We start from the raw sequence: 72,089 nt of genomic DNA on the forward strand, positions 1-72,089 counted from the left end.
TCAACAATATGTCACTCACATATACTTATCAGAAAGGTTGTAGTGCTCCCACTCACTTTCTTGTAAATACATGCTTCACCGCAAGTCTGTATAAAACTATATGCTTTGATCAACTCATCAAAGCGTATATTCCAACTCCGAGATGCTTGCACCAGTCCATAGATGGATCACTGGAGCTTGCACATTTTTTTAGCACCTTTAGGATTGATAAAACCTTCTGGTTGCATCATATACAACTCTTCTTTTAAGAAATCCATTAAGGAATGCAGTTTTTGACTTCCATTTGCCAGATTTCATAAAATGTGGCAATTGCTAACATTATTCGGATAGACTTAAGCATCGCTACGAGTGAGAAAATCTCATCGTAGTCAACACCTTGAACTTGTTGAAAACCTTTTGCGACAATTTGAGGTTTGTAGATAGCAACACTACTATCAGCGTCTGTCTTCCTCTTGAAGATCCATTTATTCTCAATGGCTTGCTGATCATCGAGCAAGTCAATCAAAGTCCAAACTTTGTTCTCATACATGGATCCCATCTCAGATTTCATGGCCTCAAGCCATTTTGTGCAATCTGGGCTCATCATCGCTTCCTCATAGTTCGTAGGTTCATCATGGTCTAGTAATATGACTTCCAGAACATGATTAATGTACCACTTTGGCGCGGATCGTACTTTGGTTGACCTACGAGGTTCGGTAGTAACTTCATCAGAAGTTTCATGATCATCATCATTAACTTCCTCACTGATTGGTGTAGGAATCACTGGAACCGATTTCTGTGATGAACTACTTTCCAATAAGGGAGAAGGTACAATTACCTCATCAAGTTCTACTTTCCTCCCACTCACTTCTTTCGAGAGAAATCCCTTCTCTAGAAAGGATCCATTCTTAGCAACAAATATCTTGCCATCGGATCTGTGATAGAAGGTGTACCCAACAGTTTCTTTTGGGTATCCTATGAAGACACATTTCTTCGATTTGGGTTCGAGCTTATCAGGTTGAAGCTTTTCACATAAGCATCGCAGCCCCAAACTTTAAGAAACGACAACTTAGGTTTCTTGCCAAACCACAGTTCATATGGTGTCATCTCAACGGATTTAGAGGGTACCCTATTTAACGTGAATGCAGTCGTCTCTAAAGCATAACCCCAAAACGATAGCGGTAAATCAGTAAGAGACATCATAGATCGCACCATATCTAATAAAGTACGATTACGATGTTCGGACACACCATTACGTTGTGGTGTTCCAGGTGGCGTGAGTTGCGAAACTATTCCACATTGTTTCAAATGAAGATCAAACTCATAACTCAAATATTCACCTCCACGATCAGATCGCAGAAACTTTATTTTCTTGTTACAATGATTTTCCACTTCACTCTGAAATTCTTTGAACTTTTCAAATGTTTCAGACTTATGTTTCATCAAGTAGATATACCCATATCTGCTCAAATCATCTGTGAAGGTCAGAAAATAATGATACCCGCCGCGAGCCTCCACACTCATAGGACCGCATACATCAGTATGTATTATTTCCAATAAGTCAGTTGCTCGCTCCATCGTTCCGGAGAACGGAGTCTTAGTCATCTTGCCCATGAGGCATGGTTTGCAAGCATCAAGTAATTCATAATCAACTGATTCCAAAATCCCATCAGCATGGAGTTTCTTCATGCGCTTTACACCAATATGACCTAAACGGCAGTGCCACAAATAACTTGCACTATCATTATTAACCTTGCATCTTTTGGCTTCAATATTATGAATATGTGTATCACTACTATTGAGATTCAACAAAAATAGACCACTCATGAAAGGTGCATGACCATAAAAGATATTACTCATATAAATAGAACAACCATTATTCTCCGATTTAAATTAATAATCGTCTCGCATCAAACAAGATCCAGATATAATGTTCATGCTCAACACTGGCACCAAATAATAACTATTCAGGTCTAAAACTAATCCCGACGGTAGATGTAGAGGTAGCGTGCCGACCGCGATCACATCGACTTTGGAACCATTTCCCACGCGCATCGTCACCTCGTCCTTAGCCAATCTTCGTTTAATCCGTAGCCCCTGTTTCGAGTTGCAAATATGAGCAACAAAACCAGTATCAAATACCCAGGCGCTACTATGAGCATTAGTAAGGTACGCATCAATAACATGTATATCAAATATACCTTTCACTTTGCCATCCTTCTTATCCGCCAAATACTTGGGGCAGTTCCGCTTCCAGTGACCAGTCCCTTTGCAGTAGAAGCACTCAGTCTCAGGCTTAGGTCCAGACTTGGGATTCTTCACTTGAGCAGCAACTTGCTTGCCGTTCTCCTTGAAGTTCCCCTTCTTCCCTTTGCCATTTTTCTTGAAACTAGTGGTCTTGTTAACCATCAACACTGGATGCTCCTTCTTGATTTCTACCTCTGCAGCCTTTAGCATTGCGAAGAGCTCGGGAATTGTCTTATCCATCCCTTGCATATTATAGTTCATCACGAAGCTTTTGTAGCTTGGTCGCAGTGATTGAAGAACTCTGTCAATGACACTATCATCAGGAAGATTAACTCCCAGTTGAGTCAAGTGGTTGTGGTACCCAGACATTCTGAGTATATGTTTACTGACAGAACTATTCTCCTCCATCTTGCAGCTATAGAACTTATTAGAGACTTCATATCTCTCAATGCGGGCATTTGCTTGAAATATTAACTTCAACTCTTGGAACATATCATGTGCTCCATGACGTTCAAAATGTCTTTGAAGTCTCGATTCTAAGCCGTAAAGCATGGCACACTAAACTATCAAGTAGTCATCACCTTTGCTTTTCCAGACGTTCATAACGTCCGGAGTTGCTCCTGCAGCGGGTCTTGCACCTAGCGGTGCTTCAAGGACGCAATTCTTCTATGTAGCAATGAGGATAATCCTTAAGTGACGGACCCAGTCCGTGTAGTTGCTACCATCATCTTTCAACTTAGCTTTCTCTAGGAACGCATTAAAATTCAAGGGAACGGTAGCACAGTCCGTTGATCTACAACAACATAGACATGCAAAATACTATCAGGTACTAAGTTCATGATAAATTAATGTTCAATTAATCATATTACTTAATAACTCCCACTTAGATAGACATCCCTCTAAGCATCTAAATGATCACGTGATCCATATCAACTAAACCATGTCCGATCATCACGTGAGATGGAGTAGTTTTTAATGGTGAACATCACTATGTTGATCATATCTACTATATGATTCACGCTCGACCTTTCGGTCTCAGTGTTCCGAGGCCATATCTGCATATGCTAGGCTCGTCAAGTTTAACCCGAGTATTCTGCGTGTGCAAAACTGGCTTGCACCCGTTGTATGTGAACGTAGAGCTTATCACACCCGATCATCACGTGGTGTCTCAGCACGACGAACTGTCGCAATGGTGCATACTCAGGGAGAACACTTGTACCTTGAAATTTAGTGAGAGATCATCTTATAATGCTACCACTGTACTAAGCAAAATAAGATGCATAAAGGATAAACATCACATGAAATCAATATAAGTGATATGATATGGCCATCATCATCTTGTGCCTTTGATCTCCATCTCCAAAGCACCGTCATGATCTCCATCGTCACCGGCTTGACACCTTCGCTACCGCTTAGTGATAAAGTAAAGCAATTACATGGCGATTGCATTTCATACAATAAAGTAACAACCATAAGTCTCCTGCCAGTTGCCGATAACTTTTACAAAACATGATCATCTCATACAACAATTTATATCTCATCACGTCTTGACCATATCACATCACAACATGCCCTGCAAAAACAAGTTAGACGTCCTCTACTTTGTTGTTACAAGTTTTACGTGGCTGCTACGGACTTCTAGCAAGAACCGTTCTTACCTACGCATCAAAACCACAACGATTTTCGTCAAGTGTGCTATTTTAACCTTCAACAAGGACCGGGCATAGTCAAACTCGATTCAACTAAAGTTGGAGAAACAGACACCCGCCAGCCACCTATGTGCGAAGCACGTCGGTTGAACCAGTCTCATGAACGCGGTCATGTAATGTCGGTCCGGGCCGCTTCATCCAACAATACCGCCGAATCAAAGTAAGACGTTGGTGGTAAGCAGTATGACTATTATCGCCCACAACTCTTTGTGTTCTACTCGTGCATATAACATCTACGCATAGACCTAGCTCTGATACCACTGTTGGGGAACTTAGTATTTCAAAAAAAAAATCCTACGATCGTGCAAGATCTATCTAGGAGATGCATAGCAACGAGACGGGAGAGTGTGTACACGTACCCTCGTAGAGCGAAAGCAGAAGCGTTTAGTAACGCGGTTGATGTAGTCGAACATCTTCACGATCCAACCGATCCAGGTACGGCACCTCCGTGTTCAGCACATGTTCAGCACGGTGACGTCCCTCGAGCTCTTGATCCAGTTGAGGACGAGGGAGAGTTCCGTCAGCACGACGGCGTGGTGACGGTGATGATGATGTTACTGGCGCAGGGCTTCGCCTAAGCACTACGACGATATGACCGAGGTGTTAAACTGTGGAGGGGGCACCGCACACGGCTTAAGATATTGTCTGTTATGCTATTGGGGTGCCCCCTGGCCACATATATAAAGGAGGGAGGGAGAGAGGAGGCCGACCAGGTTGGGCGCGCCAGGGGGAGTCCTACTTGGACTCCTAGTCCAAGTAGGATTCGCCCACCCACCCCTTTTCTTTTCTTCCACCGGAGGGAAAGGAAGGAGGGGAGAAGGAGAAGGAAGGAGGGGGGCGCGCCCCCACCCCTTGTCCAAATCAGTTTGGGCAGGGGGGAGGCGCGCGCCACCTCATGGCCCTTATTCCCTCTCTCCACTAAAGCCCACTAAGGCCCATTAACTTCCCCGGGGGTTCCGGTAACCCCTCGGTACTCCGGAAAAATACCCGGATCACTTGGAACCATTCCGATGTTCGAATATAAACTTCCAATATATGAATCTTTACCTCTCGACCATTTCAAGACTCCTCGTCATATCTGTGATATCATCTGGGACTCCGAACAAACTTCGGTCATCAAACCACATAACTCATAATACAAATCGTCATCGAACATTAAGCGTGCGGACCCTACGGGTTCGAGAACTATGTAGACATGACTGAGACACATCTCCAGTCAATAACCAATAGTGGAACCTGGATGCTCATATTGGCTCCTACATATTCTACGATGATCTTTATCGGTCAAACCGCATAACAACATACTTCATTCCCTTTGTCATCGGTATGTTACTTGCCTGAGATTCGATCGCCAGTATCATCATACCTAGTTCAATCTCGTTACCGGCAAGTCTCTTTACTCGTTCCGTAATGCATCATCCCGCAACTAACTCATTTGTCACATTGCCTGCAAGGCTTATAGTGATGTGCATTACCGAGAGGGCCCAGAGATACCTCTCCGATATAGGGAGTGACAAATCCTAATCTTGATCTATGCTAACCCAAAAAACACCTTCGGAGACACCTGTAGAGCATCTTTATAATCACCCAGTTACGTTGTGATGTTTGATAGAACACAAGGTGTTCCTCCGGTATTTGGGAGTTGCATAATCTCATAGTCAGAGGAACATGTATAAGTCATGAAGAAAGCAATAGCAATAGAACTAAACAATCATTATGCTAACTAACGGATGGGTCTTGTCCATCACATCATTATCCTAATGATGTGAACCTGTTCATCAAATGACAACACATGTCTGTGTTTAGGAAACTTAACCATCTTTGATTAACGAGCTAGTCAAGTAGGGGCATACTAGGGACACTCTATTTTGTCTATGTATTCACACATGTACTAAGTTTCGGGTTAATACAATTCTAGCATGAATAATAAACATTTATCATGATATAAGGAAATATAAATAACAACTTTATTATTGCCTCTAGGGCATATTTCCTTCATAAGCTACCATGTTTTGGAAACCAAAATTTCTAGAAACTTCAGATGTGAACATTGCAAAAACGTGTAATTTTGCCATGTGACATGCTAAAAAAATCATAATAATTTCATGTGGACAATATGCAAATTTATAATTTTGCAATGTTTTAAAAGAAATTTTAAGAATCTGCCATGACAATTGACTATATGTGGGCTGCAGCATCTCCTAGTTCTGGGCTTTAGATTTCCCTAAAGAAAATCTAGCCAGATCCTGATGAGTGCCTGATCCTGAATGCTCTTCTGTTTCCGGCCCCCTCCCCCATTCCCCTCGAAAAAAGGTCTGTCCTCCAACAAGACACGGACAACACGCATTCCAAGAAGACTGTTTTCATTATGCATGTGATTTTGTTAATGCTAGATTTGAGCACTGTAACAGGGAAGCAAATAAAGTAGCTCATGAGCTTGCTAGATTAGTCAGATTTTCTTTGACTTCTGATCGGTTTGAGGAGCCTTTAAATGAAATTGTAATGTTCCTCTAAAACGATGTACTACTTATTACAAATGAATAAAGTTGGAGTTTGTTTTCAAAAAAGACACGGACAACACGTTGGTTTTGATTTTTTTCATCGGATCGCCGACCCGGTCCGGTTTTTATGCGTGCATTGGAGCTTTATGGGTCCCATGTGCCACATGGGCTAGGTCTAGCCAGCCAGTGCATGGGCCCACCATCCAAGCTCTAGCTAGCCTGCTGTCTATCGATGTTTGGGTATGCCACATACCCCAGACTGTGTATCGGCGCAACTGACGTATTCTTAAAAAAGAACATCCTACCCTTTATTACGACGGTATGAAGAGATCTCCTCCGTTGATGTTTTTAGGGATTGTACCGAAGCAAAAGTGTTTTGAAAAACAGTTTTGCTAAGTCCCAGTTGTCTGAGACTTTATTATGTCTTAGTCGATACTATCTTACTTTGATTTTGCATGGAGATTCGTGCAAAAAAATCTTTTTAGTTTTCCTTTTTTCTTCTTACATACTATATCATTTGACTTAGATTTGGTTAAGTCTCAGTTGACTGAAACCTAGCCACACCCTGTAAAAAATCATCACACATAGTCGATCTTTTCTAATTTCTTTTGAGAGATACTGCTTTGTCTCATCCTTCCACACAACTTTTCAATATTGAAGTTTCCTGTATCCAGAATCATACTAGGTGATTGAAAAATCTAGCGGAAAAAAATACCTCCGCTAAAAGCGGATCGTAGCGAGGCGAGGAGGCTTCCCTTTGTGCTCCGCCAGCGCCGCCATTGGTTCCCTCTTCCTCCGTCAGCCGCTCCAGCGACGGGAGGGGGGGGCCTCGGATCTGTGCATCGGTTGTGTTCACAGTAGGGCTAGGGTTGAGGGAGACGTTGCCGAGTCCGTTGCGGCGGTGTCGCATCTGAATAAGTTTTCTCGGGCTTCGTACACGGTCCGGCGTGGCTCTTTCCTGCGTCTAGGAGCCAGCGAGGTTGGGGATCCCCGGATGTCATTGAGGTCGCAGGCTATGGTGTCTCAAGGTCGATCGGCACTGGTCGGGCAAGTCCTCGGGTGGTTGGTGGTTTTGCAGAGATGGAGCTTCTTCTTCCTCCTTGTCGGTATGATCTACTGTTGTTGTTCATCCTTTTTCTTTGTGCTAATGCTGGAGGGATGTTCTGCTTTGCCAGGGCAGTTTCCCTGGCCGTGGCGCCGGAACCGGATCCTAGTTCTCTTCCAACCAGAAGGGGCAGCACATATGGCGGTATTCAAAGCCACTGATGACGAAGGCTGGTGCAGACTTGTTGGATACACAGGTGTGTCCTTGTTTTTTTGGCGCCGGAGCAAAGAAAAGGCGGAGCAGTGTGGCGATTATGATGTTGTGGTTGAAGATGATGTCCTGCTTCTCGTTTTAGATTCTTTTGTTGTAGGGGTCTTTCGCAAGGTTCAGGGGTGACGACACAGAGCTCCAAAGATCTTCCTATTTTTCTAGTTGTGTTAGGGTGCTCTTTGTTATTTTGCTTAATCATGATTGTGTTAGCGTGTGCTTGTACGGTTGAAGATTATGTATTGTTTCGTGATACGAATACAAGCATACTTTCTCAAACAAACAAAAAATCATACCAGGTGACAAAAATACGAGGCAACTATCTTAATGCAGTGAATCACAAGTGATCGTTGCATCGAACGAGCCTAATGCAGGCATCTAAACACGAGCTTTCTTTCCTACTCACATACTACTACAACACAGACAGCCAAACTCCAGGTTCAATCTTTTGTTTCTTCTTCCTGCGGTGCAGGTGCAGATGATCACACGGCCAGTATCGAACGTACACAAGGCCACACATACGTAAGCGCGGCCGAATACATCATAGGTAGAACAAGACGACGACGGCTGGCGGCACCGGATGTGACAAGCGACATCGGCAACGTCTCATCGAACTGGACCAGGGATCTGTAGGCGGCATTGGGCTGCCAGTAGGCCGGGATGACCTGGTCGGCGACGAGCGACCTGCCGGACTCGTCGGTGACGCGCAGCGAGAAGGGCCCCTGCAGCGGGCGGAGCCTGTCCAGGCGCCAGATGGATCCCCACGACTCCCTCATCGGCGTCCAGTACCCCGTCGGCGCCCTGTCCGGCAGCCGCGACTCCATTATGTCCACCTGCGACACGTCGCCGGCGCCGTCCTCGTACTCCACCAGGATCGCCAGGTAGTTGGGGTTGGACCCGTGCTGCACCCGGAACGTCACCGTTAGCCCCGGGTACTGGCAGGGCACCCTGCATTGCAATGTACGTCATTCCCGGTATCTATCAGTGTGTCACCACACGAGCAACCAAGAAACACAAACAAAAAGCAGTATGCCTGCCACTAGATTATGGATCTTTAATACCGTAAAGTTAGGATGTGCAAAATGGTTCTTTCTGTTGACAATTAGCGAGACGAAAGTGCAGGCAAAGCACAGAATTTGCTTTTGTAGCAAGGAAAGTAGCCAATGGTGGACAAGGAAAGACGGATGCCATGTCGGTTAAAGTTAATCTCATGATGAGATTAAGTAAGATAAGATGGTGGAGCTAGCTACCTCTTGAACTGCATGTCGATGATGCCGGCGTGGCGGAGCTCGTCGTGGCGGCCGTACTTGGCCATGGCGCCGAAGGCGGTGCCGCTGAGGTCGAAGTGGTAGCGAGAGACCGGGTAGTAGTTCATGTCCGTGATGATCACCGTCTCCGGGATGCCGGAGCAGGCACGATGGGCCACGCACCTGATCTGCATTGCATTTGCATTGCACGCAACAATCCAAGATCCGTGGAATAAAATTACATCAATCACAGGCTGTCTGGGGAAAGAAATCGTACTACTACTAAACGACAACGTCCGCATGTTACTGTGAAAAGTAAGTATCAAGCCACTGCAACGCCGGCGACAGACATCAGTTATGCTAACCTGGTAGCATGAGCCGCACCCCTTGCCGTCCTTGAAGATCGGCTGGTTGCCGCACGACGTCATTGACGAGAAAGGCGGCCAGTTCACGTTCTTGAACCCGCAAGCACCACCTGCATCCCATCCGTGATTTGGTACGTATTTATTGAAAACAAGAACCGCAATCAGCAGCATTCAGCAATGCAATTGGAATTGGAATCCACACAGACATGATAGCAGTCGTACCGTTGTCGTAGGGGCCGGCGCCATTGGGAGCGCCGTACCAGGTGGCCCGGGCATCGAGCCAGCCCTCGTCGGAGCTGGAGTTGGAGGCGGGGATATTGGACGCAGGGACGTTGGTGGCGGGGACATTGGTGGTGGGGACATTGGTGGTGGGTGCAGGTGGTGGAGGTGGGTAACAGAATAGATCAGGCAGATAACCGCAGCCGCAGCATCCATGGGGATGGGCAGCGACCAGGAAGAACAGAGCAACCACACGGGCACGGGCAAAGGAGAAGGATGCTGCCATCGCTCCGCCGCTGGTCTGCTGTGGCGAATGCCGTACTCCAGTGGAGGGAAGGAATCCAACTGAAGCGCCGTCTTGTGCTTGTGGAAGGAAGGAATAGAGAAGTGGGCCAACAGCCGTGATTCCTCCCCTCCCCTCCCGTTCAGACGGCGACGCCGCAGACGAGGACGACCGGAAGCTGTGACAGGGACGCCGTCCGTCGTAGGATAGGAGCTATGCCACTGCCAGCCCAGGTCCCCAGCTCCGGCCGCGTCGCCGGCGCATCAGATCCGGCCAAAACCTTGGCCTACGCGGTCGCGGAGACAGAGAGCACGAGCTTCGGAAGCCACACGGCCGTGTAGGAGGATGCCGCAGATGGCCTCTCCCATCTCCACCCCAGGTCCAGCCTCTTCACTGCACAAGAGCAAGAAAGATCCAGGAGGAGGATTCCTATCCTCAGTAAGAACACACACACAGTATATCCAACCATATCCTTGAGCTTGAGGGGAAGAAAAGAGAAGAGGTAACTCTGTATGTCAAAGAGACGGTAATAAATACTCGCCTTCTTCACCAGTCTGAGCAGTGCAGCGTAGCGCAGCGCATAGAAGCAGATCGATGTGAGACTCCGGCGAGAGCGAGACCAGAGTACCAGACTGGTGGGTGGTCACGGAGCTGTAGACAATGAATGGGGAAGGGGCCGACACCGGGGGACCTGGGTGGCTGGGTACGAAGGCACTTCCGTCGACGGGGGGGCTAGTGGGAATGGAAGGGTCCCGGCGGCGGCGGAAGGTCGCTGAAGAAATGGCAGAGGCGGAGCCGACCTGCCCGAGGATTTTGAGAGTGGGACTGTGGAAGTCAGATATTTTTTTTAGGGGAAGTCAGAGATGAGGACGTTCCAAGCACTGGGCTTCTCCTCTCTCTTTCTTTTTTGAGAATCAGCACTAGTGGGCTTTGATGCAGCAAAGCAAACAAATATTTATTCTTGGCCCAACACGTCCGAAGCCCGATATGCTCTTCAAATAGCTGACCCATGACTCGCCAAATATTTTTGAGCCCTAAATTTTGTAGATAATGTCTGGGTTCTCTTGATTTTGTTGGAGCAAATTAAATACTCCCTCCTTGGCACAATATAGTTAGTGCCCATTGGATTCCGTGAAAAAGCAAATTTCACTAACTTTGAGCAAGTTAAATGAGGAAATCATATGTATCTACAATATCAAATGTGTACCATATGAAAATATACGTCATGATGGTATTGACTTGGTATTCGAGATGTTGATATTCTTTTATATAAGTTTGGTCAAAATTTACACGGTTTGACTTGAAAATAATATTATATGCTCTATATTTTGGTTAGGAGGGACTATTTGCCAACTTGGCTATGTGTTTCACTGAGTTCACACTTTGTGATATACTCTCTCCGTTCCTTTATATAAGGTGTATTTGTTTTTTTATAAAATTTCATAATGTAAAATACATTTCTTCAAATTCCTTGTAATTCCCTTGTTAGCCATTCAGAAAAAGGGAAAGTATCTCTTTCTTTATTGTATGTATCTCTTCTTGTAGCAAAAGAAGGAAAACATCTCTCTATCGATTGCATGTATCTTTTTCTTTTCTGGACTAACTGATTTACTTGCCACTAACCAACACATTTGCCAAGGATAATTTCGTCATAACATGTCTATAATTATGTGGCTTGGTCACCGTGCTGAAAATAATATACCTTACATAAAGAAACGAAGTGAGCTGAAAGCACAAGTGCTCCCTGGGTGATTTTGGTAATTAATGCCAACATATCTCTTGTTGGACTAATGTTTTCATCTAGTATGTTTCAGATAAGTTCAACAATGGAGTGGCATGGACTAGAGGATGTGGAACCCCTTCAAGATGATGAGGACAAAGGATTGGCTCAAGCTCAAAGCTCAGGACTCTACATTTTCTATTTTAGTGATCCAAGATCACATTGAGTCCATATGAAAGCCAATACTATTAAAAGGGGATGAGGTGTTGCTTAATAGCTTGCTTGCTCAAAGTGCTTAGTGATATGCTCCAAAAACCCTCAACCACTTTCTCACATCCACATATGTCCCAAACCAAAAGTCAAACTCGGCCCCATCGAAACTTTCTATCCGGCGCCACCAAGTTCTGTTGACACAGCCACTGCCAGAAACCCTAACAGATTCAGTCTCACCGATGGGATCTTGGTCTCACCGAGATGGGCTTGCAAACTCTCTGTTGCCTATTGCAATCATTTCGGTCCCACCGAAATATGCAATCGGTCTCACCGAGTTTGATTGGCCATCTCTCAGTTTCACTTATTACCCAAATCGGTCCCACTGAGTTTGTGTAATCGGTCAAACCAAGATAAGGCTTTACCCTAACCCTAGCACATCGGTCCTACCGAGTTGATCATATCGGTCCCACCAAAATGCCTAACGGTCACATTATGAACTAAATCGGTCTAACCGAGTATTCTGATTCGGTCCCGCTGAGTTTGGTAAATTGTGTGTAACGGTTAGATTTTATGTGGAGGCTATATATACCCCTCCACCCACTCTTCATTCGTGGAGAAAGCCATCAGAACATGCCTACACTTCCATCATACATTTTCTGAGAGAGAACCACCTACACTTGTGTTGAGGTCAAGATATTCCATTCCAACCACATAAATCTTGATCTCTAGCCTTCCCCAAGCTGCTTTCCACTCAAATCATTTTCCACCAAATCCAATCCTATGAGAAAGAGTTGAGTGTTGGAGAGACTATCATTTGAAGCACAAGAGCAAAGAGTTCATCATCAACACACGGTCTATTACCTTTTGGAGAGTGGTGTCTCCTAGATTGGTTAGGTGTCACTTGGGAGCCTCCGTCAAGATTGTGGAGTTGAACCAAGGAGTTTGTACGGGCAAGGAGATCGCCTACTTCGTGAAGATCTACCCTAGTGAGGCAAGTCCTTCATGGGCGATGGCCATGGTGGGATAGACAAGGTTGCTTCTTCATGGGTGGAGCCCTTCGTGGACTCGCGCAACCGTTACCCTTCGTGGGTTGAAGTCTCCATCAACGTGGATGTACGATAGCACCACCTATCGGAACCACGCCAAAAATCTCCGTGTCTCCAATTGCGTTTGCACACTCCAATCCCATCCCTTTACATTCTTGCAAAGTTGCATGCTTTACTTTCCGCTGCCCATATACTCTTGTCATGCTTGCTTGATATGTATTGTGAAATGTTTAAACATGTGCTAAAGCTCCACCTCAACTTGAAGAAATTAAAAACTGCCACTTTTCTTTGCTAAGAGTCTATTCACCCCCTCTAGACACCTCTTCTCGATTCTTTCATGAGCATAATAGATCTTTTTTTGCATGGTAATACGTGTCTCATTCATATCATGAAGAACAAAGTACAAGTCACGTAAAGACCGACATGACAAAACTAAAAAGATAGCAGAACATCTCTGAGCTTGACACCAATGCCCATCACCTACCTCTGGCACCAGCACAACATCCACCAAAGAAAAGAATGACGGATCACCTCCTCACCCGAGCTCGACGCGGCTCCATCGCTGATATGCAGCTTTGCGGACCTCCAAGGTAGTTCACCAAAAGTGAAGCCATTGCCATTGAACGAATCAGACCGGGGCAACACCCTAGACACGCCATCAAACTCCAGATCTGGCACCCCCACGACTAAGACGCCGAAGAAGAAAACCATACCTGTCGTCCATGAACCACCAACCCAGCACACATTCCGTCTTCCAGATGTCGTCGATGCAGACCATACTCTGCATCCGCTCCTGGACTACCTCCCAAGCTCCGCGCCTCCACTGGAGCAAACGCCGTCGCAACGGTGGAGCCCGAGGACACAGGTCCACCATGAGGATGCCGCCGCCACCACGCCATCCTTACTTGAACAGACTGGTTTCCAAATCCATCCCCAACCATAGGGCAGATGGCCTCGTCAGGGATGGATCCGAAGAATCTTTATTCAGCGTCGTGATCATTGCACCGAAGCCAAGACGATGAACAACCTAAAAACCTAGACTACAAGGGAGTAAAAATGATCCATGCACGTGGATCCAACGACCCCCCTACCACCGACGGCAGAGGTCGTCGGTGGAGGGGAGCCGCCGAAGGACGGTGCTGAAAGATGGCCTCTCCTGGCGGCGGCTAGGGTTCCAGCCGCCAAGGAGAGAAAACTCAATCGATACAGCAGTTGGTACTAGGGAGCATAATAGATAAGTTCACTCGAAGGTACATGATAGAAAGTAGAGAAGTTCCTGCTACGAACGTGTCATTCCAAGTCGTTATGCATATACCTCCCGTCCATAAATCAAGACGTATATTTTTAGTCAAAAGTCAACGTAGTGTAACTTTGACCAATTTGTAGACAACAAGTATATTTTCGAAATAGAGTGAGGTGTTTTGATGAATATCTCACAACACGCTTCGCCTCTAGGGTTAAGCAACTCCGCCGGGGGGGGGGGGGGGGGGGGCGCCGCGGCCGCATTCCATCTTTACCGTGTAGGACGACACTGTTACTATACATGACTTTGGGCGGCGGGATGGCCTTCTTGCGACGCAGTTCGCCCATGGATCTCGAGGAGATCATGGCTTGGAGGAAACCGATGCTGGGAAGTTTCCAAACGGGGAACAGGACTTTGATCCGGGGAAGGAAAAGCAAGGCCGAGGTGCGCATAAAATGCATCATCGGGATCTAAGGGAGTGCAACCAAACCATAAATATATAAATTTGCCATGTGACACGTTGAAGAAATCATAAAATTTTCATGGCAGCATTATGCAAAATTATAATCTTGTAAACTTAAAAAAAAGTATTAGGAATCTACCATGACAATTAACTATATGTGGGCTGCAACATCTCCTTAGTCCTGGGCTTTAGGGCATCTCCAACGCTGACCCTCAAACCGCCTGCACCCGTCCGGATCGCGTGGCCCAGACGTGTTGTGCCATCCAACGCGGGCATGTATCGTTCGCTCGCTGTCCAGGTGCATTTTTTCCGGTAAAACCGGAAACAAACTATGGGGGGTGGGGGGCTTTGCGGGCGTCTGTACCACTGCCCCGCCCGTGTCTAACTACCCTGGCCCACCAAAAAACCTCTCCCTCGCCCACGCGCACTTATCGTAAGGCGTCAGCTGCCCGCATTCGTGCCGCTCGAGAGCGGCTGCTCCGCATTGACGCTGACGTAGAACGGACGCGACCTCTCAATGCCGGCATTGAAGCGTCACGCCAGCTGAGAGAGAGCCGCCTACTGCATGCTTGGCTGAACACGCCTCCCGCCGCATTCAAATGGCCACTGACTGCGCACTGATGACCCACAAGTATAGAGGATAAATCGTAGTCATTCGATAAATAAGAGTGTCAAACCCAATGAGGAATTAAAGAATTGATAAGCGGTTTTCAGCAAGGCATTCTCTATAAGTGTTGCAGAGTAGTAGTAACAGATAGTTTGATAGTAAGATAATTCATAGCAAGTAATAAGTAACAATAGTAATAAAGTGCAGCAAGGTGACCCAATCTTTTTTGTTGCAAAGGACAAGCCAAAAGTACTTCGTATAATGAGCAAATCGTTCTCGAGGGCACATGAGAATTGCGCCTAGGTACTTTCATCGTGATTAGTTGATCCAGGTTCACTACTTTGATAAGTTGTTATGTGGTGGACCGGTGCTAAGGTGTTGTTCTTACTTGAACTACCAACCTACTTATGATTATCCCCTCTCGTAAGCATCCGTGACTACGAAATAAGATTAAGATAAATCTAATCATAACATGAAACATATGGATCCAACTCAGCCCCTTACGGAAGGAACATTCATATTTGTGGCCCTAACTTGAACCCACTACTCATATTTACCTATAACTTTTTGATGTGCTCAAATTTTCCCCTAAAAAGCATTTTAGGTCGCAAGTATGCCCTTCCATCTGGTCAAAGTTGTCTGACCAAAACTTTGAAAATTCATAACAAATCCATATGAACTCGGAAGAATGCAAAACAAGATATCAAAATGTTCATAAAACATAACCTATATGCACGTGTCATTTATGTTCATGACAGAAGCACTCTTTAAAGCTTTTTAGGGTTTATAACATTAAAACACTATTTAGGGTGGATGCAAATAAATGCATATGTAGGTGATGAGCGTAAATGACATGCGCGTATATGTGGTATTTTTATGAACATTTTGATATCTTATTTGCATTCTTCTGAGTTTATATGAATCTATACCAATATAAAAAGACCCAAAGGGCAGCTCCAATTAATCTCGGTCATCAAATCATGTCAATCCAACGACCTAGACTGCTTCAATATCGAGCGCTCAAAATGTTTAGCGTGCAGTTAATTTCATGCCAAATATAGTGCTAATCACATAATAACACACAAATAATATCCTACTTAATATCCGCATGCACTTAATATACTTCCAAATTAACATGCATTGCATGTACACATTGACTAGTTTATTATGATTTTTCAAAGTTTGGGTCAAACAACTTTGACCGGTTGGAAGGGCATTCTCGTGACCTAAAATGCTTTTTAGAGGCAAATTTGAACACATGAAAAAGTTAGGGGTAAATCTTAGAGTGGACGCAAATTAGGGGCATAAATGTAGGGTTTAAGCTTCTGTCACTCTAGCAACCTATCATCTACTTACTAATCCTGTGATGCTTTCCCCTAGGCTCAAGCATGCACTACAAAAAAAGACACATCCGTGACATTTTGGGCTGAACGAATTTTTTTTGTCATACTTATGACACTTCTATGACGATAATTGTGACAAACCCATCATAGATGTGGTGGGATCCTACTTCTATGACAAAAAATCATGATAGAAAATGGGCTTTTCGTCCTGAGCGGGCCGGAGACGCAGCTGCATGACATTCTTTGGGCCGTCCATGACGGGAAAACCGTGGTAGAAGCAAGGGCGAGGAAAATATCGGGGTGTTCCCGGTTACGGTGGGTGGTCGGGGCCGAGCGATGCGCGTTTCTCTCGTACACGCACGCGCGTGGGTGCAAGGCGTTGGGCTCTAACTGAACCTGAGCGAGGCGTTGGTCTCTAACTGAACCCGAGCGATTGCACTGCAGGCTACGCGTTACTGAACCCGAGCGATCGATCGATGGCTGTTAACTGAACCCAATCGAGCGATTCCTTCGCTACTGCTGCTAACTGAAGCTGATCGATGCTGCCTCTGGATGAACAGTGAGCGTTGCTGGGGGGTTTGGATGAACAGTTCCCGGTGGGGGTGGATGAACAGGACCCCGTGGTGTTGCCTCTGGATGAACAGGACCCCGATCAATCGAGCCGGTTGGGGTTGGATGACCAGGACCCTGTGGAGGGCTGGATGAACAGGACCACCCCGTGGAGGGCAGGATGAATAGTAGACGGTGGAGGGCTGGATGAACAGTAGCCCGTGGATGGGTGGTTGAATAGGAGCCCGTGGAGAGGGCTGGTTGAACAGTAGCCGGTGGAGTAGCGGACGGTGGAGGCTGGATGACCAGGAGCCCGTGGATGAACAGTCGCAGGTGGAGGCTGAAGGAGGTCGATGGTGGATGAACAGTAGCCCGTGGAGGCTGGAGGGGGTCGACGGTGGAGATGAACAGTATCCCGTGAAGTCCCGTTTTGCGGTATGCCACACCCCTCCCGATGAACAGGACCCCCGTTTCGACCGTAGCGCTCCAACACAAGTCCGTTTCCTCCGTTTTGCGGTATGCCACACCCCTCCCGAACAACAGGACCCCCGTTTCGACCGTAGGAGGTCCGTTTCCACCGTTTTGCGGTACGCCCGAGCCCTCCCGATGAACAGGATCCCGTTTCGACCGTGGCCGGTGTAGTGACCCGACCTCAAACGGTCAAGTCTCTGTGCTTCAGTGTCATCCCTGGATCGGTAATGCTGACACACACAGTACTCGAAGGATTTATAACAGAGTAGCAATCACACACTTATTACATCGAATGTCTCAAAAGAGAACTTATTACAATAAATATGGCTTAAGGCCATCTAATACGATAACAGCAGAAGGCTTGGAAGATAAAGTGAGTCCATCAACTCCAACGGCATAGCTGAGCTGCACGGCAACGACCTAACGAACCTTACTCCTCGTCTGAAAAGTCTGCAACATAATACGTTGCAGCCCGAAAATGGGTCAGAACATGGAATATGCTGGCAATATAACACAGTAGAGCAAGAACAGAATAATGCTATCACTACATGCATATTTGGCTGGTGGAAAGCTCTATGGTTATAGTTTTTGCGAAAAGCCAATTTTTCCCTACAACAAAGGAATAAGTTTTATTTTAACTATCATGGTAGTTGAAACATCATTGAGAAGGTTCCTCCAACTCAATCCCAATTAAAGTAATTATCAACCCAACAATATTAATTTAGAGTGATGAGATACTTAGGATACTCCAAGTACTAGATACTCAAGATTGTCCATAACCGGGGACACAGCTAACCATGATTAGATTGTACACTCTGCATAGGTTTGCGCACTTTTCCCCACAAGACTCGATCGCCTCCGTTGGATTTCTCGCACTACATGGTGTTTGAGAAACGGATGACCGAGACACAGTCTTTCAGAAACATTAACTCTTTACTCCGGGTAGACCATACCAACCTACATCCCTCTACCTGTTGATCCACCTCTTCAAGAGCTCACGCAACTTACTCAACTATGCTCGAGCCTATAATAGCTTGTGGCTGCACACGGAAGTTTCTAGCATGAACATATCTCAGTTCCCTTTGAGCCTGGGTGGCGGACCTTAGGATGATCACACGGGTACTCCGGGATATCCTAGGACAACACTGGATTCTCCAGGTGCCCGACAAGCAATCCACCCAGATGTGTATTAAAGTTGCCACCTTAAGTTGAACCATTAATTAACAATCTCACATCTGTCATGGATATACTCAAACCCAATCCACGTCTACGAGCATAGCATAGCAATATAAGCAATACGTAGAAGTAACTCCCAAGGTTTGAATATAACAGGGCAATAGGTTCTACCTCATCAACTACTTCCCAACCCACATGTTAAACACATCCTAATCATGCAATGTTTGAGGATTGGAACTAATGCATAAAAACTGGGTATGAAAGAAGTATGATCAATGTGTTACTTGCCTTGCTGACGATCCGCAAAACCTAGGGACTCGTAGTAGCACGCTTCGCACTCCGGGAATTCTATCGCAAACAAACAATAGCATACATAAGCAATCAAGCAAAGACGCATGAGCAAAACTCAAGTAAGAAGAATTGACCAGAAAGTTCAACTTAAGAACTCCGGTTTGCAAAAAGAATCAAATCAAGCGGAGCAACGAAACTCAAAATGCGAAAGAAACAAGATCCGTTTACTAATCTGAACTAAAGTCAAATTTTATAGTAGAAAAATCTTGTTCAAGTTGGTTAAACAGAAAGAGGGTTTCGAGACGAAGATCTAGGCGCTTGAATCGCCTGATTCCGATAAACGAGCGAAAAGATAAACTAAAAAGAAAATCGGATCAGAAATCGCGATCGAAAATAATCGCGGAAAATCCGAGAAAAAGAAAAACTGACGAACAGGCTAATGAACGAATGTTCGCTGTCTGCGGTTAAACGGTGAAAACCGTTCGTTAAAACGAAAGTAAAATGGGCGTTCGCTAAATAACTAAACCGAAAATAAACCGAACCGGATCTATGTAAAAAAACAGATCTAGGGTTTTGAAAAAAAACCAAAACGTTTTCTCACGAAAACTGAGGCGGCTACCTCGGGTCCGGCAGGGCGGTGGCGGCAGCGCGGGCGGCGGTGGCAGGATTAGGGTTAGGGCACGGGTGGCGGCTGGGCTGGCTCGGGGCTCGGGGTCTCGGGCTTTAAAGGCCGGCCCGAGGAGTCCTGGCCGGTTACGGCCCGGAGTCGGTTCACTTTTTTTTTAAATAATTCTGACGTGCAGAAAAAGAAAGAAAATAAATACTAAACGGACTCCAAAAATCCCGAAATAAATTTTTCCCGTCCTCTAAAAATAGGCCGGACAAGGTGAACATTTATTTGGGCCTAAAATGCAGTTTTGAAAAACACATATTTTTCCTAATTCTAATAAAATAGCGAAAAACTCTGAATAAAATCTAATATTTGATTTTAATATTTTTCCTCCAATATTTCATTTATTTTGGAGAAGTCATATTATCTCCTCTCATATATTTGAATACGAAATATTTTCGGAGAGAAAAATAATTAAAACAAATAATCCTCGTTTCAATATTTGATAAAATTCAAATATGAAAACCGGGAAATCCCCAACTCTCTCCGAGGGTCCTTGAGTTGCTTAGGATTTCGAGGATTGCGAAACGAAATGCAGCAACAATATGATATGCATGAATGATCTATGTATAACATTCCAAATTGGAAATTTGGGATGTTACAGCTGGTCGAACACAAGGCCGTTTCCTCCGTTCCGCGGTACGCCAGGCCTCGTTTCCATCGGCTGTTACGTCCAAGCCCTCCCGATGAACACGACGACGCATTCCGTACGTACGTGGCCGTATTTTTTTTCTTGCACACTGGCCGCTGTACGTACGTGTACATGCTACGTGCGCGCTTCTACATCGACTAGTATGTACGTACATGTTCGCGACCATAATGACAACGCTACGTACGCTTCGACCAAGTGGGTCCCGACTGGCAGGCACTTCCTTGCCTGCGAAGATGTAGCTGGTGGGTCCCAGCAGTCATGGGGGCGAATCGTTCTTTTTGCCCAGACGCACTTCCTTGCGTGCGAAGATGTAGCTGGTAGGTCCCAGCAGTCAGGGGGAAACATTTTTTTCATGAAATACAGTTGTCCGTCCGATGGGTCCCTGCTGTCAGGTGGAGGAATAATCATTTTGCGCGTAATAAGGAGGCACTTCCTTGCGGCCGCCGTGGAACCAGCTGTCAGCCTCTCCACGTACAGTACTCTTCCGATGGAAGTCGTTCCTTGACCACGTTGACCACGCCGCGTCGAGAGCCCAGGGCGGTGGACGACGGCGAGGCCTAGGAAGGGGACGACGCGAAGCCGGGGAAGACGCGGCAGTGGAAGCCTGCGCGGAGAGGAGGACGAGGGTTCACTGGTTCGGCTGCGGTGTGAGGCTGCCGTCGCCGCAGGGCCTGGCCAGTGGTGGGAATAGTAGGGGGCGGTGAGGCCTCTGCGGCAGCACAGCCGGCCACGGGAGGCAGGAGCATGCGGCACGTGTTGGAAATATGCCCTAGAGGCAATAATAAAATGGTTATTATTATATTTCCTTGTTCATGATAATTGTCTATTGTTCATGCTATAATTGTATTAACCGGAGACCGTAATACATGTGTGAATACGTAGACCACAATATGTCCCTAGTAAGCCTCTAGTTGACTAGCTCGTTGATCAATAGATGGTTACGGTTTCCTGACCATGGACATTGGATGTCGTTGATAACGGGATCACATCATTAGGAGAATGATGTGATGGACAAGACCCAATCCTAAGCATAGCACAAGATCATGTAGTTCGTTTGCTAAAGCTTTTCTAATGTCAAGTATCATTTCCTTAGACCATGAGATTGTGCAACTCCTGGATACCGTAGGAATGCTTTGGGTGTGCCAAACGTCACAACGTAACTGGGTGGCTATAAAGGCACACTACGGGTATCTCCGAAAGTGTCTGTTGGGTTGGCACGAATCGAGACTGGGATTTGTTACTCCGTGTGACGGAAAGGTATCTCTGGGCCCACTCGGTAGGACATCATCATAATGAGCTCAATGTGACCAAAGAGTTGATCACAGGATGATGTGTTACGGAACGAGTAAAAGTGACTTGCCGTTAACAAGATTGAACAAGGTATTGGGATACCGACGATCAAATCTCGGGCAAGTAACGTACCGATTGACAAAGGGAATTTTATTCAGGATTGATTGAATCCCCGACATCGTGGTTCATCTGATGAGATCATCATGGAACATGTGGGAGCCAACATGGGTATCCAGATCCCGCTGTTGGTTATTGGCCAGAGAGCTGTCTCGGTCATGTCTGCATGATTCCCGAACCCGTAGGGTCTACACACTTAAGGTTCGGTGACGCTAGAGTTGTTATGGGAATTAGTGCGCAGTTACCGAATGTTGTTCGGAGTCCCGGATGAGATCCCGGACGTCACGAGGAGTTCCGGAGTGGTCCGGAGGTAAAGATTTATATATGGGAAGTCCTATTTTAGCCACCGGAAAATGTTCGGGATTTTTCGGTATTGTACCGGGAAGGTTCTAGAAGGTTCCAGAGTGGGGCCCACCTGCATGGGGGGACCCACATGAACGTGGGTAGTGGGGGCAAGGCCCCACACCCCTGGTCAAGGCGCACCAAGATCCCCCCTTAGAAGGAATAAGATCATATCCCGAAGGGATAAGATCAAGATCCCTAAAAAAGGGGGATAACAATCGGTGGGGAAGGGAAATGATGGGATTTCTTTCCCCCACCTTTGCCAACGCCCCAATGGACTTGGAGGGCAAGAAACCAGCCCCCTCAACCCCGATATATAGTGGGGAGGCGCATGGGAGCCGCACCCCTTCCCCTGGCGCAGCCCTCTCCCTCCCCAACACCTCCTCCTCCTCCGTAGTGGTTGGCGAAGCCCTGCCGGAGAACTGCAAGCTCCACCACCACGCCGCTGTGCTGCCGGAGCTCTCCCTCAACTTCTCCTCTCCCCTTGCTGGATCAAGAACGAGGAGAAGTCCCCGGGCTGTACGTGTGTTGAACGCGGAGGCGCCGTTGTTCGGCGCTTAGATCGGAATCAACCACGATCTGAATCGCTACGAGTACGACTCCTTCATCCGCGTTCTTGTAACGCTTCCGCATCGCGATCTTCAAGGGTATGAAGATGCACTCCCCTCTCTCTCGTTGCTAGTCTCTCCATAGATTGATCTTGGTTATGCGTAGAAATTTTTTAATTTCTGCAACGATCCCCAACAGTGGTATCAGAGCCAGGTTTATGTGTAGTTTCTATGCACGAGTAGAACACAAGTTGTTGTGGGCGTCGATTTTGTCAATTTACTTGTCGTTACTAGTCTTATCTTGATTCGGCGGCATCGTGGGATGAAACGGCCCAGACCGACCTTACACGTACGCTTACGTGAGACAGGTTCCACTGACTGACATGCACTAGTTACATAAGGTGGCTAGTGGGTGTCTGTCTCTCCCACTTTAGTCGGATCGGATTCGATGAAAAGGGTCCTTATGAAGGGTAAATAGAAATTGGCATATCACGTTGTGGTTTTGGCGTAGGTAAGAAACGTTCTTGCTAGAAACCTATAGCAGCCACGTAAAAACTTGCAACAACAATTAGAGGACATCTAACTTGTTCTTGCAGCATATGCCGTGTGATGTGATATGGCCAAAAGGATGTGATGATGTATGAGATTGATCATGTTCTTGTAATAGGAATCACGACTTGCATGTCGATGAGTATGACAACCGGCAGGAGCCATAGGAGTTGTCTTAACTTGTTATATGACCTGCGTGTCAATGAAAACGCCATGTAATTACTTTACTTTATTGCTAACTGTTAGCCATAGTAGTAGAAGTAATAGTTGGCGAGACAACTTCATGAAGACACGATGATGGAGATCATGGTGTCATGCCGGTGATGATGATGATCATGGCGCCCCGAAGATGGAGATCAAAAGGAGCAAAATGATATTGGCCATATCATGTCACTATTTGATTGCATGTGATGTTTATCATGATTTTACATCTTGTTTGCTTAGAACGGCGGTAGCATAAATAAGATGATCCCTCATAAAATTTCAAGAAAGTGTTCCCCCTAACTGTGCACCGTTGCGAAAGTTCGTTGTTTCGAAGCACCACGTGATGATCGGGTGTGATAGATTCTAACGTTCGCATACAACGGGTGTAAGCCAGATTTACACATGCAAAACACTTAGGTTGACTTGACGAGCCTAGCATGTACAGACATGGCATCAGAACACAAGAGACCGAAAGGTCGAACATGAGTCATATAGTGGATACGATCAACATGAAGATGTTCACCGATGATGACTAGTCCGTCTCACGTGATGATCGGACACGGCCTAGTTGACTCGGATCATGTATCACTTAGATGAAAAGAGGGATGTCTATCTGAGTGGGAGTTCATTAAATAATATGATTAGATGAACTTATTTATCATGAACATAGTCAAAAGGTCTTTGCAAATTATGTCGTAGCTCACGCTTTGGTTCTACTGTTTTAGATTTGTTCCTGAGAAATTTAGTTGAGAGTTGATAGTAGTAATTATGCGGACTGGGTTTGTAAACTCAGGATTGTCCTCATTGCTGCGCAGAAGGATTATGTCCTTGATGCACTGCTCAGTGTGCTGAACCTCGAGCGTCCGTTGTGGATGTTGCGAACATCTGACATACACGTTTTGATGACTACATGATAGTTCAGTGTGTAATGCTAAATGGTTTAGAATTGAGGCACCAAAGACATTTTTGAAACATCGCAGTGTTGGAAATATGCCCTAGAGGCAATAATAAAATGGATATTATTGTATTTCCTTGTTCAAGATAATTGTCTATTGTTCATGCTATAATTGTATTAACTGGAAACCGTAATACATGTGTGAATACATAGACCACAACATGTCCCTAGTAAGCCTCTAGTTGACTAGCTCGTTGATCAATAGATGGTTATGGTTTCCTGACCATGGACATTGGATGTCATTGATAACGGGATCACATCATTAGGAGAATGATGTGATGGACAAGACCCAATCCTAAGCATAGCACAAGATCGTGTAGTTCGTTTGCTAAGAGCTTTTCTAATGTCAAGTATCATTTCCTTAGACCATGAGATTGTGCAACTCCCGGATACCGTAGGAATGCTTTGGGTGTACCAAACGTCACAACGTAACTGGGTGGCTATAAAGGTGCACTACAGGTATCTCCGAAAGTGTCTGTTGGGTTGGCACGAATCGAGACTGGGATTTGTCACTCCGTATGATGGAGAGGTATCTCTAGGCCCACTCGGTAATGCATCATCATAATGAGCTCAATGTGACTAAGGAGTTAGCCACGGGATCATGCGTTATGGAACGAGTAAAGAGACTTGCCAGTAACAAGATTGAACGAGGTATTGGGATACCGATGATCGAATCTCGGGCAAGTAACATACCGATTGACAAAGGGAATTGTATACGGGATTGATTGAATCCTCGACATCGTGGTTCATCCGATGAGATCATCGAGGAGCATGTGGGAGCCAACATGGGTATCCAGATCCCGCTGTTGGTTATTGGCCGGAGAGTCGTCTCGGTCATGTCTACGTGTCTCCCGAACCCGTAGGGTCTACACACTTAAGGTTCGGTGATGCTAGGGTTGTAGAGATATTAGTATGCGGAAATCCGAAAGTTGTTCGGAGTCTCGGATGAGATCCCAGACGTCACGAGGAGTTCCGGAATGGTCCGGAGGTGAAGAATTATATATAGGAAGTCAGGTTTCGGCCACCGGGAAAGTTTCGGGGGTCACCGGTATTGTACCGGGACCAACGGAAGGGTCCCGGGGGTCCACCGGGTGGGGCCACCTATCCCGGAGGGCCCCATGGGCTGAAGTGGGGAAGGGAACCAGCCCCTGGTGGGCTGGTGCGCCCCCCCCTTGGGCCTCCCCTGCGCCTAGGGTTGGAAACCCTAGGGGTGGGGGGCGCCCCACTTGGCTTGGGGGGCAAGCCACCCCCTTGGCCGCCGCCCCCCTTGGAGATGGGATCTCCCAGGGCCGGCGCCCCCCAGGGGGCCTATATAAAGGCGGGGGGGGGGGGGGGAGAGGGCAGCCACACCACAAGCCCTGGCGCCTCCCTCTCCCTCCCGTGACACATCTCCCTCCTCCCGCAGTGCTTGGCGAAGCCCTGTTGGAATCCCGCTACTTCCACCACCACGCCGTCGTGCTGCTGGATCTCCGTCAACTTCTCCTCCCCCCTTGCTGGATCAATAAGGAGGAGACGTCGCTGCTCCGTACGTGTGTTGAACGCGGAGGTGCCATTCGTTCGGCGCTAGGATCATCGGTGATTTGGATCACGACGAGTACGACTCCATCAACCCCGTTCTCTTGAACGCTTCCGCTCGCGATCTGCAAGGGTATGTAGATGCACTCCTCCCCTCTTGTTGCTAGCATCTCCTAGATTGATCTTGGTGACACGTAGGAAAATTTTGAATTTCTGCTACATTCCCCAACAGTGGCATCATGAGCCAGGTCTATGCGTAGATTCTATGCACGAGTAGAACACAAAGTAGTTGTGGGCAATGATTTGTTCAATTTGCTTGCCGTTACTAGTCTTATCTTGATTCGGCGGAATTGTGGGATGAAGCAGCCCGGACCGACCTTACACGTACTCTTACGTGAGACAGGTTCCATCGACTGACATGCACTTGATGCATAAGGTGGCTAGCGGGTGTCTGTCTCTCCCACTTTAGTTGGATCAGATTCGATGAAAAGGGTCCTTATGAAGGGTAAATAGCAATTGGCATATCACCGTTGTGGCTTTTGCGTAGGTAAGAAACGTTCTTGCTAGAAACCCATAGCAGCCACGTAAAACATGCAACAACAATTAGAAGTCGTCTAACTTGTTTTTGCAGGGTATGCTATGTGATGTGATATGGCCAAAAGGATGTGATGAATTATATATGTGATGTATGAGATTGATCATGTTCTTGTAATAGGAATCACGACTTGCATGTCGATGAGTATGACAACCGGCAGGAGCCATAGGAGTTGTCTTAATTTATTGTATGACCTGCGTGTCAATGAAAACGCCATGTAATTACTTTACTTTATTGCTAACGGTTAGCCATAGTAGTAGAAGTAATAGTTGGCGAGACAACTTCATGAAGATACGATGATGGAGATCATGATGATGGAGATCATGGTGTCATGCCGGTGACGAAGGTGATCATGCCGCGCCTCGAAGATGGAGATCAAAGGCGCAAGATGATATTGGCCATATCATGTCACTTTATGATTTGCATGTGATGTTTGTCATGTTTACATCTTATTTGCTTAGAACGACGGTAGCATAAATAAGATGATCCCTCACTAAAATTTCAAGAGATGTGTTCCCCCTAACTGTGCACCGTTGCGAAGGTTCATTGTTTTGAAGCACCACATGATGATCGGGTGTGATAGATTCTAACGTTCGCATACAACGGGTGTTGATGAGCCTAGCATGTACAGACATGGCCTCGGAACACAAGCAAAACACTTAGGTCGACTTGACGAGCCTAGCATGTACAGACATGGCCTTGGAACACAAGAGACCGAAATGTCGAACATGAGTCGTATAGTAGATACGATCAACATGGAGATGTTCACCGATGATACCTAGTCCGTCTCACGTGATGATCGGACACGGCCTAGTCGATTTGGATCATGTATCACTTAGATGACTAGAGGGATGTCTATCTAAGTGGGAGTTCATTAAATAATCTGATGAACTTAATTATCATGAACATAGTCAAAAGGTCTTTGCAAATAATGTCGTAGCTTACGCTTTAGTTCTACTAAGATATGTTCCTAGAGAAAATTTAGTTGAAAGTTGATAGTAGCAATTATGCGGACTGGGTCCGTAAACTGAGGATTGTCCTCACTGCTGCACAGAAGGCTTATGTCCTTAATGCACCGCTCGGTGTGCTGAACCTCGAGCATCGTTTGTGGATGTTGCGAACATCTGACATACACGTTTTGATGACTACGTGATAGTTCAGTGCGTAATGTTGAACGGTTTAAAATTGTGGCACCAAAGACGGTTTTGAAACGTCGCAGAACATATGAGATGTTCCAAAGACTGAAATTGGGATTTCAGACTAGTGCCCACGTCAAGAGGTATGAGACCTCTGACAAGTTTCTTAAGCCTGCAAACTAAGGGATAAAAGCTCAATCGTTGAGCATGTGCTCAGATTGTCTGAGTACTACAATCACTTGAATCGAGTGGGAGTTAATCTTCCAGATGAGATAGTGATGGTTCTCCATAGTCACTGCCGCCAAGCTATTAGAGCTTCGTGATGAACTATAACATATCAGGGATAGACATGATGATCCTTGAGCAACTCGCGATGTTTGACACCGCGAAAGTAGAAATCAAGTAGGAGCATCAATTGTTGATGGTTAGTAAAACCACTAGTTTCTAGAAGGGCAAGGGCAAGAAGGGATACTTCATGAAACGGCAAATCAGTTGCTGCTCTAGTGAAGAAACCCAAGGTTGAACCCAAACCCGAGACTAAGTGCTTCTGAAATGAGGGGAACGGTCAGTGAAGCAGAACTACCCTAGATACTTCGTAGATGAGAAGGCTGGCAAGGTCGACAGAAGTATATTGGATATACATTATATTAATGTGTACTTTACTAGTACTCCTAGTAGCACCAGGGTATTAGATACCGGTTCGGTTGCTAAGCGTTAGTAACTCGAAATAAAAGCTGGGGAATAAACGGAGACTAGCTAAAGGTGAGATGACGATATGTGTTGGAAGTGTTTCCAAGGTTGATGTGATCAAGCATCGCATGCTCCCTCTACCATCGAGATTGGGGTTAAACCTGAATAATTGTTATTTGGTGTTTGCGTTGAGCATAGAGATGATTGGATTATGTTTATCGCAATGCGGTTATTCATTAAAGGAGAATAATGGTTACTCTGTCTATTTTAATAATACCTTCAATGGTCTTGCACCTAAAATGAATGGTTTATTGAATCTCGATCGTAGTGATACACATGTTCATGCCAAAAGATATAAGATAGTAATGATAGTACCACATACTTGTGGCACTGCCACTTGAGTCATATTGGTATAAAACGCATGAAGAAGCTCCATGTTGATGGATCTTTGGACTCACTCGTTTTTGAAAAGATTGAGACATGCGAACCATGTCTATTAGTATATATGCATGAAGAAAGTCCATACAGATGGATCATTTGGACTCACTTGATTTTGAATCACTTGAGACATGCAAATCATACCACATGGGCAAGAGGACTGAAAGGCCTCGTTTTCAGTAAGATGGAACAAGAGAGCAACTTGTTGGAAGTAATACATTTGATGTGTGCAGTCCAATGAGTGCTGAGGCACGCAGTGGATATCGTTATGTTCTTACTTCACAGATGATTTGAGTAGATGCTGAGAATATCTACTTGATGAAACACAAGTCTGAATTATTGAAAGGTTCAAGTAATTTCAGTGTGAAGTTGAAGATCATCGTGACAAGAGGATAAAATGTCTGTGATATGATCATAGAGATGAATATCTGAGTTACGAGTTTGGCACACAATTAAGAAATTGTGGCAATTGTTTCACGACTAATACCGCCTGGAACACCATATTGTGATGGTGTGTCCGAACATCATAACTGCACCCTATTGGATATGGTGCATACCATGATGTCTCTTATCGAATTACAACTATCATTTATGGGTTAGGCATTAGAGACGACCGCATTCACTTTAAATAGGGCACCACGCAATTCCGTTGAGACGACACCGTATGAACTATGGTTTAGAGAAACCTAAGCTGTCGTCTCTTAAAAGTTTGGGGCTGCGACGCTTATGTGAAAAAGTTTCAGGCTGATAAGCTCGAACCCAAAGCGGATAAATGCATCTTCATAGAATACCCAAAACAGTTGGGTATACCTCCTATTTCAGATCTGGAAGCAAAAGTGATTGTTTCTAGAAACGGGTCCTTTCTTGAGGAAAGGTTTCTCTCGAAAGAATTGAGTGGGAGGATGGTGGAGACTTGATGAGGTCATTGAACCGTCACTTCAACTAATGTGTAGCAGGGCACAGGAAGTTGTTCCTGTGGCACCTACACCAATTGAAGTGGAAGCTTATGATAGTGATCATGAAACTTCAGATCAAGTCACTACCAAACCTCATAAGGACGACAAGGATGCGTACTACTTCAGAGTGGTACATAATCCTGTCTTGGAAGTCATGTTGCTAGACAACAATGAACCTACGAGCTATGGAGAAGCGATGGTGGGCCCGGATTCCGACGAATGGCTTGAGGCCATAAAATCCGAGAGGATCCATGTATGAAAACAAAGTATAGACTTTGAAAGAACTACTTGATGGTCGTAAGGCTGTTGGGTACAGATGGATTTTAAAGGGAAGACAGACAATGATGGTAAGTGTCACCATTAAGAAAGCTCGACTTGTCGTTAAGATGTTTTCCGGCAAGTTCAAGGAGTTGACTGCGATGAGACTTTCTCACTCGTAGCGATGCTAAGAGTCTGTTAGAATTATATTAGCAGTTACTGCATTATTTATGAAATCTTGCAGATAGGATGTCAAAACATTGTTTCCTCGACGATTTTCTTGAGGAAAGGTTGTATGTGATACAACCAAAAGGTTTTGTCAATCCTGAAAGATGCTAACAAGTATGCAAAGCTCCAGCAATCCTTCTAAGGATTGGAGTAAGCATCTCGGAGTTGGAATGAACGCTTTGATGAGATGATCAAAGATTTTGGGTTTATACAAGGTTCATGAGAAACTTGTATTTCCAAAGAAGTGAGTGGGAGCACTATAGAATTTTTGATGAGTATATGTTGTTAACATATTGTTGATCAGAAATAATGTAGAATTTCTGGAAAGCATATAAGGTTGTTTGAAAAGTGTTTTTCAATGGAAAACCTGGATTAAGCTACTTGAACATTGAGCATCAAGATCTATAAGGATATATCAAAACGCTTAATAGTACTTTCAAATGAATGCATACCGTGACAGGATTTTGAAGGAGTTCAAAATAGATCAGCAAAGAAGGAGTTCTTGGCTGTGTTACAAGGTGTGAGTATTGAGTAAGACTCAAGACCTGACCACGGCAGAAGAGAGAGAAAGGACGAAGGTCGTACCCTATGCTTTAGACGTAGGCTCTACAGTATGCTATGCTGTGTACCGCACCTGAAGTGTGCCTTGCCATGAGTTAGTCAAGGGGTACAATAGTGATCCGGGAATGGATCACATGACAGCGGTCGAACTTATCCTTAGTATCTAGTGGACTAAGGAATTTTCTCGATTATGGAGGTGGTAAAACAGTTCGTCGTAAAGGGTTACGTCGATGCAAACTTTGACACTAATCCGGATGACTCTGAGTAGTAAACCTGATTCGTATAGTAGAGCAGTTATTTGGAATAGCTCCAAGTAGCGCGTGGTAGCTACATCTACAAGATGACATAGAGATTTGTAAAGCACACACGGATCTGAATGTTGCAGACCCGTTGACTAAAACCTCTCTCGTAAGCATAACATGATCAAACCCTAGAACTCATTGAGTGTTAATCACATGGTGATGTGAAATAGATTATTGACTCTAGTAAACTCTTGGGTATTAGTCACATGGCGATGTGAACTTTGAGTGTTAATCACATGGTGGTGTGAACTAGATTATGGACTCTAGTGCAAGTGGGAGACTGTTGGAAATATGCCCTAGAGGCCATAATAAATGGATATTATTGTATTTCCTTGTTCAAGATAATTGTCTATTGTTCATGCTATAATTGTATTAACTGGAAACCGTAATACATGTGTGAATACATAGACCACAACATGTCCCTAGTAAGCCTCTAGTTGACTAGCTCGTTGATCAATAGATGGTTATGGTTTCCTGACCATGGACATTGGATGTCATTGATAATGGGATCACATCATTAGGAGAATGATGTGATGGACAAGACCCAATCCTAAGCATAGCACAAGATCGTGTAGTTCGTTTGCTAAGAGCTTTTCTAATGTCAAGTATCATTTCCTTAGACCATGAGATTGTGCAACTCCCGGATACCGTAGGAATGCTTTGGGTGTACCAAACGTCACAACGTAACTGGGTGGCTATAAAGGTGCACTACAGGTATCTCCGAAAGTGTCTGTTGGGTTGGCACGAATCGAGACTGGGATTTGTCACTCTGTATGACGGAGAGGTATCTCTAGGCCCACTCGGTAATGCATCATCATAATGAGCTCAGTGTGACTAAGGAGTTAGCCACGGGATCATGCGTTACGGAACGAGTAAAGAGACTTGCCGGTAACAAGATTGAACGAGGTATTGGGATACCGACGATCGAATCTAGGGCAAGTAACATGCCGATTGACAAAGGGAATTGTATACGGGATTGATTGAATCCTCGACATCGTGGTTCATCCGATGAGATCATCGAGGAGCATGTGGGAGCCAACATGGGTATCCAGATCCCGCTATTGGTTATTGGCCGGAGAGTCGTCTCGGTCATGTCTACGTGTCTCCCGAACCCGTAGGGTCTACACACTTAAGGTTCGGTGACGCTATGGTTGTAGAGATATTAGTATGCGGAAATCCAAAAGTTGTTAGGAGTCCCGGATGAGATCCCAGACGTCACGAGGAGTTCCGGAATGGTCCGGAGGTGAAGAATTATATATAGGAAGTCAGGTTTCGGCCACCGGGAAAGTTTCGGGGGTCACCGGTATTGTACCGGGACCAACGGAAGGGTCCCGGGGGTCCACCGGGTGGGGCCACCTATCCCGGAGGGCCCCATGGGCTGAAATGGGGAAGGGAACCAGCCCCTGGTGGGCTGGTGCGCCCCCCCCTTGGGCCTCCCCTGCGCCTAGGGTTGGAAACCCTAGGGGTGGGGGGCGCCCCACTTGGCTTGGGGGGCAAGCCACCCCCTTGGCCGCCGCCCCCCTTGGAGATGGGATCTCCCAGGGCCGGCGCCCCCCAGGGGGCCTATATAAACGGGGGGAGGGAGGGCAGCCGCACCACAAGCCCTGGCGCCTCCCTCTCCCTCCCGTGACACATCTCCCTCCTCCCACAGTGCTTGGCGAAGCCCTGTTGGAATCCCGCTACTTCCACCACCACGCCGTCGTGCTGCTGGATCTCCATCAACTTCTCCTCCCCCCTTGCTGGATCAAGAAGGAGGAGACGTCGCTGCTCCGTACGTGCGTTGAACGCGGAGGTGCCGTCCGTTCGGCGCTAGGATCATCGGTGATTTGGATCACGACGAGTACGACTCCATCAACCCCGTTCTCTTGAACGCTTCCGCTCGCGATCTATAAGGGTATGTAGATGCACTCCTCCCCTCTCGTTGCTAGCATCTCCTAGATTGATCTTGGTGACACGTAGGAAAATTTTGAATTTCTGCTACATTCCCCAACACGCAGAACATATGAGATGTTCCAAGGACTGAAATTGGGATTTCAGACTAGTGCCCACGTCAAGAGGTATGAGACCTCTGAAGTTTCTTAAGCCTCCAAACTAAGGAGAAAAGCTCAATCGTTGAGCATGTGCTCAGATTGTATGAGTACTACAATCGCTTGAATCGAGTGGGAATTAATCTTCCAGATGAGATAGTGATGGTTCTCCAAAGTCACTGCCACCAAGCTACTAGAGCTTCATGATGAACTATAACATATCAGGGATAGATATGATGATCCTTGAGCTATTCGCGACACCACAAAATTAGAAATCAAATAGGAGCATCAATTGTTGATGGTTAGTAAAACCACTAGTTTCAAGAAGGGCAAAGGCAAGAAAGGGATACTTCATGAAACGGCAAATCAGTTGCTGCTCTAGTGAAGAAACCCAAGGTTGAACCCAAACCCGAGACTAAGTGCTTCTGAAATGAGGGGAATGGTCACTAAAGCAGAACTACCCTAGATACTTGGTAGATGAGAAGGCTGGCAAGGCCGATAGAAGTATATTGGATATACATTATAATGTGTACTTTACTAGTACTCCTAGTAGCACCAGGGTATTAAATACCGGTTCGGTTGCTAAGTGGTAGTAACTCGAAATAAAAGCTATGGAATAAACAGAGACTAGCTGAAGTGAGATGACGATATGTGTTGGAAGTGTTTCCAAGGTTGATGTGATCAAGCATCGCATGCTCCCTCTACCATCGAGATTGGTGTTAAACCTAAATAATTGTTATTTGGTGTTTGCGTTGAGCATAGACATGAAGGGATTATGTTTATCGCAATACGGTTATTCATTTAAGGAGAATAATGGTTACTCTGTTTATTTGAATAATACCTTCAATGGTCTTGCACCTAAAATGAATGGTTCATTGAATCTTGATCGTAGTGATACACATGTTGATGCCAAAAGATATAAGATAGTAATGATAGTACCACATACTTTTGGCACTGCCATTTGAGTCATATTGGTATAAAACGCATGAAGAAGCTCCATGTTGATGGATCTTTGGACTCACTCGTTTTTTGAAAAGTGACATGCGAACCATGTCTATTGGTTTATACACATGAAGAAACTCCATGCAGATGGATCGTTTGAACTCACTTGATTTTGAATCACTTGAGACATGCAAATCATACCACATGGGCAAGATGACTGAAAGGCCTCGTTTTTGGTGAGATGAAACAAGAGAGCAACTTGTTGGAAGTAATACATTTGATGTGTGCAATCCAATGAGTGCTGAGGCACGCAGTGAATATCGTTATGCCCTTACTTCACATATGATTTGAGTAGATTCTAAGTATATTTACTTGATGAAAGACAAGTCTGAATTATTGAAAGGTTCAAGTAATTTCAAAGTGAAGTTGAAGATCGTCGTGACAAGAGGATAAAATGTCTATGATATGATCATAGAGATGAATATCTGAGTTACGTGTTTGGTACACAACTAAGACATTGTGGAAATTGTTTCACAACTAATGCCGCCTGGAACACCATAGTGTGATGGTGTGTCCGAACATCATAGCTGCACCCTATTGGATGTGGTGCAAACCATGATGCCTCTTATCGAATTACCACTATTGTTTATGGGTTAGGCATTAGAGACAACCGCATTCACTTTAAATAGGGCACCACGTAATTCCGTTGAGATGACACTGTATGAACTATGGTTTAGAGAAACCTAAGCTGTCATTTCTTAAAAGTTTGGGGCTGCGACGCTTATGTGAAAAGGGTTTAGCCTGATAAGCTCGAACCCAAAGCGGATAAATGCATCTTCATAGGACACCCAAAACAGTTGGGTATACCTCCTATTTCGGATCCGGAAGCATAAGTGATTGTTTCGAGAAACGGGTCCTTTCTCGAGGAAAAGTTTCTCTCGAAAGAATTGGGTGGGAGGATGGTGGAGACTTGATGAGGTTATTGAACCGTCACTTCAACCAGTGTGTAGCAGGGCACAAGAAGTTGTTCCTGTAGCGCCTACACCAATCGAAGTGGAAGCTGATGATAGTGATCATGAAACTTCGGATCAAGTCACTACCAAACCTCGTAGGTCGACAAGGATGCGTAGTATTTCAGAGTGGTACGTAATCCTGTCTTGGAGGTCATGTTGCTAGACAACAATGAACCTACGAGCTATGGAGACACGATGGTGGGCCCGGATTCTGGCAAATGGCTCGAGGCCATAAAATCCGAGAGGATCCATGTGTGACAACAAAGTATAGTCTTTGGAAGAACTACTTGATGGTCGTAAGGCTATTGGGTACAGATGGATTTTAAGAGGAAGACGGACAATGATGGTAAGTATCACCATTAAGAAAGCTTGACTTGTCGTTAAGATGTTTTCCGACAAGTTCAAGGAGTTGAGCGCGGTGAGACTTTCTCACTCATAGCGATGCTAAGAGTCTGTTGGAATTGTATTAGCAGTTACTGCATTATTTATAAAATCTTGCAGATAGGATGTCAAAACATTGTTTCCTCGACAATTTTCTTGAGGAAAGGTTGTATGTGATACAACCAGAAGGTTTTTGTGAATCCTAAAAGATGCTAACAAGTATGCAAAGCTCCAGCAATCCTTCTAAGGACTGGAGTAAGCATCTCGGAGTTGGAATATACAATTTGATGAGATGATCAAAGATTTTGGGTTTATACAAAGTTTATGAGAAACTTGTATTTTCAAAGAAGTGAGTGGGAGCACTATAGAATTCTGATGAGTATATGTTGTTGACATATTGTTGATCAGAAATGATGTAGAATTTCTGGAAAGCATATAGGGTTATTTGAAAAGTGTTTTTCAATGGAAAACCTGGATTAAGCTACTTGAACATTGAGCATCAAGATCTATAAGGATAGATCAAAAAACGCTTAATAGTACTTTCAAATGAATACATACCGTGACAAGATTTTGAAGGAGTTCAAATAAGATCAGCAAAGAAGGAGTTCTTGGCTGTGTTATAAGGTGTGAGCATTGAGTGAGACTCAATATCTGACCACGGCAGAAGAGAGAGAAAGGACGAAGGTCGTCCCCTATGCTTTAGACGTAGGCTCTACAGTATGCTATGCTGTGTACCGCACCTGAAGTGTGCCTTGCCATGAGTCAATCAAGGGGTACAAGACTGATCCAGGAATGGATCACATGACAGCGGTCAAACTTATCCTTAGTAACTAGTGGACTGAGGAATTTTCTCGATTATGGAGGTGGTAAAAGAGTTCGTCGTAAAGGGTTATGTCGATGCAAACTTTGACACTAATCCGGATGACTCTGAGTAGTAAACCGGATTCGTATAGTAGAGCAGTTATTTGGAATAGCTCCAAGTAGCGCATGGTAGCTGCATCTACAAGATGACATAGAGATTTGTAAAGCACACACGGATCTGAAAGGTTCAGACCCGTTGACTAATAACCTCTCTCACAAGCGAGATATGATCAAACCCCATGGGTGTTGGATTCATTACAATCACATAGTGATGTGAACTAGATTATTGACTCTAGTGCAAGTGGGAGACTTTTGGAAATATGCCCTAGAGGCAATAATAAAATGGTTATTATTATATTTCCTTCTTCATGATAATTGTCTATTGTTCATGCTATAATTGTATTACCCGGAGACCGTAATACATGTGTGAATACGTAGACCACAATATGTCCCTATTAAGCCTCTAGTTGACTAGCTCGTTGATCAATAGATGGTTACGGTTTCCTGACCATGGACATTGGATGTCGTTGATAACGGGATCACATCATTAGGAGAATGATGTGATGGACAAGACCCAATCCTAAGCATAGCACAAGATCATGTAGTTCGTCTGCTAAAGCTTTTTCTAATGTCAAGTATCATTTCCTTAGACCATGAGATTGTGCAACTCCCGGATACCGTAGGAATGCTTTGGGTGTGCCAAACATCACAACGTAACTGGGTGGCTCTAAAGGCACACTACGGGTATCTCCGAAAGTGTCTGTTGGGTTGGCACGAATCGAGACTGGGATTTGTCACTCCGTGTGACGGAGAGGTATCTCTGGGCCCACTCGGTAGGACATCATCATAATGAGCTCAATGTGACCAAAGAGTTGATCACAGGATGATGTGTTACGGAACGAGTAAAAGTGACTTGCCGGTAACGAGATTGAACAAGGTATTGGGATACCGACGATCGAATCTCGGGCAAGTAATGTACCGATTGACAAAGGGAATTGTATACAGGATTGATTGAATCCCCGACATCGTGGTTCATCTGATGAGATCATCATGGAACATGTGGGAGCCAACATGGGTATCCAGATCCCGCTATTGGTTAAAGAGCTGTCTCGGTCATGTCTGCATGATTCCCGAACCCGTAGGGTCTACACACTTAAGGTTCGGTGACGCTAGAGTTGTTATGGGAATTAGTGTGCAGTTACCGAATGTTGTTCAGAGTCCCGGATGAGATACCGGACATCACGAGGAGTTCCGGAATGGTCCGGAGGTAAATATTTATATATGGGAAGTCCTATTTTGGCCACCGGAAAATGTTCGGGATTTTTCGGTATAGTACCGGGAAGGTTCTAGAAGGTTCCGAAGTGGGGCCCACCTGCATGGGGGTACCCACATGAACGTGGGTAGTGGGGGCAAGGCCCCACACCCCTGGTCAAGGCGCACCAAGATCCCCCCTTAGAAGGAATAAGATCATATCCCGAAGGGATAAGATCAAGATCCCTAAAAAAGGGGGATAACAATCGGCGAGGAAGGGAAATGATGGGATTTCTTTCCCCCACCTTTGCCAACGCCCCAATGGACTTGGAGGTCAAGAAACCAGCCCCCTCCACCCCTACATATAGTGGGGAGGCTCATGGGAGCTGCACCCCTTCCCCTGGCGCAGCCCTCTCCCTCCCCAACACATCCGCCTCGTCCGTAGTGCTTGGCGAAGCCCTGCCGGAGAACTGCAAGCTCCACCACCACACCGTCGTGCTGCCGGAGCTCTCCCTCAATTTCTCCTCTCCCCTTGCTGGATCAAGAACGAGGAGACATCGAGACATCCCCGGGCTATACATGTATTGAACGCGGAAGCACCGTTGTTCAGCGCTTAGATCGGAATCAACCACGATCTGAATCGCTGCGAGTACGACTCCTTCATCCGCGTTCTTGTAACGCTTCCGCATCGCGATCTTCAAGGGTATGAAGATGCACTCCCCTCTCTCTCTCGTTGCTAGTCTCTCCATAGATTGATCTTGGTGATGCATAGAATTTTTTTAATTTCTGCAACGATCCCCAACAGCACGACCGGCGCTGCTTTGGGCGGCTGGAGCAAGAAGACCAGAGGTTGAAGAAGCACTACCGCCGTTGGATGGACATCGTACAGTCACTGGAGCTAGAATCGTTCATATTGACTAAGTTGACAAAGCACTTCGTCCCCGTCAACTTAGTAGGCCCACAAGTCAGCCTCCCACCAAGGTGGGTCCCAACTAGCAGGGGGAGTATTCATTTTTTTGTGCGTAATAAGGAGGCACCTCCGGTGGGTCCGAGCTGATAGTGGGGGGAACTTTTTTTCGCGAAATACGTTGGCCCGTCCGGTGGATCCCAGCAGTCAGGGGGGAAACGTTTTTTTGCCAAATACGGTGGCCCGTTCGATGGGTCCCTGCTGTCAGGTGGAGGAATAATTATTTTCCGCGTAATAAGGAGGCACTTCCTTGCGGCTGCCGTGGACCCAGCTGTCAGCCTCTCCACGTACAGTACTCTTCCGATGGAAGTCGTTCTTTGACCACGTTGACCACGCCGCGCCGAGAGCACCAGGACGGTGGACGACGGCGAGGCCTAGGAAGGGGACGACGCGGAGCCGGGGAAGACGCGGCAGTGGATGCCCACGCGGAGAGGAGTACGAGGGTTCACTGGTTCGGCTGCGGTGTGAGGCTGCTGTCGCCGCAGAATAACAGGGGGTATGGGTGAGTGGAGGGATGCCCTGGCTAGCGGTGGGAGTAGTAGGGGGCGGTGAGTCCTATGCGGCAGCAGAACCGGCCACGGGAGGCAGGAGCAGGCGGCACGATCGGCGCTGCTTTGGGCGGCTGGAGCAAGAAGACCAAAGGTTGAAGAAGCACGACGGTCATTGGATGGACATCGTACGGTCACTGCAGCTAGAATCATGTATATTGACTAAGTTGACAAAGCCCTTGGTACGTGTCAACTTAGTAGCCCCACAGGTCAACTTCCGAAACGGTGCGCCCTAGATGTCAAGGGGAGGAATCATTTTTTGGGCGGGTGAAGCTAGAATATCCGAGATTGAAGAAGAAGCACGGCATCCGTTGGATGGACATCCAACGGCCACTATTGCTAGAACCGTGTGTTGACTATAAGTTGACAAAGCCTTGCATACACGTCAACTCTTTTTTTAAGGGACGCGTCAACTTAGTAAGGCCACAAGTGTGTGGCAGAGAACTTATAGCCCATTTGAGATTTGTAAGAATGTGCAGCCAAAGTTTGAATTCTAATGGAATTTACTACAACCCATTTACAGTTTGTTAAAAGTACAGCCCATTTCAACCAACCGTTCAGAATTCAATAAAATTTCCCACATTTTGATGGGATCCGAAAGATATTTATCCCGAAATTTCTAGTCAGATTAAATACAATTTTAATATAAATTTATATTACGTAAAAATCCAACGAAACATTGTGCTCGCAACAATTAATGAAATTAAAATTTTCAATATCCAAAAATAATATTTTATAAAGGAATTACGTGTTTGGTGCAATTTTTATATTTACTGCCCGGTTTTTATAATTACATCCCATTTATTATTTCTTAAAGCCCATTTTCTTGTTAAGCCTAATGCACCCCTCCTAGGAAAGATTTGCAGCCCAGCGGGGCGGAGAATAACAACTTGACCTTGCGTGGGTATTCCTAAAAAAAGTATAGCTAGGCTAGCCATTTTCAGCTTGAAAAAAATTAATATCTGGGCTGGATATCTGGCCTGGGCTAGACGGGCCACAGCCCGCCCAGTTAATAGCTGCAGCGATGTTTTTGTTGTTGTTCAGAGGAGAAAATTAATATCTGGGCTAAACATCGCTCAAGAAAAACTCTGCAGTGCTCACACCTCAAAAACACAAATACTGCTCGAGCTGCTTGGTCCTAGCTATCGGCCGCTTCTTGTGAAATTCTCTCGTTTATTGACTACATAGGTTGACAATGGTGTGGGACCGTGATGTTAGGAAACCAGGAGGAAGCAAAAAAAATTATAGTTTTATATACTAATAAGGAGGCACTTGTGTACGTGCGGCTATGGCCCTGGTGGCTCCCCACTATCATCCTCTCCAAGTAAAGTCATCTCCTCATCCTCATGTCCGTTGACCATGTTGACAACGCGAGACGGCGGCGCCACGACGAGTGCAACAACTCGAAGGACGACGGAGAGGGCCTCTTGGGCCCTACGGATGGTCTGATATAGCGCCCGCTGCTCATTCGGGAAGCCAGGATCATAGGGCCACATGTCTGCGACGGCATTGTCGTTCGCTTGTTCACCGGTGCTCGTTGAGGAGACGGAGGTTGCAGCACAGGTCCTCTTGCGCTGGTAGCTCTTCCGCCATTAGGGCGTCGAAGTGCGGCCGCACCTACTCTATGGTGAACACGGCATGAACCGGCTTGGACAGTGGCGCCGGCTCCTGGTCGGAAGCTACGTCCATCGTCCGATTGTCGTCGCTCAGCTCGGCGAGGTAGCTGGCGAGCCAGCATGTCCGGCTGCTGGACCGACCCACTGCCAAACACGAGTCTGACTGCCCTGGCCCACCTAGGCCGCCTCCCTCGCCCGCGCGTGCTTTCCGCCCGAAACGGTCAACGCCGCCCGCCCCGCTTCCCGGTGCATGCGATTGCTCCGCCTTCAAATGACACAAGTGCCGCCCGTCCTTCTGCCGCCCACATTAATGATACGCGGTTGCTGAGGCAGCTACTCCGGCGCCACACGTCTGTCCCTCCGCCGCCCACCATTGCTATATAAACTGCTGCGTCGGCCATAGCCGCAGTCATCCGCATCCATTCCTATTCTCCTGTCCACACCACTACTGCCCACCATGGCTTCCTCGCGCTACAGCGCTCTTCGGGACGGGCGCACGACGGACCACAAGGAGATGGCAGGCTGCTGACTGGCTGGCCGGCAGGCAGCCGGAGGACGACGACGTCCCAATGGAGTACATGGTAGTCGATGATCCGGCGCCAACCCCCTCCTCTGCGCCATCCTGGCCGGTGCATTGCACCATGACCATCGGCGAGGCCCGTGCCCAATATATGGGCACGGTGAGGCAGAAGCGTGAGGAGCAGTTCCGGGAGGCGCAGGCCGACGCCGCCTACAACCACCATCTCCTCCAGGAGCACCTGCAGGCGGAGGAGCAGATCGCCACGGAGCGGGCGGAGTAGGAGGCGCTGCTCGACTCGTACCGCTCCGCCCGCGGGGGCCGCCTCGAGCACTGGCGGTACCGCATGCGGGTGGCGGAGGCTGCGGCCGGCTACAAAGAGGGCGATGAAGCGGGTGAGCCGCTGTTTGGCGAGACCAAGGACGAGGCAGAGGACAATGCCGGCTCCGACGAGTCCCCGCTCCGCTGGCGTCGATGAGGCCCTGCTCCGCCGAGGCCCCGCGGCGCCAACAACGAGGCAGAGGACACCGCCGGTTCCACCGAGGCCCCACCCTGCTGGCAACAAGGTGGAGTATTTCCCCCGCTCCGCCGAGGCCCCGCCCTGCTGCCAACGAGGCCGCGCCACATAGAAAACAAGGAAGAGTAGAACACGGTAGGTCGCCGCCGCTCGGGTCCAAGTAAGGCCACCGCTGCTACCCTCCGGCTGCTGGCACTGAGTTGTACATCATGGAGCAATTCTATGATTACAGGATGATTGAAGAGCGCTCCATGGTTGAGCAAGCTCATGAGATACAGTCATTTGCTAGAGAACTTGAACACTTGAGTTGTATGCTACCGGACAAGTTTGTTGCCGGAGGTATCATCACTAAGCTTCCTCCTTCGTGGATCTCATTGGCACTCTTGATGTGGAAGAAAAGGTGAGAGCAAAGGACACACGTGCTCGAGGAATTGAGGGAGGATCTAGTGCCAATCTGGTACAGAAGAAGAACTTCCAGCCCCACAAGTTCAACAACAAGGGCAAGTTTGATGGTAAAGCAAAGTTTGATGGGAAGAACAAGGCTGTGCAACACACGAACTTCAAGAAGAAGAATGACAAGAAGAAAGGTGTTTGTCATGTGGGGATCTTGATCATTGGGCTCCTAGTTGCCCTAATCGCTATGACAAGCTAGGCGGGTTGACCACTGACAGCCGGTTAGCTTCTTGGCGGCGACGTGGAGTCGGAGAGCTATGTTGGAGAAGGACGCCGCTTCTACTTAACTGCTGGTGCAGTTGGCTGACTGACACGTGGGCCCAACAAGCATCTGGGCCACATGTCAGTTATGCAACTGCACCTGCAGTTAAGTCATTCTATTCCTAATTCTCATCTTTTCTAAACCTATCAGATGCCTCCGAGATGCGACACCGGATTTGTTTTCCCGCCAGAGATCACCCAGTTGATTCAGCAACAGAATGCCTTGATGCAAGTGTTAGTTCAGAACCAAGGCAACAACAACAACAACCCACCGCCACCACCACCTGTTGATCACCTAGCCCGTTTCTTAAGGCTAAACCCGCCGGTGTTTTCTAGTAGCACCGAGCCGATTGTAGCAGATGATTGGCTCCGCAAAGTTGGAAGGGAGTTGACCACTGCAGGATGCACAGATGCGGAAAGAGTGCGTTTTGCCGCACATCAGCTTGATGGACCCGCAGCATCATGGTGGGAGAATTACAGAGCCACGCACCCTATTGACACTGTCACATGGGACCAGTTTCAGCAAGCTTTCCGTACAGCTCATGTTTCAGCAGGAGCTATGGCTATGAAGAAACGTGAGTTTCGTAACCTACGCCAAGGAGGACGCACCGTAGGCCAGTATGTGGAAGATTTCAGTAAGTTAGCACGTTATGCACCAGATGACGTTGCTACGGATGCAGCCAAGCAGGAGAAGTTTCTGGAAGGATTGAATGACGAGCTAAGTATGCAGTTGATGGTAGCAACCTTCAACAACTACCAGGAGCTGGTAGATAGAGCTCTCATGATAGAAGGGAAGCAACAACAGATCGAAAACCGCAAAAGGAAGTATGGACAAGGGAAGTATAATTCTGGAGCCCAGCAGAAGCCACGATTTACCCCGAAGCCGGGAGGACAGTTTCAGCATACCCATGGAGGAGGTAGTTCGCACAACCATAATGGCTCCAAGAATGGTAATGGGAATGGAGGAGGAAACGGACAGAACCGCACCAACCCATCTACCCCAACCAAGAGAGATCTAAGTCACATTACTTGTTTCAAGTGCCAGAAGACGGGACATTATGCTACTGATTGTCCCGAAGCCCAAAATGGAAATGGCAATGGAAGCTCTAGGAAGAAGCCGAACCCGTTCAACAAAGGACATGTGAACCACGTGAGCGTGGAGGAGATTGAAGCTCAGCCTGATGCAGTAATAGGTAAGTTTTTGGTTAAATCATTTACTGCAACCGTTCTTTTCGATACTGGTGCATCGCATTCATACATATCAAGGGGATTCGTAGACAAGTTTAAGATGTCCACCCAAGTTCTCAAAAGCCCCATGTTAGTAACCTCGCCAGGAGCAGAGTATATGGCCACCCAAGGATGTTTTCAGATACCATTGGCCATGGGAAGGCATGTTTTCCCCACAGACCTCATTGTTTTGGAATCGCAAGGTTTGGATGTGATTCTGGGAATGGATTGGCTATCGTTGTATGGAGGAAACATCGATTGTGCCAGCAAGACTATTTTGCTTACCACCCCGGAAGGAAAAAGGATCAAGTATGTATCCAGGCATATGCTGAAGAGGACTCAAGTAAATTCCTTATCGGGAGTTGTACAGGAGGAAGTACCAGTGGTGAAGGATTATCCGGATGTATTTCCAGAAGAGTTGCCAGGCATGCCACCAGATAGAGACATTGAGTTCTTGATTGAACTTTTGCCAGGCACAGGGCCAATATCTAAGAGACCGTACAGGATGCCCGCAAAGGATTTGGAGGAAATTAAGAAGCAGATCAAGGAGTTACTGGATAAAGGCTATATTCGCCCAAGTTCGTCCCCTTGGGGATCACCAGTACTTCTAGTGGAGAAGAAAGATGGATCACTAAGGATGGTTGTTGATTACCGAGGATTGAATGAAGTGACCATCAAAAACAAGTACCCGCTGCCGATGATCAATGATTTGTTTGACCGCCTGCAAGGAGCTAAAGTATTTTCCAAGATCGATCTACGATCGGGATACCATCAGTTAAAGATTTGAGAGCAGGATATACCCAAGACAACATTTACCACCAGATATGGATTGTATGAGTATACCGTTATGTCATTTGGACTGACTAACGCACCGGCCTATTTCATGAACCTGATGAACAAAGTGTTTATGGAGTTTTTGGATAAGTTCGTCGTGGTGTTCATTGATGATATTTTAATCTTTTCCAAGGATGAAGAAGAGCATGAGGAGCATTTGCGATTGGTACTTGAGAAGCTCAGAGAACATCAGCTATATGCCAAGTTCAGCAAATGTGAGTTTTGGTTGAAGGAAGTTGGATTCCTTGGACATGTTATTTCTGGAGAAGGAATAGCAGTAGACCCTGCCAAGGTTGACACAGTGACAAGTTGGGAATCACCCACGACAGTTGGAGAAATCCGGAGTTTTCTTGGACTCACAGGATACTACCGGAGATTTATCGAAAATTTCTCAAGGATTGCTAAGCCCATGACTGAGCTATTGAAGAAGGACACCAAGTTTAATTGGACTGAGGATTGTGAAGCTAGTTTCCAGGAGTTGAAGAAACGATTGGTTACCTCACCCGTGTTGATTCTGCCAGATCAACGCAAGGACTATGAAGTTTATTGCGACGCTTCTCGTCGAGGACTTGGAGCAGTGCTTATGCAGGAAGGAAGAGTTGTTTCGTATGCTTCACGACAACTTAAACCCCATGAGAAGAATTATGCTACGCATGATTTGGAATTAGCAACCGTGGTGCATGCATTGAAGACATGGAGACATTTTCTCATCGGAAACCATTGTGAGGTGTACACGGATCACAAGAGTTTGAAGTACATTTTCACGCAGAAGGAGTTAAACCTCAGACAGAGGAGATGGTTGGAGCTCATCAAAGACTATGATATGAGATTGCATTATCACCCCGGAAAGGCTAACGTAGTAGCAGACGCGTTGAGCCGCAAGAGTCATATCAGCACCCTCATGACAGGAGAATTACCTCAGGAGTTAGCCGAGGACCTTCGCGAGCTATGCTTGGAGATAGTCCCTAGAGGCTATTTAGCGACATTGGAGATTCAGCCTACCTTGATGGAAAAGATCAGAGAAGCTCAGAAGTCAAACAAGAAGATTAAAGAGATAAAGGAGAAGATGAGCAAAGGAAAAGCCAAGGGATTTCGTGAAGATGAGCACGATACCTTATGGTTTGAAGACCGTGTATATGTACCAAATGATCCGGAGATCAGGAAGTTGATTTTGCAAGAAGCCCATGATTCACGTATTCGATTCACCCAGGGAATACCAAGATGTATTTGGATTTGAAGAATATTTTCTGGTGGACCGGAATGAAGAAGGATATTGCGGAGTATGTAGCAGTTTGTGATGTATGTCAGAGAGTGAAGGCAGAGCATCAGAAGCCAGCAGGATTGCTGCAGCCATTGCCGATACCCGAATGGAAGTGGGATAAAATAGGCATGGATTTTATCACAGGATTACCAAAGACTCGTTCAGGCTATGACTCGATATGGGTTGTAGTCGACGGTTTGACGAAAGTGGCTCATTTCATTCCAGTAAAGACCACTTACACCAGTGCTAAGTTGGCTAAGATATACATGACCAGGATCGTATGTTTGCATGGAGTTCCGAGGACCATTGTATCAGACAGAGGAACCCAATTTACCTCGAAGTTTTGGAAGCAGTTACATGAAACATTGGGAACCAGGCTGGAATTTAGTACAGCATTTCACCCACAGACAGATGGACAGACCGAGAGAGTCAACCAGATTTTGGAGGACATGTTGAGAGCATGTGCGCTAGATTATGGATCTAGTTGGGACGACAATTTGCCATATGCAGAGTTTTCATATAACAACAGTTATCAAACCAGTTTGAAGATGGCCCCTTTCGAAGCTTTGTACGGAAGGAGGTGCAGAACACCGTTGTTATGGGACGAAGTTGGAGACCGTCAGTTGTTTGGACCAGATTTGATTAAGGAGTCTGAACAGAAAGTGAAGTTGATTCGCGATAGGCTCAAGGTAGCCCAGTCCAGGCAGAAGAGCTATGCTGATTCTAAACGCAAGGAGACCGTTCATGAAGTCGGAGACAGAGTGTATCTTCGAGTATCACCACTTCGAGGAGTGAAGCGCTTTGGAGTTAAGGGAAAGTTAGCGCCTCGTTTTATCGGACCATACCGAGTGTTGGAACGTATGGGAGAAGTTGCCTACAAGCTCGAATTGCCCGAAGGATTGTCTGGAGTACATGATGTATTTCATGTTTCATAGTTGAAGAAGTGCCACGCAGAGATGGCTGAGATACCACTGAGAGATACTGTGCCACTGGAAGCGATTCAGTTGGAAAGTGATTTGACTTATGAGGAGAAACCTGTTAAGATTCTCGAGTATGCCAGCCGAGTTACCCGCAGCAAGGTTATCAAGTTTTGCAAAGTTCAGTGGAGTCACCACACAGAAGATGAGGCCACCTGGGAGCGAGAGGAAGATCTACGGAAAAACCACTCCCACCTGTTTTCTAGCCAACCCGAATCTCGAGGGCGAGATTCATCTTAAGGGGGGTAGGTTTGTAACATCCCAAATTTTCAATTTGGAATGTTATACATAGATCATCATTGCATATCATGTTTTATTGCATTTTGACAAATCCTCGATAAATCCTAAGCAACTCAAGGACCCTCGGAGAGAGTTGGGGATTTTCTCGAATTTTCTTATTTGATTTTTCAAACGAGGATTGGGATTTTTAATTATTTTTCTCTCCGGAAAAAAATATTTCATTTTTAAGATAAACGAGAGGAGAAAATATGACTTCTCCAAAACAATTGAAATACTGGAGGAAAAATGTTAAAAACATTATTTGGAATTTATTTGGATTTATTTGCAATTTTTATTGCATTTAAAAATTATGCATGTTTCAAAATATTTATTTTTGATTTTAAAAATGTTCACCCTATTCTAGATTTTCTAGCTAGACGGGGAAAATTTATTTCGTATATTTCTCATTTTTATTTATTTTTCTATGCATTTTTCTTCGCGGAACTTATTTAAAAAAACGCGCTTGCCCGACTGGGCCGAGGCCCAGCCGAAGCCAGGCTGGCCCGCCCCGTCGCCTTCCTCCTCCCGCACGCCGACGCGCCGCCGGAGTCCGCCGCCCGCACGCCTCCCGAGCCCGACCCCTTCCCCAAGCCTCCTAGCACCCCCCCTTGCTATATATAGCCCCCCCCCTCTGTTTTCGCCGCCACCATCGCCGGAGGAGCCGCCGCCGCCGCCGCATCTAGCCACGCCGCCGCCCGCCTTTTGCCTCGCCGCCCGCCGCCGGGAGCCCCCGAGCCGGAGCCCCCTCGCCGCCGGAGCCTCCGCCCCCGAGCCCCGCACCCCGCCGCCGAGCCGCGCCCGCCGGAGCCCTCGCCGGAGCGAGCCCCGTCGAGGTACTGCCGCCGCCGTTCCCGTCGTGTTGACTGGTTTTCTAAAAAAAAACCCTAGATCGGTTTTTTTTCGGTTTTCTTATTTCACGAGCGTTCACCGAACCGTTCGTTTTAACGAACGCGTTCATCGGTTTTTCTCTGTTAACGAACGTCCGTTATTTAACCGTTCGTCCGTTTTTCTTTTCCGTCGGATTTTCTCGTTATTTTCTCAGATTCAATTTCCGATTGAAATTTCGAATCTGTTTAACTTCTCGCTCGTTTATCGGAATCAGGTGATTCAAGCGCCTAGAGTTTCGTCTCGAAATTCTCTTTCCGTTTAACCTACTCAAACAAGTTTTTGCTACAGTAAAATTTGACCTAGACCCAGATTAGCAAACGAAGTTTCTTTCTTTCGCCGTTTAACTTTCGTTGCTTCTTTCGAGTTGATTCTTTTTGCAAACCGGAGTTCTTAAGTTGAACTTTCTGGTTGGATTTTTCATTCGAATTTTATCTATGCATTAGATGAGTACTGATTGTATGCTTGTTTGTTTGCGATAGAGTACCCGGAGTGTGCCGCTTGTTACTTCGACTCGCTAGGTTTTGCGGATCATCAGCAAGGAAAGTAACACTTTGATCATACCCCGTTCATACCCAGTTTTTATTGCATTAGATCTTTTCCTCAAACACATTGCATGATTAGGATCTAATTAAACTGTGGGTATTGGGGAGTAGCTGAGGTAGTACCTATTACCTATTTTATTCATCAAACCCTTGGGAGTTACTTCTACGTTGATATTATATCGCCATGCTATGCGTAGACGTGGATTGGGTTTGAGAGATATTCACGACAGATGTGAGTGTTTAATAATGGTTCAACTTAAGGTGGCAACTAAAACTCACATCTGGGTGGATTGAGGCACCTGGAGAACCCAGTGTTGTCTGTATGTATAAGGTGCGCCACCCAGGCTCAAAGGGATCATAAGATATTTCATGCTAGAAACTTCCGTGTGCAGCCGCAAGCTATTATGGGCTCTAGCATAGCTGAGTAGGTTACAGGATCTCTTGAAGAGGTGGACTAGCAGATGTAGGGGAAAGTAGGTGTACCGGTCCATCCAGAGTAGAGAGTGACTGTTTCTGAAAGACTGTGTCTCGGTCATCCGTTTCTCAAACATCATGCAGTGCGAGAATCAAGCGGAGGCGATCGAGTCTGGTGGGAAAAGTGCACAAACCTCTGCAGAGTGTACAAACTGATCATGATTAGCCGTGTCCCCGGTTATGGACAACTTGAGTATCTAGTACCTGGATTATCATTTGAATCTCATCACCATGATACTTATAATTAATTTTGTTGGGTTTAATCACGTTCTTAATTGGGATTGAGATGCTGTCAACCATCTCAATGTTTCACAACCACCATGATAGTTAAATAAAATTTATTCCTTTGAAGTAGGATAAAATTGGCTTTTCGCAAAAACTGTAACCATAGAGCCTTTCCACCAGCCATACATGCATATAGTATAGCATTATCATTGTTCATTGTTTTCTATGTGTTACATTGCCAGCATATTCTATGTGCTGACCCGTTTTCGGGCTGCAACGTTTCATGTTGCAGACTTTTCAGACGACGAGTAAGGTGCCTTAGGTCGTGGTCTTATACTTAGTGATGCCGCTGGAGTTGATGGACTCACTTATCTTCCAAGTCTTCCGCTGTTATCGTTTTTAGATGGCCTTAAGCCATATTTATCATACTTAATCTCTTCGGAGATATTCCATGTAATAAGTGTGTGATTGCTACTCTGTTATAAATCCTCCATTTGTACTGTGCGTGTCAGCATTACTGATCCAGGGATGACACTGGTGCACAGCAGCACAGGCCATTTGAGGTCTGGTCGCTACAGATTTGCAGAGGTGCCAGAGCTCGAAGAAAAAACAGAGATGAAAATAATTTTGAGAGGTATGCTTTCATTGTCAACATAACGACCAAGAGTTCCCAATATCTTCCATACTACATACATTATAGGCGGTTCCCACGCAGAAAGGTAAAGTTTTTACTCCCCCTCCACCAACATTCACACTCCACGGCTTGTCCGAAACAACTGGTGCCGTCCAGCTATCAACATTCCTGGGGGAGTTTTGTTTAAATTATTTGCAAATTTGTTTTTGATCTTTTGATCATAGGACTGGGCATCCCAGTTACCAGCCATTTTCTCGTGAATGATGAGCAGAGTCCACTCATCATGAGAATAACCCACCTAGCATGGAAGATACTGACAGCCCCTAGTCGCTACATGAGCGATTCGGGCATACAAAACAGATTATTATTTGAAGGTTTAGAGTTTGGCACATGCAAATTTACTTGGAACGACAGGTAAATACCACATATAGGTAGATATGGTGGACACTCATGGAATAAACTTGGTTCAAGGAATTTGGATGCACAAGCAGTATTCCCGCTTAGTACAGATATTTTGGCTAGCAAAGGATTCTAAATAGCAAGCACCACATGTTAGAGGATCCATAACAATATAACTTATACAAATATACCCAAGCATAACTCATTATGTTGTCTTCCTTGTCCAACTTCAACTAATTTGCTCAGGTTTGAAAATAATTAATGGGGCTCACAATCATAGAAGATGTCCAAGATAGTATATTTATATGTGAAATCTCTCTTCCTTCAATATTCTTTCATGAATTGTTCAAGTGACCAATACAATGTTTGCTAACCTTCAAAAAATTTACCACCTCTACTTCTTATATGTGAAGGCATTACTCCCCATGGGGTAAGCATATGAAACATATATAATTTCAGATTTATGACATTCAAATCATTCAACCATTTACTCATAGGATATAAGTGAAGCACACGAGTAAATGACAAACTACTCCAAAAAGATACAAGTGAAGATCAATGCGTAGTTAAATAATTATGTAGCTATGTGAAGACTCTCTCTCATTTAAGAATTTCAGATCTTGGTATTTTATTCAAACAGCAAGCAAAACAAAAGAAAATAAAATGACGCTCCAAGCAAAACACATATCATGTGGTGAATAAAAATATAGCTCCAAGTAAAGTTACCGATGAACGAAGACGAAAGAGGGGATGCCATCCGGGGCATCCCCAAGCTTAGGCTCTTGGTTGTCCTTGAATATTACCTTGGGGTGCCTTGGGCATCCCCAAGCTTAGGCTCTTGCCGCTCCTTATTCCGTAGTCCATTGAATCTTTACCCAAAACTTGAAAACTTCACAACACAAAACTTAACAGAAAATCTCGTGAGCTCTGTTAGCGAAAGAAAACAAAACACCACTTCAAGGTACTGTAATGAACTCATTCTTTATTTGTATTGGTGTTAAATCTACTGTATTCCAACTTCTCTATGGTTTATAAACTATTTTACTAGCCATAGATTCATTCAAATAAGCAAACAAGACACGAAAAACAGAATCTGTCAAAAACAGAACAGTCTGTAGTAATCTGTAACTAACGCAAACTTCTGAACTCCAAAAATTCTACCAAAATAGGAAGACCTAGATAATTTGATTATTGATCTTGTGCAATTGGAATCATTATTTTATCACGTTCTGGTGATTTTAAACAATTGTTTTCGTGAACAGAAAGTTTCTGGAATTTTCAGCAAGATCAAATAACTATCATCCAAGGAGATCCTATAGGTCTTACTTGGCACAAAAACTAATTAAAACATAAAACCACATCTAACCAGAGGCTAGATGAAATATTTATTCCTAAACAGAACCAAAAAGCAAGAAACTAAAATAAAGTTGGGTTGCCTCCCAACAAGCGCTAACGTTTAACGCCCCTAGCTAGGCATGATGATTTCAATGATGCTCGCATAAAAGATAAGAGTTGAAACATAAAGAGAGCATCATGAAGAATATGACTAGCACATTTAAGTCTAACCCACTTCCTATGCATAGGGATTTTGTGAGCAAACAACTTATGGGAACAACAATCAACTAGCATAGGAAGGCAAAACAAGCATAACTTCAAAACTTTAAGCACATAGGGAGGAAACTTGATATTATTGCAATTCCTACAAGCATATGTTCCTCCCTCATAATAATTTTCAGTAGCATCATGAATGAATTCAACAATATAACCAGCACATAAAACATTATTTTCATGATGCACAAGCATAGAAATTTTATTACTCTCCACATAAGCAAATTTCTTCTCATGAATAGTAGTGGGAGCAAACTTAACAAAATAACTATCATGTGAAGCATATTCCAATTGAAAATTAAAATCATGATGACAATTTTCATGGTTATCTTTATTATTTATAGCATACGTGTCATCACAATAATCATCATAAATAGGAGGCATGCTTTCATCATAATAAATTTGCTCATCAAAACTTGCGGGACAAAAAATATCATCTTCATCAAACATAGCTTCCCTAAGCTTGTGGCTTTGCATATCATTAGCATCATGGGTATTCAAGGAATTCATACTAACAACATTGCAATCATGCTCACCATTCAAAAATTTAGTGCCAAACATTTTAATGCATTCTTCCTCTAGCAATTGAGCCCAATTATCGGAATCCTTATTTTCACGGAAGACATTAAAAAGATGAAGCATATGAGGCACCCTCAATTCCATTTTTTTGTAGTTTTATTTTATAAACTAACTAGTGATAAAACAAGAAACTAAAAGATTCGATTGCAAGATCTAAAGATATACCTTCAAGCACTCACCTCCCCGGCAACGGCGCCAGAAAAGAGCTTGATGTCTACCACACAACCTTCTTCTTGTAGACGTTGTTGGGCCTCCAAGTGCAGAGGTTTGTAGGACAGTAGAAAATTCCCTCAAGTGGATGACCTAAGGTTTATCAATCCGTGGGAGGCGTGGGATGAAGATGGTCTCTCTCAAGCAACAATGCAACCAAATAACAAAGAGTCTCTTGTGTCCCCAACACACCCAATACAATGGTAAATTGTATAGGTGCACTAGTTCGGCGAAGAGATGGTGATACAAGTGCAATATGGATGGTAGATAAAGGTTTTTGTAATCTGAAAATATAAAAAACAGCAAGGTAGCAAGCAATAAAAGTGAGCATAAACGGTATTGCAATGCTAGGAAACAAGGCCTAGGGTTCATACTTTCACTAGTGCAAGTTCTCTCAACAATAATAACATAACTGGATCATATAACTATCCCTCAACATGCAACAAAGAGTCACTCCAAAGTCACTAATAGCGGAGAACAAACGAAAAGATTATGGTAAGGTACGAAACCACCTCAAAGTTATTCTTTCTGATCGATCTATTCAAGAGTCCGCAGTAAAATAACACGAAGCTATTCTTTCCGTCCGATCTATCATAGAGTTCGTACTAGAATAACACCTTAAGACACAAATCAACCAAAACCCTAATGTCACCTAGATACTCCAATGTCACCTCAAGTATCCGTGGGTATGATTATACGATATGCGTCACACAATCTCAGATTCATCTATTCAACCAACACAAAGTACTTCAAAGAGTGCCCCAAAGTTTCTACCGGAGAGTCAAGACGAAAACGTGTGCCAACCCCTATGCATAGGTTCATGGGCAGAACCCACAAGTTGATCACCAAAACATACATCAAGTGAATCAATAGAATACCCCATTGTGACCACGGGTATCCCACGCAAGACAGACATCAAGTGTTCTCAAATCTTTAAAGACTCAATCCGATAAGATAACTTCAAAGGGGAAAACTCAATCCATTACAAGAGAGTAGAGGGGGAGAAACATCATAAGATCCAACTATAATAGCAAAGCTCGCGATACATCAAGATCGTACCACCTCAAGAACATGAGAGAGAGAGAGAGATCAAACACATAGCTACTGGTACATACCCTCAGCCCCGAGGGTGAACTACTCCCTCCTCGTCATGGAGAGCGCCGGGATGATGAAGATGGCCACCGGTGAGGGATCCCCCCCGGCAGGGTGCCGGAACAGGGCCGCGATTGATTTTTCATGGCTACAGAGGCTTGCGGTGGCGGAACTCCCGATCTATTCTGTTTTCTGGAGGTTTCAGTATTTATAGGATTTTTTGGCGTAGGTCTCACGTCAGGGGGGGTCTCCGGGTTGTCCACGAGGCAGGGGCCCACGCCCAGGGGGGTGGGCGCGCCCCCCACCCTCGTGGGCAGCCCGGGACTCTCCTGGCCCAACTCTTTTACTCCGGGGGCTTCTTTTGGTCCAGAAAAAATCATCAAAAATTGGCACGCCAATTGGACTCCGTTTGGTATTCCTTTTCTGTAAAACTCAAAAACAAGGAAAAAATAGAAACTGGCACTAGGCTCTAGGTTAATAGGTTAGTCCCAAAAATCATATAAAATAGCATATAAATGCATATAAAACATCCTAGAAGGATAATATAATAGCATGAATACTTCATAAATTATAGATACGTTGGAGACGTATCAGTCCCATCTAAACCAAACAGGAGGGACTTTTAGGGACTAAAAGTGGGCATTTGGGACTAAAGAAAGAAGATCCCGAGGGAGAGTCTTTTGGGGACTTTTTCCAACAGTTGCCCCTGCCACGCATCGCACCTTGTCTCTATTAGTTCATTACTAGGGTAACATGGTCTTTCAGCATGTCATTTAATAACCTCTAGTCCATGTTTAGTCCCTGGAACCAAGCAGGTAGGGACTAGGGAGTTTTTAACCAAACAGGGCCTTAGATTAATAACAACTAAAGAGTTGCACGGGACTGTGGGCGCACCAGCACCATGTGCATCTACCGATGTACTGGGGTGATGCACAGTCTGTTGCAACAAAGAACAAACAACGAAGGAGCATATTTGTGTTGGTCCCAGTTTTGTTATCTTTAGACACCTTTCCCTATGTGAGCGCAGCAAATCTAGTCTTGCTCAAACTCTACAGCCTTGTCCCCCAAAACAAAAGATCAGTTCGTTACAGATGTGCGTACTGCGTTTGTCATTGTTTTCCCTTTTCGACGAACGTAGGTGCTGGATAGCCAGTCTGTACTAGTACTTTCCCCACTTCCTTTCCTATGTGAACCACGTCCTAGATTTATGCTATACAACTTTCCCCACTACTTTCCCCCATTCCTGTCCTCTTTGAACCACGTCTTAGATTCATGCGATACAACTTTCCCCAGTACTTTCACCCTTCCTTTCCTTTTTGAACCACATCCTAGATTCATGCTATACAACTTTTCCCACTACTTTCCCCCATTCCTTTCCTCTTTGAACCACGTCCTAGATTCATGGTATACAACTTTCCCCACTACTTTCCTGTTTGATCCAACACCTAGATTCGAGTGCAGATACGGAAAAAGCCCACATGCAGCTAGAGCAATGCATGTGGAATAAGTAAATTATACCTTAAGGTTCTTGGGGTGTGGTTCGGTGGGCGACCGGAGGCCGTTCGACCCACACTATGCACGGCGGCGAAGAAGAAGGGGTCGGAGGCCCTCCCGCGCCACCGCTGGGTGAAAATGAACAGCTGCACCGGTAGTGGATTTCCTCTCTCGCCGACGGCGACAGCATTAAGCCTCCTTCCCTTCCCAGCGGATGGATCATGCCGGCTCTTTGACCAGCAGTGAGGGGAGAGAGAGAGGCCAACGAAGTCTTGTTTAGATCTGGAGAGGGTGAGAGAGTGTGAAGAGAGCAACTACAAGCAGACCAGCAGTGAGGGGAGACAGAGAGGCCAACGAAGTCTTGTTTAGATCTGGAGAGGGTGAGAGAGTGTGAAGAGAGCAACTACAAGCGCTGAGGATCTAGTGTGTATATATATACTGGAGAGAGTGTGAAGAGTGTAAACCCTAGAAAACAAGCGCCGAGGCTGCAGCTTATACGTGATGAGGTGATTATACGGTCACTACGAGATCGTATAGCTCCGTATCCATCCATTTTGACCAGTCAAAGAATCCTCCCAGCACGAATTATGCTCAAGTGTAGTTCTCGAACCCGAGACCTCAAGTTTGAATAGCGAACAGGCTAACCAGCTACACACCCCTCCCGTTATGTTCAACGAGAGGAAAGTAACCTTTTATACATTCCTGCATTCGTGTGACAATCATGCCGTGTTTTTTGTGTGTGTGGGAGTCATTGGGATTTAAATCATAATCGTGTCATGTGGCTTTGGTGGTAAGACTATCCACAGTGGTGCAGAAATAATGCAGCCTTAGTCACCTCACCTCTCTCCACGTAGTACGTTGGGTCCCACCAGTCAGAGGGTGAAACAAACAAATTAATAAGATAAATTAAAAGCGCCAGCGGTGTAGCGACCCGACCTCAAACAGTCAAGTCTCTGTGCTTTAGTGTCATCCCTGGATTGGTAATGCTGACACACACAGTACTCGAAGGATTTATAACAGAGTAGCAATCACACACTTATTACATCGAATGTCTCAAAAGAGAACTTATTACAATAAATATGGCATAAGGCCATCTAATACGATAACAACGGAAGGCTTGGAAGATAAAGTGAGTCCATCAACTCCAACGGCATGGCTGAGCTGCACGGCAACGACCTAACGAACCTTACTCCTCGTCTGAAAAGTCTGCAACATAATACGTTGCAGCCCGAAAATGGGTCAGCACATGGAATATGCTGGCAATATAACACACTAGAGCAAGAACAGAATAATGCTATCACTACATGCATATTTGGCTGGTGAAAAGGCTGTATGGTTATAGTTTTGCGAAAAGCCAATTTTTCCCTACAACAAAGAAATACATTTTATTTTAACTATCATGGTAGTTGAAACATCATTGAGAAGGTTCCTCCAACTCAATCCCAATTAAAGTAATTATCAACCCAACATATTAAATTAGAGTGGTGAGATACATATGATAATCCAAGTACTAGATACTCAAGATGTCCATAACCGGGGACACGGCTAACCATGATTAGATTGTACACTCTGCAGAGGTTTGCACACTTTTCCCCACCAGACTCGATCGCCTCCGTTGAATTTCTCGCACTACATGGTGTTTGAGAAATGGATGACCGAGACACAGTCTTTCAGAAGCATTAACTCTAACCCCGGGTAGACAGTACCAACCTACATCCCTCTACATCTGCTAGCCTACCACTGGAAGAGGTCATGCAACTTACTCAACTATGCTAGAGCCCATAATAGCTTGTGGCTGCACACGGAAGTTTCTAGCATGAAATATCTCAGTTCCCTTTGAGCCTGGGTGGCGGACCTTAGGATTATCACACGGGTACTCTGGGATATCCTAGGACAACATTGGATTCTCCAGGTGCCCGACAAGCAATCCACCCAGAGGTGTATTAAAGTTGCCACCTTAAGTTGAACCTTTAATTAACAATCTCACATCTGTCATGGATTCACTCACCCAAACCACGTCTACGAGCATAGCATAGCAATATAAGCAATACGTAGAAGTAACTCCCAAGGGTTTGATAATAACAGGGCAATAGGTTCTACCTCATCAACTACTTCCCAATACCCACATGTTAATCACATCCTAATCATGCAATGTTTGAGGATTGGAGCTAATGCATAAAAACTGGGTATGAAAAGAGTATGATCAATGTGTTACTTGCCTTGCTGACGATCCGCAAAACCTAGAGACTTGTAGTAGCACGCTTCGCACTCCGGGAATTCTATCGCAAACAAACAATATCATACATAAGCCATCAATCACAGATGCACGGGTAAAACTCAAATAAGAAGATCTAACCAGAAAGTTCAACTTAAGAACTCCGGTTTGCAAAAAGAATCAAATCAAACGGAGCAACGAAACTCAAACTGCGAAAGAAACAAGATTCGTTTACTAATCTGGACTAAAGTCAAATTTTACAGTACCAAAATCTTGTTCAAGTTGGTTAAACAGAAAGAGGCTTCGAGACGAAGATCTAGGCGCTTGAATCGCCTGATTCTGATAAACGAGCGAAAAGATAAACTAAAACGAAAATCGAATCAGAAATCGCAATCGAGAATAATCGCGAAAAACCCGAGAAAAAAAACTAACGAACAGGCTAATGAACGAACGTTCGTTGTATGTGACTAACGGGCGAAAACCGTTCGTTAAAACGAACGTACGGATGATCGTCCGCTAAATAAACTAAACCGAGAAAACCGGCGAACCGAAGAAAAACGTAACTAGGTTTTTTTTAAAAACCGTCGGTTTTTACCCAAACCGAAGAAAAAAATGAATGGCTCCAGATCGGATCGGATCGGCGGCGGCGGCTCCGGCGGCTTCCGCGGCGGCGCGGCGAGGCGGGGCAGCGCGGGGTGGTGCGGCGCGGCGGCGGGGAAGTGCGGCGGCCGCGCGGGGCGACGCTAGCGGCGGCGGTTGGCGGAAAGGCGAGGCGCGGCAGGCGGCGCCGGCAGCGGCGGCTGCTGCTGCTGCTGCTTGCGGCGGTGGTGGTGGCGATTTGGGGGCGGCGGCGGCGGCTTATAAAGGGGAGGGGGCGGGTGGCTTGCGGGAGGGGGCGGGAGGAGTCCCGGGCGGCGACGGCGGCGGCTGCCGAGTCCTGGCCGGACTCGGGCACGGCGGAGGCGGTGGCGCGGCGCGGGCCGGCGGCCTGGCTCGGCTGGGCCTTGGACCAGTCGGGCGCGGAAGAAGTTTTTTTAAACAGATTCCACCAAAAATAAATTCTAGAAAAATAAATAAAAATCTAAAAATGCCAAAACAAATTTTCACCATCTAAATAAAATATTTAGAACAAGATGAACATTTTTCTTGGCCCTAAAATGCAATTTTGAAAACATGCAATTTTCTAATGCAAATAAAATAGCAATAAAATCCGAATAAAATAAATATTTGATTTTAATATTTTTCCTCCAATATTTTACTTATTTTGGAGAAGTCATATTATCTCCTCTCATATATTTTAATATGAAATATTTTCAGAGAGAAAAATAATAAAACAAATAATCCTCGTTTCAACATTTGATAAAATTCAAATATGAAAACAGTGAAATCCCCAACTCTCTCCGAGGGTCCTTGAGTTGCTTAGAATTTCGAGGATCGCGAAACGAAATGCAACAAAAATATGATATGCATGAATGATCTATGTATAACATTCCAAATTGAAATTTTGGGATGTTACAAACCTACCCCCCTTAAGATGAATCTCGCCCTCGAGATTCGGGTTGGCTAGAGAATAGGTGTGGGTGGTCTTTGCGAAGATCATCCTCTCGTTCCCAGGTGGCTTCATCCTCGGTATGGTGGCTCCACTGAACTTTTCAAAACTTGATAACCTTGTTGCGGGTGACTCTGCTGGCAAATTCAAGAATCCTGACTGGCTTCTCCTCATAGGTCAGATCACTGTCCAACTGAATTGCTTCTAGAGGCACTGTATCTCTTAGTGGTATATCGGCCATCTCAGCATGACACTTCTTCAACTGTGAAACATGAAACACATCATGAACTCCTGACAGTCCTTCAGGTAACTCCAACTTATAGGCAACCTCTCCCATACGTTCCAAAATTCGGTACGGTCCTACAAATCTCGCGGCTAACTTTCCCTTAACTCCAAAACGTTTCACTCCTTGCAGAGGTGATACTCGCAGATATGCTTGGTCTCCAATTTCATAGGTTACTTACTTGCGTTTCGAATCTGCATAACTCTTCTGCCTGGACTGAGCTACCTTCAGTCTATCTCAAATCAACTTAACCTTCTCTTTAGACTCCTTGATCAAATCTGGTCCAAACAACTGTCGGTCTCCAACTTCATCCCACATGAACGGTGTTCTGCATCTTCGTCCATACAGGGCTTCAAACGGTGTCATCTTCAAACTGGCTTGATAGCTATTGTTGTATGAGAACTCCGCGTAGGGCAAATTGTCATCCCAACTAGATCCATAATGTAGTGCACAAGCTCTCAACATATCCTCCCTAATCTGGTTGACTCTCTCGGTCTGTCCATCTGTCTGCGGGTGGAATGCTGTACTGAACTCTAGCCTTGTACCCAAAGTCTGGTGCAACTGATGCCAAAACTTTGAGGTAAACTGTGTTCCTCTGTCTGATACGATGGTCCTTGGAACTCCATGCAGACATACGATCCTGGTCATGTATATCTTGGCCAACTTCGCACTTGTATAGGTGGTTTTCACTGGGATAAAGTGAGCCACTTTGGTCAAGCGATCAACTACTACCCATATAGAATCATATCCTGATTTGGTCCTGGGCAATCCGGTGATGAAATCCATGCCAAGCTTATCCCACTTCCATTCGGGTATCAGCATAGGCTGTAGCAATCCCGCTGGCTTTTGATGTTCTGCCTTCACTCTCTGACATACATCACATACGACTACATACTCGGCAATATCCTTCTTCATACCAGTCCACCAGAAACGTTCCTTCAAATCCAAATACATCTTGGTGTTTCCGGGGTGTATCGAGTATGGTGAGTCATGGGCCTCCTGAAGTATTAACTTCCTGATCTCTGTGTTATTGGGCACATAAACACGGTCCTCAAACCATAAGGTGTCGTGCTCATCCTTACGAAAACCTTTGGCCTTTCCTTTGCTCATTCTCTCTTTTATCTCGGCAATCTCTTTGTCTTCCTTCTGAGCACCTCTAGGAACAATCTCCAATCGAAGTTCCCTGAGATCCTCTGCTAACTCCTTTGGCAATCCTGTGCTTACGAGGGTGTTAGCATAACTCTTCCAGCTCAAAGCGTCTGCTACGACATTGGACTTGCCTGGATGATAGTGAAGCTTCATGTCGTAATCCTTTATGAGCTCCAACCATCTCCTCTGCCTAAGGTTCAGCTCCTTCTGTGTGAAAATGTACTTCAAACTCTTATGATCAGTGTACACATCACAACGGTTTCCAATAAGGTAATGTCTCCAAGTCTTGAGCGCATGCACTACAGCTGCTAACTCCAAATCATGCGTGGCATAATTCAATTCGTGCGGTTTTAGTTGTCGTGAGGCATACAAAACAACTCTTCCGTCCTGCATAAGCACACTTCCAAGTCCTAAGCGAGAGGCGTCGCAATACACCTGGAAATCCTTGCGTATATCCGGCAGAATCAGCACTGGGGCTGTAGTCAGACGTTTCTTTAACTCCTGAAAACTCGCCTCACATTCTTCCGTCCATTTAAATTTGGGATCCTTCTTCAATAACTCTGTCATTGGCTTCGCAATATTGGAAAAATTCTCAATGAATCTCTGATGGTATCCTGCGAGTCCAAGAAAACTGCGGATCTCGCTAACTGAAGTGGGTGCCAACCATTCAGTGACTGACTGAACCTTGGTGGGGTCTACTGCTATACCTTCTCCTGATATAACATGTCCAAGGAATCCAACTTCCTTCAAGCAAAACTCACATTTGCTGAACTTGGCATACAACTGATGTTCCCTGAGTTTCTCGAGAACTAAACGCAAATGCTCCTTATGCTCCTCTTCATTCTTCGAGTATACCATTATATCATCAATGAACACCACAACAAACTTGTCCAAATATTCCATGAACACCTTGTTCATCATGCTCATGAAATAGGCAGGGCATTAGTCAGTCCAAATGACATGACCGTATACTCATATAACCCGTACCTTGTGGTGAATGATGTCTTTGGTATATCCTTCTCTTGAATTTTCAGCTGGTGATATCCTGATCGTATATCGATCTTCGAAAACACTTTAGCTCCTTGCAGCTGGTCAAACAAATCATTGATCATCGGCAAAGGGTATTTGTTCTTGATCGTCACCTCATTCAATGTCCGTTAATCAACAACCATTCTCAATGATCCATCCTTCTTCTCAACCAATAGCACTGGGGCTGCCCACGGTGATGAACTTCGTCGAATGTAACCTTTCTCCAATAACTCCTTGATCTACTTCTTAATCTCCTCCAGATCATTTGCGGGCATCCGGTATGGTCTCTTCGATATAGGCCCGGTGCCTGGCAACAGTTGTATCAAAAACTCGATGTCCCGATCTGGCGGCATGCCTGGTAACTCCTCTGGAAATACATCTGGGTAATCCTTTACAACAGACACTTCTTCTTGAACAACTCCGAGAGGGAATTTACTTGGGTTCTCCTTGTCGTATGCCTGGATACATACTTGATCCTTTTTCCCTCCGGGGTGGTGAGATAAATCGACTTACTAGCACAGTCAATGCTTCCTCCATACTTTGACATCCAGTCCATGCCTAATATCACATCCAATCCTTGTGACTCCAAAATTATTAGGTCGGACGGAAAAACATGGCTACCAATGGTCAAGGGTATCCGGTCACACCATCGGCTAGCCATATACTCTGCTCCAGGTGAACTTACTAACAGAGGGGTCCTCAGGGCTTGGGTTGGTAGTTTAAACTTATCCACGAATCCCCTTGATATGTATGAATGTGATGCACCAGTATCAAAAAGAACAAGGGCGATAAAAGACTTAACCAAAAACTTACCGATAACCACGTCTGGCTGCTCTTCAACCTCCTCCATGTTAACGTGGTTCACTTGCCCTTTGTTGAATGGATTGGGCTTCTTACCAGCGCTCCCATTACCGTTTCCATTCTTCGCTTCAGGGCACTCCGTGGCATAGTGTCCAGTCTTCCCGCACTTGAAGCAAGTAATGTGACTTAGGTCTCTCTTGGCGGGTGTGGCTGGACTGGAGCGGTTCTGATTGTTGCTTGTTCCGTTCCCAGTCCCATTATTGGAACCATTGTGGTTATGTGAACTTCCTCCGTTGTGGTTATGACCTCCATGGTTATGAACAAGTCCTCCCGAGTTCGGGGTTAGACGAGGCTTCTGCTGAGCTCCAGAATTGTATCTTCCTTGTCCATACTTCCTCTTACGGCTCTCAATCTGTTGCTGCTTCCCTTCAATCGTAAGAGCCTTATCTACCAACTCCTGGTAGTTGTTGAATGTTGCCACCATCAACTGCATGCTCATCTCATCATTCAGCCCTTCCATAAATTTCTCCTGCTTCGCGGCATCTGTGGCCACATCATCAGGGGCATAGCGAGATAACTTGCTAAACTCATCCACGTAATGAGCTACAGTACGGTTCCCCTGGCGTAAGTTGCGAAACTCATGCTTCTTCATGCTCATAGCTCCAGTTGAGACATGGGCTGTGCGGAAAGCTTGCTGAAACTGATCCCAAGTGACGTTGGCTATGGGGAAAGTGGCCGTATAATTCTCCCACCATGAGGCTGCTGGTCCATCCAATTGATGTGCCGCAAAGCGCACCTTCTCAGCATCTGTGCAACCTGCGGTGGTCAACTCCCTTCCAATATGGCGTAGCCAATCATCAGCAACTATAGGCTCGGTGCTACTGGAAAACACCGGCGGCTGCAACCTCAGAAAGCGAGCTAAGTTGTCAACTGGAGGCAGGTTGTTGTTGTTGTTGCCTTGGTTCTGGACTAAATTGCATCAAGGCATTCTGCTGCTGGATCAACTGAGTGAGCTCTGGCGGGAAAGCAAATCCGGTGTCACGTCTCGGAGGCATCTGATGGGTTTAGAGGGGAGAGATTAGAATAGAAAAGGGGTCTAGTGAGAAAACACTACCCATATGCACATGAGACAAACACCATCATATCACTCAATCAATCAAGCAAGGGCATACAAACGGTCTAGAACTATCGTTAAAAGTGCTCAACTACTACTGTATACATGGGGGAATACTACTAATCATTTGGTGGTCATCTAGAAATTTTGATCGGTGGAAGACTCCATGATGTCTGCTCCAGCTTCGTCTTCAAAGTCATCTTCAGTGGGGTCGGAGTCGGTGTCGTCGATGACGATGTAGTTCTCCGGGCAAGTGGAATCGTCGTCCTCTCCTCCTGGCGCGGGGTCTCCCATGAATACTCTGACCTTCTTTAGTAGGTCGTCGTTCTTCTCCAATAGTGTCGCGATTTCCTCCTTGTATCCATCGTGTGTAGACTTAAGTTCTTCTTCCAGCTCGGTGATCCTTGTCTTCGCCTTCTTCAAATCTATCATGTCTGTGCACATCTAATTCTCCTGGCGTCGAATGTGCTGGTTTAACTCCTGGATGAAAGCTGCAATGGACCTGTCCTTCTTGGTGCTGATCATCTCCCATTGCTCATCTCGGCGCCCACATATCTGGTAGATAGTGTCTTTGAGATCCTTACTGTAGACTTCTCCAATACGTCCCATAGCAGTGTGAGCTGCCATGCTCTTGCTTAGACTCCAGGTTGGTGCTTCAAAGGAAAACTCTATGGGCTCAGTGGTTGGCGCGAACGTCCTTCCTGGAACTTGAACTCGAATCATCCAGCGCTCCTCTTCTGGTAAAGTGGCGTTGTAGGTCCCGGTGAAGCTTGGTATTCCGATGTTCAAGTACCTAGTGACTTCCTTCAAGTGGCGTCCAAAGGGTGTGTCTTCATCCGGTTGTGCAAACTTGTTCCTCGAATCTGCCATCCTAAGAGTAGAAAATGGAGAGGAGTCAGAAATGAGTAGAGAAGAGTGACCTACGGCTTATCTTAGTGGTCGTGTCCTACACTCGGCGTGTGCTCTGATACCATCTTGTAGCGACCCGACCTCAAACGGTAAAGTCTCTGTGCTTCAGTGTCATCCCTGGATCGGTAATGCTGACACACACAATACTCGAAGGATTTATAACAGAGTAGCAATCACACACTTATTACATCGAATGTCTCAAAAGAGAACTTATTACAATAAATATGGCATAAGGCCATCTAATACGATAACAGAGGAAGGCTTGGAAGATAAAGTGAGTCCATCAACTCCAACGGCATGGCTGAGCTGCACGGTAACAACCTAACGAACCTTACTCCTCGTCTGAAAAGTCTGCAACATAATACATTGCAGCCCGAAAACGGGTCAGCACATGGAATATGCTGGCAATATAACACAGTAGAGCAAGAACAGAATAATGCTATCACTACATGCATACTTGGCTGGTGGAAAGGCTGTATCGTTATAGTTTTGCGAAAATCCAATTTTTCCCTACAACAAAGGAATAAATTTTATTTTAACTATCATGGTAGTTGAAACATCATTGAGGAGGTTCCTCCAACTCAATCCCAATTAAAGTAATTATCTACCCAACATATTAAATTAGAGTGGTGAGATACATATGATAATCCAAGTACTAGATACTCAAGATGTCCATAACCGGGGACACGGCTAACCATGATTAGATTGTACACTCTACAGAGGTTTGTGCACTTTTCCCCACAAGACTCGATCGCCTCCGTTAAATTTCTCGCACTACATGGTGTTTGAGAAACGAATGACCGAGACACAGTCTTTCAGAAGCATTAACTCTAACCCTGGGTAGACAGTACCAACCTACATCCCTCTACATCTGCTAGCCTACCGCTGGAAGAGGTCATGCAACTTACTCAACTGTGCTAGAGCCCATAATAGCTTGTGGCTGCACACGGAAGTTTCTAGCATGAAATATTTCAGTTCCCTTTGAGCCTGGGTGGCGGACCTTAGGATTATCACACGGGTACTCCGGGATATCCTAGGACAACACTAGATTCTCCAGGTGCCCGACAAGCAATCCACCCAGAGGTGTATTAAAGTTGCCACCTTAAGTTGAACCTTTAATTAACAATCTCACATCTGTCATGGATTCACTCACCCAAACCACGTCTACGAGCATAGCATAGCAATATAAGGAATACGTAGAAGTAACTCCCAAGGGTTTGATAATAACAGGGCAATAGGTTCTACCTCATCAACTACTTCCCAATACCCAGATGTTAATCACATCCTAATCATGCAATGTTTGAGGATTGGAGCTAATGCATAAAAACTGGGTATGAAAAGAGTATGATCAATGTGTTACTTGCCTTGCCGACGATCCGCAAAACCTAGAGACTCGTAGTAGCACGCTTCGCACTCCAGGAATTCTATCGCAAACAAACAATAGCATACATAAGCAATCAATCACAGATGCACGGGTAAAACTAAAATAATAAGATATAACCAGAAAGTTCAACTTAAGAACTCCGGTTTGCAAAAAGAATCAAATCAAACAAAGCAACGAAACTCAAACTGTGAAAGAAACAAGATTCGTTTACTAATCTCGACTAAAGTCAAATTCTATAGTACCAAAATCTTGTTCAAGTTGGTTAAACAGAAAGAGGCTCCGAGACGAAGATCTAGGCGCTTGAACCGCGTGATTCCGATAAACGAGCGAAAAGATAAATTAAAACGAAAATTGGATCAGAAATCGCGATCGAGAATAATCGCGAAAAACCCGAGAAAAAGAAAAACTGACGAACAGGCTAACGAACGAACTTTCGTTGTCTGTGACTAACGGGCGAAAACCGTTCGTTAAACGAACGTACGGACGAACGTCCGGTAAATAAACTAAACCGGCGAACCGAAGAAAAAAGTAACTAGGGTTTAAAAAAACGTCGGTTTTTACCTAAACCGAAAAAAAACTGAACGGCTCCGGATCAGATCGGATCGGCGGCGGAGGCTCCGGAGGCTTCCGCGGCGGCGCGGCGAGGCGAGGGAGTGCGAGGTGGTGCGGCGCGGCGGCGAGGAAGTGCGGCGGCGGCGCGAGGGCGACGCTGGCGGCGGCGGCTGGCGGCAAGGCGAGGCGCGGCAGGCGGGCGGGCGGCGGCGGCTGCGGCTACTTGCGGCGGCGGTGGTGGCGATTTGGGGGCGGGGGCGGCGGCTTATAAAGGGAAGGGGGTGGGTGGCTTGCGGGAGGGGGCGGGAGGAGTCCCGGGCGGCGACGGCGGCGGCTGCCGAGTCCTGGCCGGACTCGGGCACGGCGGAGGCGGTGGCGCGGCGCGGGCCGGCGGCCTGGCTCGGCTGGGCCTTGGCCCAGTCGGGCGCGGAAGAAGTTTTTTTAAACAGATTCCGCCGAAAATAAATTCTAGAAAAATAAATAAAAATCTAAAAATGCCAAAACAATTTTTCACCATCTAAATAAAATATTGAGAACAAGATGAACATTTTTCTTGCCCTAAAACGTAATTTTGAAAACATGCAATTTTTCTAATGCAAATAAAATAGCAATAAAATCCGAATAAAATAAGTATTTGATTTTAATATTTTCCTCCAATATTTTATTTATTTTGGAGAAGTCATATTATATGCTCTCATATATTTTAATATGAAATATTTTCGGAGAGAAAAATAATAAAACAAATAATCCTCGTTTCAACATTTGATAAAATTCAAATATGAAAACAGTGAAATCCCCAACTCTCTCCGAGGGTCCTTGAGTTGCTTAGAATTTCGAGGATCGCGAAACGAAATGCAACAAAAATATGATATGCATGAATGATCTATGTATAATATTCCAAATTGAAAATTTGGGATGTTACAAGCGGTGTATCTTACCTCACACATCTCGCTACTGCTCGGGAACACTGTCCAATTGATCCCTCTGTTTGCTCACGTGCTATTTTAAGTGAATCCTTGTTATAACATGCACACAATGTTGGGCACTTGTATTCGACCTAAGTCAGTGTGCCACCGTATCTCGTACGACTCCCTCCGTCTAGGTGTAATAAGTCATGTTAGAAGGTGTAGCGGGACCAAGGTGCAAGCAGATTGGAGGAGAAGGAGAAACTTGACCGGTCATTCCTCCAATCAAAGCCTGATTTCTGTCTCTAAACGCAACAATTAATCCAAACAACTAAGAGATGCCGTTTTAGCTACCATGCAGGGCCACGTATTAACTCGCATGCAAGCCAACTTTGATTTCTTGACTGATCAACGCGTAGTTGCGCTCCATGCATTGGGTTTCCAAGGGAGATAACAAGGCAGAGTAAGGAGCGTTTGGTTACATTGCTTAGGCTGGTCATAGTGGTGAGTAACTTGGACTAGTACAACATGCATATGTTACTAGTCTATGTTACTACTACACGAAGTTTGCCGTCGGAAGCGGGCCGATCTGGCTCTCCTGAGCTAGCAAGGTTTTTCTAGCCCACCCAAGCTAGCTGGCCCACAAAAGCTAACATATTTTAACAGTTACAAACGCCTAACCTGGCCCGGCTATGCTATAAGCTGTTCTTGGTAAGGATCCAAACACTCCCTAAGTAACAACGCTCGCTAGCAACGAGGCCAGGAGGGGATTGAGATGCGAAGTTAATGGACGACCCCTAAACATTTTGGGAATATCTGATTTCCGTAGGATGACTTAACACCTAGACGGAGGGAGTACTACTCCTCAGTCTAGGTTTGATGGAATATTCATCACCTCTTCTCTTCTTGTACGTACTCCATTTGTATCTCACTTCCTGTGGCTTCGCACTCGCATGATTTTCCTATTCTATGAACCTATGTGTGCATGTGTGTGTTTAACAGCATGTGTGTGTGTTAGAGAGAGCGACAGATCGACCTACTCCTACAGAGAGATGGTGTGTAGTGTACGATTTTATCCGCGAGAGTCGGTGCATCCTCTCGTTTCCGGGCGTCCGGTAGGGACAGGCGGACAGCTGCCACGCCCGCTCCTGACTAGCCTGGCCCACCCAAAGCCCCTCCATCGCCCGCACACGCTTCCCGCCCGAAATGGTCAGCGCCGCTCCAAAGAATCGGTGCCGCATTCATGCCCGGGCAGAGCGGACGCGACCTCTCATTGGCGCCTGCGTTGAAGGGAGAAGCGGATTCAAGAGTGATGGTTGCTTCGTCCGTCCAACTTACTACTGGGTCTATGTGATTTGACGGCTCATTGGTCATTATTACTGAGGTGGTAGGACTGCTGGATGTCCCACGCTTTCGGCGAAAGGAGGTACTACTAGATTACAATTTTCTCCATTCTTATGGCGGAGGAGTGCAAGAGCAGTGAAAACACGCAGGCTCAGTGATTACATGGCCCACCTCACACTATCACCATATTTTCTGGACACCGTGCGACACCTAACTCTTTACATAGTACTCCCTCCATTCCTAAATATAAGTCTTTGTAGAGATTCCACTAGGTGGACTACATACGGAACAAAATGAATGAATCTACTCTTAAATTGCATCTATATACATCCGTATGTGGTTCATGGTGAAATATCTACAAAGACTTATATTTAGGAACGGAGGAAGTACTTGTATTGTACGTACTATAATTTATCAGCGAGATAGTACAATGCTATGAAGCTTCCAGCTTCTGTTACATGTATCTTGCGTCCAAGGTTGCCCGTTGCAACATTTCATCAAATACAAAGGAGACTAACATGCATGCTATTGCATCTGAATGATTGACAGATCATAGCAAATATGTACTCCCTCCGTTCCAAAATAAGTGTCTCAACTTTATGCTACATACGGAGCAAAATGAGTGAATCTACACTCTAAAATACATCTATATACATCAGTGTTTGGAGTATGTACTAGTAGTTCATATTGAAATCTACTAAAGGACGTATATATTCCAAACAATATGATAATCTCTCTAACCAGTAGTAGGGACGAGGAGTAAACGGAGGGAGTAGTAAAATTTTCTCCTCGTCCTGCGAGCCACCGCGCGCGTGGGCGAGGGAGCGGGCGTAAGGCGTACAATACTACTTCTACTCATGCAGTCCCTAGCCATTAAAACAGAGACAGCTAAAGAAAAAAAGATCCATGCAATCCCTAGCCCTTGAACCGTAAACCCTAAACAGGCTTTAATTTGCTGACAACGTCGGCGCTTCCTAAGAAATGAAGTTTGCAACCCTTTGACCATCGGATCATTTTGTGCAGTTTCACCAAAATCGAGATGAGCATCCTGTGGCAAAGAAATTGAAGAAGCGTGATTAGAATAAGATTACTAGGACTAGTTGATGAGACATAAACTCATCACAAATACAGTACGTAGAAGCCAGTAGAGGTATGTGCGGGGCAAAAAAGTAGAGAAATATCCACATGGAGTGATGTGGGCAGCTGGAGCAGTGGTGCAAGCCGGCTGTAAAGGAAGTTGTACCTGAGGGATGTCGGGACGTAGCTCAACCTAGAGGAGGGCGGCGGGAGGAGGCAACTACCCATGTTCACTACTAGGAAAAGGGCTATAGATGGAATGGCCACTAATGGCGCACTGTACATGTGGTGCGCCATTACTAAATACTAATGGCGCACCATATGCCGGTGCGCCATTAGTAATTATGTTTCAAATTTTTTCAATTTTTTCAAAACTACTAATGGCGCACCGTGGGATGGTGCGCCATTAGTAGTTCAACTAGTAATGGCGCACCATCCCACGGTGCGCCATTAGTAATTATGTTTCAAATTTTTTTTTCAATTTTTTTATTTTTATTTTTTAAACTACTAATGGCGCACCGTGGGACGGTGCGCCATTACTAGTTCAACTACTAATGGCGCACCACTCCCACGATGCGCCATTACTAGTTGAACTACTAATGGCGCACCACTCACAGGTGCGCCATTAGTAATTTTGTTACAAATTTTGTTTCAATTTTTTTTTTGAAAAACTACTAATGGCGCACGGTTGGGGTGGTGCGCCATTACTAGTTGAACTACTAATGGCGCACCACCCCAACGGTGCGCCATTAGTAACTTGGCCCATTCCACCGAATGCACCCCCCCCCCCCCCCCCCCCGTGGACCGCCGTTTCAGTTTTAAAAAAATAAAAGAAAATGATGGAAATGTCAAAAAAATAAAATAAAATAAGTTTCCCATGTGATATGTGGTCTAGTTGTTGGGAAAATTAACAAATATGAATTTTGACTTTATTTGCAAAATCTCTCTGGAATTTCTTAAAATGGGCATAACTTTTGCATACGAACTCGGATGAAAAAGTTTTTTATATGAAAAATCATCTACTCGAAAAGTTACATCCGAATTTAACCGGGGGAACCCCGTTAAACATTTTCAAAATCCTAAAAAACCTAACAGAAAAAAAGATACGGGGCTTTCAAGATCTGGAGGCAAAAAAATTCAAAAATTTGCAAACTTACTAGTGGCGCACCGGTTGCTAGGTGCGCCACTAGTAACAGAAAAAAATATTGGTTTTGAATTTTTTTTGGATTTTTTTTCAAAAAATGATTCGTAATATGACAGGGAAGTTTGAAATATTTTTCAAAATTTCATCATATCATACTCATGAATATGAACAAAGTCCTAGACATCAACAAGGTTTAATAGGATTGATATGATAGATATATCAACAAGTGGCTGTTAAGTGAGGTGGTGCTAGGGTTGGATAGAACCATGAAGTTAAGCGTGCTCGGGCTGGAGTAGTGTGAGGATGGGTGACCTTCCGGGAAGTTTGACTATTTAGTGCGATTTGACTTGAAATTAAGCATATTGACCTGAGATTAAGCCATAGTGACCAGAGATTAAGAAAAAATTGGAAAAAAAAATTTGAACATTTTTTTGAAATTTTTTTGAAAAAAATATTTCTGAAAAAAAATAAAAAAAAATTTGAATTTTTTTTTTAAAATATTTCGAAAAAATATTTGAAAAAAAATTGTTACTAATGGCGCACTTCTATGTGGTGCGCCATTACTAGTAATGGCGCACCGTGGCATATACTAATGGCGCACCACTGGTGTGCCATTAGTATACCAGATACTAATGGCGCACCAGCGGTGCGCCATTAGTAAAAACATCTAGTGGCGTGATGCTAGTGGCGCACCAGTAGTGCGCCATTAGTAGGCAAAACTGGTGCGCCACTAGTAGGCCTTTTTCTAGTAGTGGTTGCAGCAGTGAGCAATGGACGAAGGCAACCTCACCGGCTTTGTGAGAGAGAATGGCGGGGACCCCTGATCGGGACGTGCCGATAGTGGGTTTTCGCCGTCGGCGACGGCGACCGCATCTACACTTAGCATCCACCCCTTCCCCCGGCGGACGTGATCCGCCGGGATGTTAGAGATGTGGCCACAGTGGTTTTGTGCGAGAAAGTGTGAAAACTGAAGAGAGCAACCCCCCAGCAAGCAACCGTGTAGGCTCGTCCTGCCTATGTATATAGTGGAGCGGTTTCCTTTTCTCTCCATATGAACCTACTTATATTGCGTACGTGCCACTGAAGAAAAAAACTTTATTTATAAATGACGCGGAACCTACTACTCGTTCTCCTATAAACCTTGCGCTTGGCATCTCCAAACTATTAACCTTGCGATTGGCTCTTCGCCTCTTCGGGAAGTCGAGCAATAATGGTACTGCAGTATATATCGTTCTGGCTATATGAGACCGAATGAATTGTTGCACGTCCACCACGTGGCGAGGGTCGAGGGTCGAGGGGCGAGGGGGAGTGCGTACTATTACGTCCGTTTCAATATGGACTACTTACGGAGCAAAATGAGTGAATCTACACTCTAAAATACGTCTATATACATCAGTGTTTGGAGTATGTACTAGTAGTTCATATTGAAATCTACTAAAGGACATATATTCCAAACAATATGATAATCTCTCTAACCAAGGTAGGGACGAGGAGTAAACGGAGGGAGTACTAGCAAAATTTTGTCCTCGTCCTGCGAGCCACCGCGCGCGTGGGCGAGGGAGCGGGT

At 45.5% G+C, this 72,089-nt stretch overlaps 1 protein-coding gene across 1 annotated transcript; it reads right to left on the bottom strand.

Moving 5' to 3' along the window:
• Positions 1–8,057: 8,057 nt before the first annotated feature.
• LOC109750286 (expansin-B3) lies at positions 8,058–10,699 on the bottom strand. Its single transcript, XM_020309248.4, has 5 exons — positions 10,404–10,699; positions 9,583–10,255; positions 9,361–9,470; positions 8,999–9,183; positions 8,058–8,696 (listed from the first exon to the last, which is right to left on the bottom strand). Exons 2-5 carry the CDS (start codon positions 9,863–9,865, stop codon positions 8,231–8,233), a joined length of 1,044 nt encoding a protein of 347 aa, XP_020164837.1. The 5' UTR covers positions 9,866–10,255; positions 10,404–10,699; the 3' UTR covers positions 8,058–8,230.
• Positions 10,700–72,089: the final 61,390 nt, after the last annotated feature.

The sequence above is a fragment of the Aegilops tauschii genome, chromosome 5 (assembly GCF_002575655.3).
Source record: "Aegilops tauschii subsp. strangulata cultivar AL8/78 chromosome 5, Aet v6.0, whole genome shotgun sequence".
NCBI classification, from domain to species: Eukaryota; Viridiplantae; Streptophyta; class Magnoliopsida; order Poales; family Poaceae; genus Aegilops; species Aegilops tauschii.

Coding starts and splice junctions, on each gene's coding strand:
- LOC109750286 (XM_020309248.4), bottom strand. CDS start 9,865: ATGGCAGCATCCTTCTCCTTTGCCCGTGCCCGTGTGGTTGCTCTGTTC. Junction 9,471..9,582: donor CGCCGGCCCCTACGACAACG/GTACGACTGCTA, acceptor GATGGGATGCAG/GTGGTGCTTGCGGGTTCAAG. Junction 8,697..8,998: donor ATCGACATGCAGTTCAAGAG/GTAGCTAGCTCC, acceptor ATTGCAATGCAG/GGTGCCCTGCCAGTACCCGG.